This window comes from Cannabis sativa, chromosome 8 (assembly GCF_029168945.1).
Source record: "Cannabis sativa cultivar Pink pepper isolate KNU-18-1 chromosome 8, ASM2916894v1, whole genome shotgun sequence".
NCBI lineage: Eukaryota > Viridiplantae > Streptophyta > Magnoliopsida > Rosales > Cannabaceae > Cannabis > Cannabis sativa.
Window position 1 is genome coordinate 34,790,382 of NC_083608.1, and position 60,948 is coordinate 34,851,329.

Below are 60,948 nucleotides of genomic sequence, written 5' to 3' on the forward strand. Positions count from 1 at the left end.
CAAAAACACTGTAAAAGTGAAACTAAAACTAAAAAAAAAAAACAACCAGACCAAATCAATAAAAACCCAGAAATCATCGATGGCGAAGGAGACAAGACTTCGACGGTAGTTTTGACTTGCCTGAGTGAATCGATTAAGGAAAAGAATGAAATCGTGGTCGCCGTTCAAGCTCCTGGCCGAATCTCTTGATTGTTCAAGCCCTCTCGTCGGAATTATCTCCTTTGTTCACGCCCTCTCATCTAAAGCTCCTGTTTTTTCATCGATTTTTGGCCATGGTGACTATGGAGGTAAGTAGAATGAAGAAGACGAAGGTGAGAGAGAAGGCAAAGGGTCGGGGTGGGCGTTGTGCTATTTTTGAGGTGGGGGTGGTTTCTGGGCCGCAACAATCCACCATGTTTCTTGGTTTTTCATTTTCTTTTTGTTCTGGGAATCAATTGGTTTTGAGTGGGGTTTTGGGGATTGTTTCTGGGCAGTGAGAAGGTGAGAAGAAGAAGAAGAAAGTTATGGGTGGCTGGGGTTTCGTGTGAAGAAGAAGAAAAAAAGAAAAAAAAAAGAGAAAAAAAAGTTATTTTATGATTTGAAAATACTATTTTTATTTTTTGATATTATTTTAATTTTTTATTAAAATTATAATTTGGACCAGTAATACTTCAACACGTGGCATTTTAAAAATTAATAAACGGACAGTTATCTTAGGGACCAACGGACTCACAAAAAATGCGACCTTGAGGATTATTACCGCCAATTTTTGAGGTTGAGGACTAATCTGCATCAACCCTAAGTTTTTGGGGACTTTTGCTGCAATTATCCCTATACATTTTAATATTATTTGTTTTAGGTTAATTAAACTTATACAAATTTTAAATTAATTTAAATATATATGAATATCAATATATTATTTGTAACATTATTATTTTTTTATTGTTATTTTTAATATTGGGCAGTATGTTCAATTTTACTATTCTTAAATTTTATATTTATTTTCTTTAAATTTTTAAAACTGTAAATATTAAAAAAAAAACATAAAATTAAAAATTAATTATTTTCCTTTAATTTATAAAATCTTAAAAATACACATATAACAAAAATAAAAACTAAAAATATAACAAAGTATACGTGCACGTATCAATAACCTAGTCTATATATAAATGGAATATTTTTAATGGGTATTATCTATTAATAGTTACTAAACAAATTTAACTATAAATATTAATTTTCAAAATATTAAATCATTAAATTTATAAAAGATAAATTTGAATTTTTATGTTTAATTTAACTACTTAATTAAAAAAATATCAAAAAAAAATATATCTTTTACACTATATCAAAAATATGTTCATATAAATATTTAAGTTAAACTCAACTTTTTCTTATTTTGTTTTGCTAATTCTTTTTATTCTTTGTTCAACCGATGGAACAACCGCGGTCCATATGATTTAAAAATGAATTTTTTTTTTAATTAAATAATTATAAATTAAACATAAAAATATAAGTTATTCTAATTAATACCCATTCAAAGTATAAATATATATATATATATATAATATTATAATGAAATTTTCACGTGTTGCAATTAATAAGTACATTTAAATAAAATAACACCGACAAATAAACATACAGAGATTACATAAATTAACAACTAAAGATTTTATCTAAAAAAAACAATTAAAAAAGAAAAGGGACATTTTATTACCAAACACCACAAAATGTGCTCACCTAATTAAATATATAATATTATAAATATAAAATCTTTAATCAGTTTGATGCAAGAGCACTTCATTAATCAAATCATCCAAATTTGTAGACGAGCTCCCACTTGGAGTAGTGGCTTCATGTACCAATTTCTTAAATTCCATTGCCGTAGTCTTTATTTTCTTACCTTTTTCTCCATCGAATAACTCTTTAACCAAATTTGTCACTTGATCTCTCTTTACATCACTTTCAATCTCCACCGCCACACCCCATTCATTGCATGCAAACCAACAATTGGTTTGTTGGTCAGCAAAGTATGGGTAACAAATCATAGGCACCCCACTAGTCAAGCTCTCCAGTATTGAATTCCAACCACAATGTGTCAAAAATCCTCCTATGGAGGGGTGATTTAACACATCCTCCTGTGGTGCCCAACTTATGATTAGGCTTCTTTCTTTGGTTTGGTCCAAAAACTCAGATGGTAGCCTACCTTCCCCAATTATCAAGTCTGGTCTAATCACCCACAGGAAAGGAACATCGCTATTTGCGAGACCCCAACCAATTTCAATAACTTGTTGCTCACTCAGAACCGTTATACTTCCGAAATTGACATAAATGACTGAGTTAGGCTTTTGAGTACTAAGCCATTTTATACACTCAGTTTCTTCCTTCCAAAGACTGTAGGTGACAGTGTGTAGAGAATGTTGTGGATAGTGATCGAGTAGAGGTTGGAGTGGTCCAATTGGATATATTTTTGGAAGTGAAGTAGTTGAAGAAAGAACATCCAAAACATGTGGTTCCAATGCTTCAAATGTCTGAATAACAACAGCTGAAGCTTCTGAAGCCATCTCAATTGACTCTATGATCCAATTAAACATAATATCATTGGAATCAGTGATCCTACAAAATGATGGTAGATCTCGAAATCGGAGACCTTTTATTCCCGGAATCCATTCCATACTTGTGTCTAGAAAATCATTTAACTCATTCTCATCTGCCACACACAACAAATATATATCATCAAAAATGAAGCCATATATTGATCAAACTTAATTAAACTATATATTAGAATTACCAAGACATTTTTCAGATTTTCACATACTATATATAAATTTCAGACTCACCTTTTAGTGGTACAATTCCTTTGTCAAGTAAAGGGCGGTAGTTGGCGATGCCCATAACAGCGCATGCAGCAACTGTGAAAAACTGAACCACAGGAAGTCCAAGCTGTTGAGCTGCCTTAATAGCAAAAGTCATGACTCCATCATTAATAATGCAACTCACACGAGGAGGAACATCATCCTTGCTACTATTACTTTTGGTTTGGTATGCAAGTTTTTTGAGGAGCTCAAGGAATGGGCCCAAAAAGTTCTTTCGAGTGGAATCACTAAGAGAAGGGATGTCTTGTGTCGAATCCTGTCCTTGATCCGAGGGCGGAAGGCCATCGGGAATCGTCTCGAACTGGAAGCTCGGTGAGGAGGAAATTGTGGAGGAGTTCTTGAGGAAGCGATTGTGGTTGAACTCAGTGTTGACAAAGGTTATGTAGAAACCCTTGTTGTGAAGTAGCTTTGCAAATTTAAGCATTGCCTTGATGTGGCTTTGACTTGGGTAAGGAATGCATACAGCATGAGGTTTACTTTCAGTACTATAACCTTCTTTTTTATCTGATGAAATTTGATCCATTATTACTCTCAATCTTCTACTCAAAATGTTGTGACCTATAGGTTATACTTTGAAGCTATATTTAAAGTGCTATGACGAACCATATAGCATACCTAAATAGTTTTTTATATATAAAATAATACTGCACGTGATACATTAATATTGCAAACCAAGTCATAAATCTAACTCGTCATGACTCAATAACTAAATTGCAAGTAATTTGGATCCATTATTGCTCCCTGTCTTTTGCTCATAATGGTATGATCTATATAGGTTACTTACTTTGTAGCTGTATGTATAGTGAGTGCTATATATGGTATACCTCCTTTATTTGATCAATGATTATGCTATAAAATATATTTTTCGGTAATTAGTAATTTTTTTCATTCAATTTTGACATGTACTAAATTGTGCTTCTTATTTTTTTGGTCGTTAAAATTTTTTTCCGAACTATTGAGATTGTTAAGTTTCAGGACTTTTGTCTAATTTCATTCAATTTTACTGGTTCAGTGATTGTTTATGTACTAAATCATGCTCCCCAGACTTTGATATATCTACCGAATCATGATCCTCAAATTTTGATATGTACTAAATCATGTCCCTTGAACTTTTATCCATGTTAGAAATTTTTTACTAAAAGTAGACAAAAGTCCTTAAATTTAACAATCTCAATAGTTCGGGGAGAATTTTTAACGGCCAAAAAACTTGAGAAAACACAATTTAATACTTATCAAAATTCGGGTGAAAAAATTACTAGTTATAGTAATTTACGTCATATTAATAATGCAATTATTATCCCAACAACTACATAATTGGATATATTTTATACAATATCTACTCAACTACTTCATTTAAGATAATAAGGAATGGGTTTTTCTTTGAAATAATCGGCCCTGTAAAGGGGACCACTAGCGCATCAAGGATTCAAGATCAGCTACTGGTTTGTAGGGGTGGCAATTGCACAACACGACAAGTTGATTATAACAATTAATTTTGATTAGATTAAAATAAATGCATGTGACATAAAATAAACGATCGTTTATATTTAATATATTATTATTTATTTTTTTTAGAAAAAGCTGTTATTATAAATCAAATAGTGTCATTTACAACAACAGAGAAAATGGTAGAAATAATCTCTTCTATCCATATACAATCATTATCCAACTGTAAAATTTGTTTAGCCAGGCCGTGAGCGGCTTGGTTAGCATCTCATCTAACATGAGATATACAAGCTTTAGAGAAAGAAGATAAATGATAAGAAATGTTTTTTTAACTAAATCATAAAAGCTAGAATGTTGTGACTGATTTCCTTTAAGAAATGTCTTTAACGATCCGTTTATATTTAATATATTATTAAAATTATTAATTTATAGCTAAATTGTTAAAAGTATATTCAAGCTAGACCATTGCATTCACTACAATCAAATATTAATCCAATAATGCTCTTAAAACTATCCAAGATGCAAGCATTTATTTAGAGCATTAATAGTTAAGAAAACATATCTCCCATATTGCTCATCCCTTCATATTGAGCCATTGTTGAATATCCAAGTCCAAAATACACTAACAATATGCTAGAGTGAAGAGTAATCAAGAGAAAATTGTGGAGTAAACCCACTTAGTGTCTAACCATCTACCTTAACACAAACTATCCATCCTTAATATATATATATATATCTCACATACCCATCTAACCCTAATGGGTCATGTAGCTTATTGGGTTAATAAAGATTAATAGATGGTGGACTATAACTCAATGGACCAATTATAGTCATATGGGTGCTTTCATGTGCCTCTAAATAATTAATAGTTGTTAACCATCCCATCAGGGGCGGAGGCACATATAAGCCTAGAGTGGCCTTGGCCCCCCACCCAAAATATGTTATATATTCTTTTCATATCTTTTTTTTTTATATATAAGTGAGTCTTTTTTATTATTTGTTTGTGACATGGCCCCTCTAATCAAACTAAAATCGAACAGTAAAAAAAAATGTCAGAGAATAAGAAAAATAAATCTATATATACACATTGTACTCATTTAGAATGGTCAATTAAAGTGATCAGTTTTCATTTTTCAATTTGTAAATTATTTATTACTTTCCATTTATTATTAGATTTTAATAAGTAATATAATATAAATAGTTAGCAAAACCACAACCTACAACATAATTTATTAACAAAAATATAAAAATTAAAAAGTTAAAAGATCAACACAACTGCCTTATAAAGAATTAGATATCATCTTTTTTTTTTTCTTTTTCATTTCAAACCAAATAATACAGATCATTACTTTTGTAACTAGCGTGATCATGTTAAGCTTTATTTTATATGCAAGAGAGACATTTAATATTTTAATCTTAATTATCAATTTAAATGTATTTGAAATATTTATTACTTAAATTTTAATATGGTTTGGCCCCCCTAAACATTCTGTCCTGGCTCCGCCCTTGCATCCCATTATGGTTATATGAGAAATATTAGGCACATAATTAATAATTGTGATTATGGTATTATATTAGTCAACGAATAAATAATTCTAACATTCTCCCACTTGGACAATATAATCAATCACCATAACATTGTCTACCACACATAAGGTAACCAATTAAAAACATACATAATATCATATCGACGGGATACATATATTATGTGAATTGACCTTGAAGATATTTTAATTCAATAACTATCATTAATAATCAAACCGAACATGCATGAGGTACAACAAAATTGAGACTATGCCCATTCATCTCTTTTTGTACCTGTCACTTCAGTAAACAACACATACATGCATACATATGACAACAATAACTAGAAGTGACTACAATATCATTATGCATGTTCAAAATACAAGTCATAAGCATTCTATGCAAGATACTAGCATGTTCAATACATAATAGAAAAAACTCCCACCGAGCTCAACAGCTAGGCTTCTAACAATCCCATTCAAGCAACATGCTCCAAAAATACACATATGGGTAAGCCTTTCGTTAGTGGGTCTGCTAACATGCCAGTGCTAGGCGTGTATTCAATGGAAATAAGAGACTCAGTGACTTTCTCTTTAACAAAATAGTACTTTATGTCAATGTGTTTAGAACGGGAAGTACTTCTAACATTTCTAGAGAAAGCTACTGCTGCGGAATTATCACAATCCAATTTCAGCGGCCTCGAGATAGAGTCCATAACTCCCAATGCTGAAATGAAATTCCGCAGCCATATTGCCTGACAAGTAGCCTCATAACACGCCATATACTCTGCCTCCATTGTTGAGGATGTTGTGAGTGTCTGTTTGACACTTTTCCACGAAACAGCTCCTCCAGCCATCATAAAAATGTAGCGTGATGTGGATTTCTTATCATCCACGCATCCTGCATAATTGGCGTCACTAAACCTAACTATATCAAGAGTGTCAGCTCGCCGATAGGTCAACATATGATCCTTGGTACCCTAAAGATACCGCATGACCTTCTTAGCCGCTTTCCAATGTCTAAGTCCAGGATCACTCAAGTATCTACCCAACACGCCAACAACAAAAGCAATATCAGGGTGTGTGCATACTTGAGCGTACATCAGGCTACCCACAACTGACGCATAAGGAACTTTCATTTCATCTCTCTCTTTGTCATTTTGTGGACATTGGCCCTTTGAGAATTTATCACCTTTTACTATTGGTGCCTTTCCAGGTGAACAAGTGTGTATATTGAATCTTTTCAAAATTCGATCAATGTAAGTTCTCTGAGACAACCGAAGAATACCTTTAGTTCTATCCCGAAGGATCTGTATCCCAAGTACATATGAAGCCTCACCAAGGTCTTTCATATCAAAATGGTCAGATAACAATTGCTTTGTCTCAGACAACAGATATTTATCATTAGAAGCAAGCAAAATATCATCAACATACAGTACCAGGAAGATGAAGCTGCTCCCACTAACCTTAATATATATACATTGATCAACTTTATTCTCCATGAAACCATTTGTAGTGACAACTGCATCAAACTTGAGATACCACTGTCTTGATGCTTGTTTAAGTCCATAAATAGACTTATTGAGCTTGCAAACCATGTGCTCCTTGCCAGGCTCCTCAAAACCAACAGGTTGAGTCATGTAGATATCTTCATACAAATCTCCATTTAGAAAAGCAGTTTTTACATCCATTTGTTCAAGTTCTAAATCAAAATGAGCAACCATAGCCATGATGATTCGCAAAGAATCTTTGGTAGAGACAGGTGAGAATGTTTCTTTGAAATCAATATCTTCTCTCTAGCTATATCCTTTAGCAACAAGTCTAGCCTTATACTTTACTGGCTGCCCACTTGAATCATATTTGATCTTGTAAACCCATTTGCACCCAATGGGTCTGCAACATTTCGGTAGGACAACTAAATTCTATACTTTGTTTCACGACATGGAACTTGACTCATCTGTCATTGCATTCAACCATAACTTAGATTGAGGACTCCTCATGGCTTCTTGATAAGTAACTGGTTCAGAAGCGTCTCCCACAACATAATCATGTTCTTACAATTAGACAAGGTAGTCATCATGAATAACAGGTTTGCGAGCTCTCTCTGATCTTCTCAACACAACTTCACCACTCTCAATATCAGGATTTTCATCTTGCATATGATTCTGAGGTTCATCATGAGCTTCTGTTGGAATTTGTTCAATCATAGGATCAATAGTAGGAGCGGAAGCAGAAGCAACAGGTACAGGGACATAAATACGTTCTTCCCTGAACACAATTTCTCTTGACCCTTGACTTGAACCAAATTCATCTTCAAAATAGACAGCTCTATCTGATTCTATCACCCTGGTGGTGTGAGAAGGACAATAGAATCTAGAACCCCTTGAACCAATAGTGTAGCCTAGAAAATAGCCACTAATAGTCTTCGGATCAAGCTTCAGCTTTACATCCCCAAACATGAAAATGATGCAAACTCAGTTTCTTGCCTGACCACAATTCGTATGGTGTCTTTGGGACAGACTTGCTAGGCACTTGATTCAAGATATAAGCAGCAGTCCTTAATGCCTCACCCCATAAAAATTCTGGCAAGCTAGAATGAATTAACATACAACGTACCATGTCAAGAAGTGTGCGATTCCTTCTTTCAGTAATTCCATTTTGTTGGGGTGTGCCTGGCATTCTATATCTTGCATCAATACCACATTCTTGCAAGTATTTGGCAAAAGGCCCGGGGTTCCTTCCAGTTTCATCATAACCCCCATAATACTCTCCACCTCTATCAGAATTGACAGCTTTAATCTTCTTTCCCTTTTGAAGCTCAACATTCGTCTTGAAAATCTTGAAAGCATCTAAAGATTCAGATTTTTCACGAATGAGCTCAACATGGCCATATCGGGAAAAATCATCAATGAAGGTGATAAAGTATTTATAACCACCCATAGCAGGTGGGACAAAAGGCCCACAAATATCAGTATGAATAAGCTCTACCACATTTGCGCATCTGTCTGACTTACTCTTTCTAACCTTGGCAGTCAACTTTCCTTTTATACAATCAACACAGGCAGTAAAATCAGAAAAATCAAGATCCTGAAGCACACCATCTTTCACCAATGTCTCCATTCTACCTCTAGAAATATGGCCTAAACGTTTGTGCCAAAGCATGGAAGAATCAAATCTAATCTTGCACGTTTAGAACCAACAACAACATTAAGAGAAGAAGAAGGACAAGAGGGAGAAGTAACAGGAGCAACATCAAGTAAATCAAGCTTATATAAGTTTCCACATAAAGTTCCATTTCCAATCAACATAGAGTCACGATACAAAGTCAGTTTTCCAATTCCAAAATGAAGACTATAACCTAGTATATCCAAAATAGATACAGAGATCAAATTCCTCCTAATAGAGGGTAAATAAGCAACATCATGCAACTCCAAAAAATGCCCAGTATTCAGCTACAGATTAACAGTCCCAAAAAATTCAACTCTAACTTTAGTATCGTCTCCCATGTATACATACTCCTCCAACCTACTCGGCCTTCTTCGACTTGTCACTGCCTGCAAAGAATTCGTAACATGAATTGTAGCACCAGTATCTAACCACCAAGTGTTTGAGGGCACATCAATAATATTGGATTCCAAACAAACCATCGCAAGACAATTACCTTTCTTCTCTAAGTGAGCTTTGAGCTTTCGGCAATCAGCTTTCTTATGCTCGAAGCATTGACAAAAGTTGCACTTCCCTTAGAAAAACTCATTCTTATGACCAGTTGAAGAAGATCTTGCTTGTCCATTTCCCTTAGGATTGGTGGCTTTCTTATTATGAAACCTTTGGTCACAAGAGTTGTTGGGAGTGAACTTTCTCTTGTGAGAATTGTTTGGATTGGTCACCATGTAGATACTTCTTGCTCTCCCCTTTTTCATGTCCTCTTCTTCTTTGGCAAGAATAGCAGTCATCTCCTCAATGGTCCACTGCTCCTTTTGAGCATTGTAGCTTGATCTGATCGAATCAAATTGAGAAGGAATGGTTTCCATTACAAACCACACCATGTAATCCTCACCAAGATCCAACCCCATGCCCTTAAGCTTCTGGTAACAACCCATGAGCTTGTCGATGTGAGTTTTAATGTCACCTGTATCAGCATAGTTAGTGCGATGGAACAAAGTTAAGCACTCATTTTTCTCATTCTTTGAGAACTTCTTATACTTTTCCTTAATGGCAGCAAGAAAATCTTTTGTATTTTCAGTTTGAGGAATACACGAATGGACTCATCCATGTGATACCTCATAAGCATCAAACAACAACGATTGGAATGCTCCCAATCCTCATAGGACTTCTTGTCCTTTTCAGTGGCATCATCAACGGGTTTAGGCGGTGCATCAATTCTCAAGGCCAAGTCCACTCTCATAAGAGTCAAATTTAGCATGAGAGATTCAACCCACTGCTTGTGGTTGGTTCCATTTAGTGTCAACATGGCAGAGTTTCTTGGAACGCTTAAAGCTGAATGAGAAACAAGAGCAATAACCATTAAATGCATGTTATAACAAAATCATGTCATTTGTGCTCTTTTCTCATAAATGAATGATCGCAAAATAACAAATGTCAGCCTATACTCAATATGCTAGTCATACTCTAGCCATATTGATATGATATCATCGATTAGTATTTCAGCCGACATATATTTATCAGTAATCAGTACAACTCTATGTATACTATTACTGCTATCAATGTACTCTAACAGGCATAAACAATATGTACGCTAAACATGTAATAATATATGCATGACATTATACTAATCTTACCTCAATTTCGAATTCAGGTGTGCCGGTCAACCTGAGTGGAACAACTGCTCGGTGAATTATAGGCTCCTAAATCACATCGATAATTACCCGAATAAGCGACTCGCTAAATCCCAACCAGGACTTAGGTTTTAAACCAAAACCTTATCTACAACAACTTAATATGGCAATATCCTAAACTAGCAGGGAATTAACCGACCAGAAACCTAAAACTAACGTGAATCGACAAGCTGAATTTTTCAGGGAACCCTACTGCAAAATCTGGGTAACCGGTTTACTGGCACCTGTAAAACCGGTTTGCCAATTTTCCCCAGAAAAACCAAACAAACTCAAACCCTAACCAAATCGATTCCAAACACAACCAAACCTTCAAGACCTGCATATTATACCCCAATAAACCACTTCCAAGCAATAAAACAACTATCCAAGCTCAGAATTGAAAAACACCATTAAAGCTCCAAGTTTGAGTTCTAAAACTCAAAACTTGATCAAACCTACTTACACCCACTAAAACATGCTCAAATCAACCTATATAAACATAATTTAACCTCTGAAATCAATAACAAACTACCACAGCAAGAACAACAACCAAAATTACATTTCATGCAAAAATCCATTTTCTTACACTTCAAGAAATCAAAGAAAAGGATACTAGAAATTTACCTAAAGCTTAAGACCACTTTTTCCTTACTGAAACAAGCTTGAAATGTAGAAAAATCAAACCAAACCCTAGTTGGTCTAGGGGGTTTCGAAGAGAGAGGGAGAGCTTGAGAGAGAAATGGTTTATGTCAATTTTTTTCTATTATTGTAAAAATGAAGAATAAATGAGTTTTATTTGATACATATCAACTTATCCTTTATTTAAAAAATATGATTTAAAACTTAATTAAAATCCATATAAAACAAAATTCTAATAGGTAAAAAGACCATTTTGCCCTTCCCACACTATAAGCCATTAAAGGTCACTTAGGGGGTATTTTAGGAAATTCTAAAATCCAGACTATTCCTGACATTCCCAATGTCTAATTTTATTGTCCCGCTATACTAAAAATACTAGGATGTGATTTTAATAGCCAAACACCGCGTTCCAATGTTGCCGGACACAAAACATGCAAATTTATAAAATTTCTATATATGACATATTAAATGCATTTTGAATTCAAATAAATCATCATAAATTAATAATTCAAAATTAATAAATAATTTCCATAATTAAATCATAATTATTTGCTAATTTCTAAATTAAAACTAAGCGATCTTTACATTATATATACATTTAAATAATCTATATATCTATAATACACATATAATACACAGAAAATATATTTTTTTTTTTTGAACAAACTGAATTTTATTAAACAAGCCCAACCAATACAAACCAACCCAGCCAACCGGCTGCACAAAAACACTACACAGTAGGGTCACCAACTCTCTGTCGTAGTCCTTACATAATGCCCTGCTTTGTTGTCACTTCTATCTATAAAGCATAAAATTCTATATTTAATTATCTGTTTAATCATCAAGCTAACACTAACCACAACCATACATTTGGCTTCAAACACACAAAGATTTCTATTCCACCATACAAAGTGTAACACAGCTGCCAAAACAACATTCTGAAGTTGATTTCTCAAATTGAAGGCATCTTTTGGGGTCCCTTTTTGCAGCTCCGAGATGTCCTTCGGCCATTGGAAGTTACCAAACTAGCTGTTAGTTGCAGCAGCGAGTCTCCTTGTGTAAAGGCAGTCCACAAACAGATGGTTATGTGTCTCAATCTCATTTTCACAAACTGGACAAAGACTCGAATCAATATTCATCAATTTCCTCAAGTTATCTCTAGTTAAGAGATTATTGTTACAAACTTGCCAGTAGATGAATCTATGCTTGGGCATAATCAATCTATGCCAAACATTTCTTGCATAATCAACTCTAGGAACTGTCAGAAGGTTTGAATAAAACAGTTTAGCCCGAAACTTACCTTTTTTTACAGCTTGTTGGAGGCTTTGCTCGTTAGTTCTATGTCTGAGTCTCAACAGTTTTTTAAAGTACCAGCTCATGTCATTTTTGATAGGCATAGTCTAGAGATTGTTGTCTTTGATATATATGGCATGAATCCATCTAACCCAAAGATTATCTTGTTTGCTGGAGACTGCCCATAAGAATTTAGCTATTTGTTCCATTTTCTTCCTTCTCGAAAGCCAAGGCCACCTAGATTCTTAGGTAAGCAAACCTTCTCCCAAGATGACAGATACAGTATGCTTCTATTTCCTTTCATCCCCCAAAGAAAGTCACGACAACACTTATCAATAGCTGGAGTAACCTTTTGAGGAAGGATAAACAAACTCATCCAGAAGTTCTTGATTCCCAACAAAACTGAGTGAATGAGTTGAGCACGCCCTGCAAAAGATAGATTTCTGCTAGCCCAACAGTTTAAATTCTTGTTTAGTTTATCCAATATAATTCCACAGTCAGCTGCTTTCCATTTTGTAGGTCTTAGTTTAACCCCTAAATACTTCAGAGGAAAAGACCCCTCTTCCATTTGCACCTCATCCAAAATCGTCTTCTTGTCAGTCTCCTTAACACCTCCAAAATAAATGTGAGATTTGGAGTTGTTAGCAGCCAGACCTGTTGCCTCACAAAAGCTTCGGAAAGCATTGGAAACCACCTTAACCGCCTTGATGTTCCCTCTATAGAAAATGAGTAAATCATCTGCAAAGCATAAGTTTATCAGATTACTCTGTTTACATAGAGGATGGAAGCCAAACCCTTTCTTTGTCGAAGCATGGGCCAGAAGTCTAGTCAGATAATCCATAACGAGAACAAACAGAAGAGGAGACATCGGGTCACCTTGCCAAAGCCCTTTTTCCTCTTTGAAGGAGCCTTGAATCTTTCCATTCAACAAGAGATTATATCTAGTACCTTTTAAGCACACCATAATCCATTGGATAAACTTAGACGGAAAACAAAACTGCTTGAGAAGACTTTCAATAAAGTGCCAATCAACCGTATCATAAGCCTTGCTAAGGTCAATCTTCATGATGCATCTAGCAGAATTGTTCTTCCTGGTGTAGCCTTTAAGAAGATCTTGGAAAATTAGGATGTTATGCTCCAGCAATCTATTCTTGATAAATGCTCCCTGGTTGCTATGAATAAGGCTTGGGAGGACTTCCGAAAGTCTTGAACATATCATTTTAGAGATACACTTATATAAAGTGTTGCAGCAAGCAATTGGTCTGTAGTCCTTGGCACCCTTCGGGTCTTTAACCTTAGGGATTAGGGAGATAACCGTTTCATTCATATCTGAAGGTAACCAACCAGTTTGAAAGAAACCCAACATAGCTCTCGAAATGTCATCCCCAATTTCAGGCCATAGGTGCTTGAAAAAATCAGATCCAAACCCATCCATTCGTGGGCTCTTCAAGGAATGAATACCAAATAAGGCTCTTTTAACATCACTCTTTGAGAACGGAGCAATGAGTCTAATTTGTTGCTCAAGAGACATTTTGTTGCCGTACACCAAGCTATCATGATCAATCTCAGAAGTAGCAGTACTTCGGCTTCCTATAAAACTTTTAAAATGGGTAACAAAGCGATAAATTACCTTTGGATAATCATCTTTAACCTTGTCTCCGATGGTGAAAGTGGTGATCCTATTCTCCAGTCTCCTTTTCCTCATGCTAGCGTGGAAGTAGGTCGAATTCTCATCATTGCATTGGATCCATGTAATCTTTGATTGTTGCTTAAGATGGCTGAAGTAACTAGGTTGCAGCTGAAGCAAATTGTTGTAGCAGCATTTTTCTTCTTCCTGTAACCTTCTGTCAGTTGGTTGGTATGCAAGAGCCTCTTGAGCTTTGCAAAACTCATGTTTTGCTAGGTTGTAATCCGCCACTATATCTCCAACAACTTCCTTATTGAACTTTTTTAGAACATGTTTAACCCTGAGCAGGTTTTTGACAATATCCGAGAGGCTCCCCAGATTAGTATTCCACTTAGCAATGACAGTTTCTTTGTACCCGCTATGAAGCTTCCAATGGTTGCAGAAACGAAAAGGTTTAAATTCGAATTTGCTAATCTCCTGATTCTTTAACACGCAATAGCTATGATCCGAGATCCAATCCCATATAAAGCAAGCTTCAGCATTAGGGAATTCCATTAGCCAACCATTGTTGATGAAGACACGGTCTAATTTAGAGAAAATTCTATCCCCTTCCTCATGTTTGTTTGACCACGTATAGTGAGCCCCAGAGCTAACGAGTTCTTCAACTTGGCCTAAAGAGAACCAGTTTTGAGCATCTTCCAACTCTTTAGTCTTCACTACCTTGCCTCCTATTCGGTCTTGATAGCTAAAAGCCGAATTAAAGTCCCCAAGAATGATCCAAGGATCACTAATTTTCCCCAAATCAGCAAGTTGCTTCCAATGCTCTTTTCTTTCAACAAGAGAATTGCTTCCATAGACCACTGTGGTGAAGAAAGCTTTGTTTTGCCCACAAACTTTTATTCTACAATGCACCATCTGTTGCAATTCAGAAAGAATTGACACCGTAACAAATTTATTCTGCCAAAGGAGAAGAATCCTTCTAGAAGTTTGCCTACTAGAATAGTAATTCCAGTTAGGGAAACTGGTTTCAACAACCTTTTTCACCTTTTCATGCTTTATTTTAGTCTCAAACAGAGCAGCCACACCAATCTTATTCTCTCTACAAACTTCAAGGATAGCATGATGCTTCTCCTTCTTATTCATACCCCTAACATTCCAACCTAACATATTACAAGCTTCCATCTTAACTTGGTTTAGAAAAAGTCTCCAAGTTTCCATCACCTCCATCCATTTGTAGCACATCATAATCATTCCTTAAACTTGCCTCCTGTTCTTTTGATTGAATCACAATAGAAGGTTTGCCTCCTGTTCTTTTTGGAGTGATCCAGTCATTTTCTTTCTCCATCTGAGGCATCATAGCAACCCCAGCTGCTTTCGTTTTCTCTTCATCTCCCTTTTGAGCCTTATCAATCTGGTCCCCTTTACCTTTCTGAACTTCAACCACTGCAGTAACTAGTTTAGACCCCTATCTAGTCTGAACATCATCTTCCACTTCATGACTCACTTCTTTCTTTTCCCCATTCACTCCCTTTTTCCAAGCAACTCTTTTATCCTTGTTGCAATTGCTAACAATATGTCCCAACATTCCACAAGCACCACATTTTGATGGGAGCCATTCATACTCCACTTGTTGTTCAACTAATTGCTTCCTTTCGTTAAGAAATTCAATCGATTTTGGAGGTTCATCCAAAATATCCATATCAACTAACACGAGCAAATTTCACCATTAATCTATTTTGAGTCACCTTATCAATCATAACTTGCTTTCCTATTGTGCTCACAAGAGCACTAAGGTAATTCTTCCCCCAATATTGAAGACTAAGACCATTTAGAAGAATTCAAACCGGGACAGACTTCACCAATCTTGTTGTATCCAAGTCAGAGGACCACGGCCTTAATATCACAGGTTTTTTTTATCAAAATGAATTACCCCTGATTCTAGCACAAGATCATGGGTTGCTTCATCTCTAAAAGTGACAAGGGTACAACCTGAATGCATCCTCATTACCTTCTCAACTCCCAAATTCCCCCACACTCTCTTGACAAACCCTTTAAACACTTTGAATGGTGGATTAGCACCCAAAACTAAACACACAATAGCATTTTTCCAAAAAGAAGCTTCAATTTCTACTTCCTCTAAATCTAGTTCAGCAATAACTCTATCTCCCTATTTCTTGGGTTCAGTATATGACAATCGAGTAGAAGGGGATACCTGGTTCAATTTGAAATTACTCCAGATTTCCTTAGCATTAGACTGAAAATTAGTCTTCTCCACTTCTTCCGCCCAGCTTACCGATTTCGGAGAGGACCAGTTCTCCTTCAGCTCATTATCAACTGCTGCCTCGTTCACCTCCAGATCAGAGCAGGTATCATGGAACTCTTCAGTCGGTGTGCAATCTTTGGCCTCTTGGATTGAAGGGAGATCCTCCTCCGTTTCAGCACGTTCCACCGTAACCACTGGCTTTCGGGTTGCTCGTTTCTTCTTCGCCATGGGAGAGAGATGGGAACCACGCACGCCAAGAGTCGGAGAACTAATTTTGTTGTTATTCACAGAAAATATATTACACATATAAAAAAAAATATATAGATAGAATATATATACATAAATCAAAAATACATATATACACAAATTAAAAATCATATATTGTAGATATGTATAATAAATAAATATGTACACCTAAAATAATCTATATACACACATTTATATATATACCCAAACTTAATTATATAAACAGATCTATATATAAATACACATTATATATAAATTTAAAACCTAAAAATAAATAATATATATCCCTAAAATTTTTCAACTAAAATAAAATTTGAAATATAAAAAAAAAAAAAAAAAAACTTACATGGTGTGGCTGGTATTTGATAGTGGTGGTGGTGCGTCGTCATGGTCACACGTGGTGCGTCGTGGTGGTGGTGGTGGTGCGTCGTGGTAGTGGTAGAAGATGGTCAGATGGGGAAAGAGGCTGAAGAGAATTCGAGTTAGAGGAAAAAAATGGGGAAAATGAAGGAAGAGAGTCGAATGGGGTATTTATAGAAGCATTAGCGGCGGATGCTCTGTCCCTAATAGTTAATAGATGTTTTTAATTTTTTTTTTCTATTTTTTATTATTATTAGCAGCGGGGTCCGCCGCTAATAATATTCGAACTGAATGGGTAGGATTTTTCCCGCCCACTTACTAGCGGCGGACCCCGCCGCTAATACTATTAGCGGCTGGCAATAGCGACTGACAACCCGCTGCTAATAATATTAAAAAAACCCTATTTAGCGGCAGAAATTGAAGTCCGCCGCTAATACTACCATTATTAGCGACAGATTTTGTCTGCCGCTAATAATTCCGCTGCTAATTAAGAAAATTATTGTAGTGTAAGGTTATGATTATATAGTAGTGTTTAAAGTTTTCGTTCATATCATCATATACATATGTAAATGCATTTTCATTCAATTTTGAGAGATGATTCAAACATATATTTTTTACTCCATAAAGTATTACCATTTAAGTTCACAATTCAGATTTTTAATTTAAGTAATATAATATAATATATATATATATATATACTATTATCATTTAAGTTTTTGATCAAACTATTCAAATAAGACATTAATTCACATATATATTTGTATTAATTTGACCATTTTGTATAAATTTTGTAAGTTTATTTTGGTGTGTTTTTCATTCAATATAGTATATAATGATGAGTATTCTTCTAATAACACATCACTTTTAGCATATAATTTTTTTTAACTACTCATAATAATGTAACACAATTCTTTAGCAAGTTCTTTAAAAATATTATAAACATGATACATGTAGAACATCAATATATATATATATATATATATATATAAAGGAAAGCACATGAATAGTCTATGTGGCATCTTATCTTTTTTTTCTTTTTATTTTTCTAATTTTTTGACACATTCTCCTTATTTTGTTTGTAAAATAATCTACATATACAAATTAAAGTCTCACATCGCTTAGATAGTTTTTAAGTATTATCTATGTTGGTTATAAATAATACTTTAGTCAATTTTTTTTTTCTTAGTCTACCATTTTTTTCTTATATTTTAAGGGTGATTGACTAATGTCTTACCCCATAAGTATTTTATTAATGTTTTATTTTTAACAATTATTTTTTTTATAATTGTTTCTATATGTATTTATGAAAATAATTTTATTTTAAGAATTTTATTTGTACTATTGAGTATTCTTATATTGTTATTTATTCAAGTAAAAATATTGTCTTTTAATTTTGATTTGTTCAAAAGTTAAAATTTTATTTTTTATTTTATTTGTAAAAAGTGATTGTCAATGTCATATATGACTATTTGAACACTCTTGATTATACTTACACATACATTTTTTGTTATGTTTTTTATTGTTTCAATTTTAGAATATAGAACATAACTATTTGTACAAATTGATTTATTTTTTCTATTTTAGCTCTTTGTTGTTATTTTTTTTTTTTATTTTAGCATTTTGTTGTTATTTTTTTTTGTAAGTTTAATTATTTAAGGGAAATTTTACTATTTGCTCCTAATAATTTACCCCATATCAAAATTTATACCCTCCATGAATTTGTACAAATTTAGTCCATTGATTACATGAACTTCCCATTTTACCCTTTAAAAAAAATTGTTAAAAACTGAAATTGCCTCTTTCTCTCTCTCTCTCTCTTCCCTCTCTCTCGTGCACCACTCTCTCTCTCTAGAAAAAATTGAAAAACTTCCCAAAAACTTCCCTCTTTCTCGTCCCACTCTCTCGTCCCTCTGTCGGTTTACCATTGAATGGTTGTTTCTCGGTGGGCGTTGGTGGAAAGCCGGAGCACACCAAAATATCACTCAAGAATCTTACACCATTACAATGGGTAAGTTGTGTTTTAAGCATTTTGTTAGACTTTATGTAGTTTACTTTCGTTATATGTGTCATATTTGTTTGAACTGGTGTTTTTTGGTCTGAAATGTTTGAGATCTGGCAGATCTGGTTTTCATTCGAAATCTGGGTTTTTCCAGTTGTTATCGATGATATATCAATGGATTATCAATGGTTTGTCGATATTCTGCCAGAAAAGGTCAGTGATGACCATTATTGACATGTTGTCGACGGTATGTCGATAGCATGTCGATGTAAAGCAAATTAACCTATTATTTAGAAGTTGTCGACATATTGTCGATAGTATGTCGACAATATATCGATGCAATTGAAAAAATCATAAATAAAACACAAAATAACATTAAACTAACATAAACATAACATAAAGTTCATTCAAATAACATAAAATAAAAGTTCATAAAAAAAAAACAAACAAACATTAAATAAAACTCACCACAAGCCATAAAATAACAAATTATTAAAAGTCTTTGGCTTTTGGGTGAGACTTGCAATACTTGCATAAAGTTCCAGGCTTCACCGGTTTACCATTAAAGATGCCTAATTTGCAACGACGGCATCCTTCGGGGAACCCTGGTGGTGGAGCCAGCCATACACCAGTTTTGCTAAATTGTGCTTCAAGTTGTATCAACCTTAACTCGTTCCGATTTCGTTCTTTTTCAAAAGCTCTATCGGCGTCTAGAACTTTCTGCATCTGAGGAGTAATTATGCCATCATCCTCCTGCTTCAGCTCTTCAGGAGTTAAGATTGGGAATTTGCCCTTGTTCTTTCTAGGCGTCATATTTAGAACTTAAAAATAAGAGAAATTTGCCTTTGATTTTTAAGTGTAAGAGAGAAGTAGAAGACAAGAGCACTTATGAATTAGAAAGGGATTTGCTTTTATAGAGCAGTATGCATGTTGAGAATGTAGGAAAGTTTAATGGCCATTAAATGCGTAACTGTACAGGTGAAACGCATGGAATTGTGTATTTGTCGACAGAATATCGATACTATGTCGATGATATGTCGACAACATGCTAATTTAATGAAACGGCATACTTATTTTTCGATACTATGTCGACGTTATGTCGATAGCTTATCGATGATACACGTGTCTGACATGCAACGTGGCAGTTGGGAAGGGTTGTTGGGAACGTAAGTAAAATTTATTAACATTAAATGTATAACCGTAAAAAATGAAACACATGTAATGTGTATTTGTCGAGTGAATATCGATACTATGTCGATAGCTTGTCGATAGTGGAATGGATTAATTACCATTGTACACGTGTCTAACATGCAAATTGCAATGGGGAGTATATGTCGATATTATGTTGTTGGTGTGTCGATTATATATCGATGAGGACTGTCACTTACATGTTTGGTAATGTTGTCGACCTAATGTCGATAGTATGTCGACACTATGTCGATGAAACATGGTATACTTTCTGCTATTGTTTTTATCGACATAATGTCGATTGATATCGATGGGATGTCAACATTTGTTTTTTTTTGGTATTTTTTCCTGTACTCACCTTCTTTGGTTTGAAATTGTAGGAGACAAAGTGTTTCTTATTGTATCGTACGATGGTGTTTGGTTATGTGAGAATTATAATTGGATTTACAAAGCAGAAGGCAGCTTGACGCTTACAGTTACCGAGCCAAATTTTATATGAAGAGTTGGAGGTTGATCCTTTAGAGTATGATTTAAAGTTGGAGATTTGTTCCTTGTACATGAAGGGCCAAATGGTTCTGCCAAAGGTTATTAAGAAAGAACGCCAACTGAGAACGTTCTTAGAGATGAGGGCAACAATGTCAAATACAGAGTTTATGCCATTATTCGTGACCAAGGTGAGAAAAGTTAGGAATTCTGGGTCTACGCCGCCTACTAATCCTCTCCCTCGGAGTGTAGGGTGTTGCATTCGCGAAACAGATGTTGGGATTGGTGTGAATGAAGAGGTTCCGACCAATGTACATGTTCCGACCAATGTAGAGCAACAACAACAAGCGACAGGATTTCATCAGTTTGAGGAGTTCGATACAACCTTCTACAATAACAATCCTATTGTAGATTTGAATATGGACGATGAACATGATTTGGCAGTCGATGAAGCCGTAGCGGGACCTTCCTTGAGGTTAGAGCGTGTATCGAGCAACCATGGTACACAGCGAGAACGACAACCCCGTAGTGAAAATCGCACTACACTTGGAACTAGCAGTATTCGACAAGGCAGAACTGAAGAACATGCTCCTTCTCATCATGCAACCTTCTCAACGTTCTCCTCTTTTGAAGTTTGTACCAAGTTCAAAGCTCCTATATGGACAAAGGAAGATATAATGGAAAATCATGAGCTAACTACTTGTATACAAAGTAAGGAAGCAGGGGTGATAGAGCTTGGTAATTTTTCTGAAAACAAGGAAGAACTGAGACAAGTGGTGGGTAGGTTTGCACTTAATAACAATTTTGAGTGGATGGTGAAGAAGTCATCCCCTGATGTGTTGTACGTTACATGCAAGGCTCCAGATTGTAAATGGAGATTGAGGGGGAGGAAGAAGATGCATTCTGACAACTTCGAGGTCACTGTATTTCACAACGAACACACATGTAACCTGAATGCGAGACGTTCAGATCACCGTCAAGCAGCACCATGGGTGGTTGGCCACCTTATTAAGGGGAAGTACACCCAAGATGGAACTAAGTACAATGCTAAAGACATACAGAGGGACATGTTTGACAACTATGGTATCCAGATGAGTTATGTGAAGGCGTGGAGGTGCAGGGAGATGGGACTTACGTATGCTAGGGGTACGCCTGAGTTTTCATACTTGAAGCTTCCTGGATACTTGTACATGCTGGAGCAGAAGAATCCAGGTACCATTACTGACTTGTATTTAGAGAATGAGCGGTTTAAGTACTGTTTTATATCACTCGGTGCATGTAGAAGGGGCTTTTCTTCTTGTCGTCCTGTTTTGAGTATCGATGGCACCTTCTTGAAGACGAAGTACGTCGGTATAATGTTAGTTGGTGTGGCATACGATGCGAACAACCAATTGTTGCCGGTTGCTTATGGTATCGTTGACAGTGAGAATAACGACTCTTGGACGTATTTCTTACAGAAGTTGAAGGTAGCAATTGGCGTGGTTGAGAACTTAGTGTTTGTTTCAGATAGGCATCAAAGCATTGATCATGCTGTTGAACTCGATTTCTCCAAAGCAGTCTACTGTGCATGCTATCACCACATTGTTATGAACGTGAACGTCAAGTTCAAGACTGATGCTTTTCACAACCAAATATATAATGTTGCTTACTCATGGTCGAAGACTGAATGTGATAGAGAGTTCGAGAAGCTTAGAAAAATGAATCCGGCCATTGCTGCATATGTGGAGAGTATAGGGTTTGAGAAGTGGGCTCACCTTTATTGTTTGGGCGATAGATATAACATCATGACCAGCAACACTGCTGAAAGCTTCAATAGTGTTAAAGAAGAGTTCAGGAAATATCCAATAACTACTTTGGTTGAATTTATCAGGTTCACACTACAATCGTGGTTCGCTGATCGCCTCGAAAATGCTGACAAATGTACAATCCCTTTGGCCACGCTCTTTGAAAAAAACTTGGCGAAAATTCATGAAAATGCAAGGTACAGGTGCGTCCAACGAAATGGAGCCAGTTTGTATAACGTTTGTAGGGGACCTAACGGTGAAAAAGGTGGTGATGTGAACCTAGTTGAAAGAACATTCACCTGTGGCGTGTTTACGTTATTGAAACTCCCCTACCTTCATGCATGTGCCGCGGCATTGAAAACGAATACAAGTGTGTACACGCTTTGCTCACCTTATTATTCGAAAGAAACATGGAAGAAGATTTACGATGATACCATCAATCTTGCTAGTGATGAGGATGATTGGGCTCTCCCAGAACACATCAAGAATATGAAAGTTGGGGTACCTGTGGAAAAGAAGCCTATAGTCGTCTGAGGAAAAGCAACGCTGGAAGAAGACGGGAGAACCGTTTCCCATCTGGTGATAAAGAAGGATCTCTATCTTGAAACTGCAACCGCTGTGGCATTTCAGGCCACAACAGAGCAACATGCAAAGCCCGCATTTGAGGCGTAGTATACTTATTCTTTGTAATAACATGTTTTCTATTTCAGGTTCGAAACTGCTTTAAAATAATGTTGAGGTTGAATATTTTTTGTTGGAATTGCTTTAATGCCAAAATTAATTTATAATAATTTGTAGGTAGTGGAATATGGTTCATTATGAATAAAAATCATCAAAGTCAAGAACAGTAGAGACTTCAACATCGATCTTTCCATTATTTTCTCAACAATTTCCACTAGGAAACCACGAAGTATCATCCAAAAGAAGAGAAAGTCTATATATACATAACTGTAATTTTAATTACACAAAGTATACAATGTCACCATAGTTACACATATAATCAGCTGACATTTTGGTAAAACAAATCAACACACCACCGTTCACGGAACAACTTGATCTGGCCTTGCGTGACATTGGTTAATCCACGTCGCATCATGAGATGCTCCACATACTCAATGCAATAAACGCCACAATCACCAATAAATGCAACATAAAAAATAAAGTTAGTACAATATAAAGCATATTTTAATACTATAGTACTTTTTTATCGCTATGTACCTGATTGTTGCCTTCGGAAGCACGGTGATCTCCTTATTAGTTAAGGCCATGATCTGGTTATTAAGTGGAAAATTCCCAGTTGCATGGATTAGCGAGGGCAACAGTTCTTCCCGAGTCTTCAAGATGGGTGCCATGGCGGACCAATGACAAACGCTGGAATCACAGTCGTACACATTAATTTTCCACAGCTCTATGTCAACTTCAACTATGACCCAGTGCCTTTGGTCGGGAAGATGCAAAATGAAGTAAATGAACTCATTACCCATCCATCTCGGAAAGAACTGGTTCTGTAATTATGGAGAAAAACTAAACAATTAACAAACCATAATAAACTTATAATCATAGTTCAACATTTAAAATCTTACTAAAATAATACCTTATGAACCCCTCTGCAGTACTCTAGGATATAATCCTCCCACACAAAGTTTCTCCTCGCACCCCTGTGATTCATCCATGCACTGCTGATCATGGTGGTGACGAATTTTGAGAGAATGATACCCTTCTGAGGAAATGTCAGTGGATAGTCGGTGCATCGTCTCCTCAGCATATGCATTGCTGCATCTATATGCTGCATATAAAGGTTAGAGAAATCAGTTAGACAACAAAATATATTAATTGAACATTAGTTGTAAAGTAAAGTAAAATTATAAAATACTTTACTTACGTCATCTGTAAGCCATTCCTGTAGTGTCCACAACTTCCAAAAGAATGATGGACCGTAATCACCACTTTTCAAATCCCGAAGTCGGTGGTTCGGAATGAGTCCACAACACCACTTTCGAAAAGTATCCAACAATTACTTATCCGGTGGTGCCAGGGGATCAAACGACGAAGAAGGCCTCTGTTTCTTCTTCATCTCCGTGTAGTCACGGAACCATACAGGGGAATTTCTCTTCCTCTTCCGACTCTTAACCCTTGCAGGTTGTGCCTCTATCGCCAAAATTTCACCCTGGGACTCGCTGTCATGTACATGGATAACACCTACACTGATGGGAGTAGCTGGAGCTCCCTCATAAGGATCATACCCGTCAGGAAAGACCTCCTCCTCTTGTAGTGGGGGTGATGCAGCTGGTAGTAGGGGTGATGCAGTTGGTAGTCGGGTAGATGGATCTGTTAGGGCCTCCGGTGCTGAAGCTGTCATTGGCAGACGATTCAACATGGCCAATATATTTCTAAGCTGCTCCATAATTACGTTCTGACCACCCTTCAGCTCTACATGGCTGGTCTCATATGCCTTCTTCAGCTCGGCAGAACAAACGTACATACCCTTCTGGTCAACCTCGATCCTATCCAACTGCCCCACTGAATCACTGTACTCGGCACCATGAACGCCTGATGAAGATGGTGCACTGGGCTCAGGGTCTGAACTAGTGGCCTGAAAAAATATATATCAAAAAAATACGGTAAGCATACAAATATCACAGAACAAAAACAATAGCACAATCAAGTATACAATCATAAAAAACAAGTTCCAAAAATTGGCACCTGAGTGTCTGGTACCATCTGCCTCAGCCTCTGTGTCATCCACACCATCATCAACTAGGTTTTCCACACCATCGTAAGAGATGGTCCTCACAAATGCCTCCTCTTCTGTCCATGGAAGTAGCCCCTTCACCACTTCAAGATTCTATTTATGGTTCAAAAAATATCAAAGTAAAACCATTTAGCATTTATTACAAGCATCTATGTTAAATAATTACTCTGAACAATAAGTAAAATTCATACCCGTCTAGAAAATAATGCACTGACTTCTTTCTTCCCAATATCACCCTTGCTCGTCCAGCTAAGCATCATGGGAAATTGAATCCCATGATTCGTGCCATACCTCTTCCCTACCTCCAAAATGGCCTCATACGCCCAATATTGTACTGTAGGTGCGAAGCCATATGCTGTGTATTTGCACTCATGCTGAACATCCGAGCTAAGCTTTTTCTCGTAGTTGGCCTTCTGTTTCAACATGTCTTTTTGAAGCGAGTGCATGAGTCTGGCGAATGAGTGCTTCCCCCAAGGAATCCGGAAGAAGAACTCGAGATCTTTGACATATTTAAGTATGTCAGGCGTAATCAGCGCGTTAGCCTCGCGACCCAGAAGCACTGACTCAACAAACAAGCACAAGCCAAGCTTGTACAAGTCTTCCGGGTTCTGACAATTTGTGAACCTATCTTGGAGTGCTTCTGTCTTCACACTACCAGATCAGTTGAAATATTTGTTGATCAATCGGTCTGACCCTGAGCGAGCAGCCTGCGCAGCCTTCTCCTCTTCTGTTGGCCCCGTGGAGAAGTTCAGGCCTGTAATGAGTGCAAACTCAAGCACTCAAAATCTGAGCTCCTTCCAACCAATGTAAAACTGCATCTTCAACTCCTCCTGAGCATCAACCTTCATCTTGTGCAGCATCAGCTGGTGAAATAACACCAAGGAGAATGTCAGGGGAATGACATTCCAAAAGTTTTTGAAATGGCTTTCCTTCGCCGTGTTATTCAAGTTGAACTCCTCAAACTGAGATTTGATTTTTGCAAAAGTTTTGGTGCCTCTGTAAGTCACGCGGCCAGTAAAATGCTCAGATGCTGGAATTATGAGTCTCGGAGCCATCTGAAAAAATAAATAACAAAGCAATATTACTGTCAAAAAATTTAAGAAAGGTCGACATAACGTCGACATCATGTCGATATTCAGTCGACATTATCAAACAGTTAGTAAACACATAATTTGGTCGACAAACTGTGGATATACTGTCGTCATGTTGTCGACATTATCACAAAAGCAGCAACAAAATAACTTTGTCGACAGCATATCGACAAATTGTCGACATTCTGTCGACATGCAAAGAAAAATAGAACTATATTTGGAGTAAACAAAAATCGTCGACATCATGTCGACATGAGGTCGACATTATCAAACAGACAGCAACTACAACTCATTATCGACAACCTATCGACAGACCGTCGACAAATTGTCGACATTTCAAGTCAAAACTACATAACAACAAAGTCAAGGTCAAACCATCGACAAATTGTCGACATTATATCGACAACCTGTCGAAAATATTGTTCAAACACACAAACAGAAAACCAAATATATCGATATCCTATCGACATTGCATCGATAACAATGTCAAAACACACAAACACCATTGAAACATATCCAACATATACAACCTACTACAAGAAAGAGCACAAAATCTACAAAAATTCCACTAATCTCAACAACATTATATGATTGGCATCCAAATCTATGAAAAATATATTTTTTTCAAAAAAAAACCTTACCTTTGACTGAATTTGGTGGTGGCGGCGACGGTTCCTGCTCGTGGTGGCGACGGCGGTTTTTTGTGGGTTTGGCTCGAAGATCGATAGACGGTTTCGGTTCGCCTGGTTTGTGGGTTTGGTTCGTGGGTTCGCTTGGTTCGTGGGTTTTTTGGCTTCGTGGTCGACAGCGAGTTCGTGGGTTTTGGTTTGTTGGTTCGCCTGGTTCGTGTGGGTTCGTGGGTTTGTGAGTTCGTGAAGAGAGCGAGAGAGAGAGAAAAGTCAGAGAGCGAGAGAGTGGGAAAGTCAGATAGAGAGAGTGAAAAGTTTATTTTAGGGGTATTTTAGGAATCTTTTTAAATTAGTGGAATCAATTTGTACAAAAAAATAAAGGAGTATAAATTTTGATATGGGGTATTTTATTAGGGTCAAAAAATGAAATTACCCTTATTTAAATGGTCAAATTAGAGATAAAAATAGGTGCTTTTCTTTTTTACCTCAATAAAGGAAAATAAAAATATTTATATATATATATATACTTTTTCTACTTTTTAAATTTTTGGAGAGTTTCATATCAATATATATATAAATAATTTTATTTTATGAACTTAATTTGTACTATTCAATATTCTTAAATTGTTATTTGTTCAAGTTAAAATAATTTTTTACAATTAAAATATTTTCTCTTAATTTTTATTTGTTCAAAAGTTAAAATTTTATTTTTAGAAAGCGATTATCAATGTCATGTATTTATACAAATTGATTTTTTTTTTTATTTTGGCATTTTTGTTATTATTTTTTTTTTGTAAGTTTAGTTTAAATTATTTAAATGGTCAAATCGGAGATAAAAATATGAATTTTTCTTTTTTTACCTTAATAAAGGAAAATAAAAAAATATTTTTATATTTTTTATTTCTATTTTTTAAATTTTATGAGAGTTTCATATCAATGTATCAATATCAATATCTATACATATGGAAGAGGTTTCAATGGTTACATTTTTATTGTAACCATCATGGTTACATTTTTTTAAGCCATTGGATTACTATTAAATGGTTGTGATTAATTTGGAAAGTAAATAAAAATAAATAATAAATAACTTATAACCTGAAAGTAACCTAATCATCATTTATTTCCTTATAAAACTTTAATTAAGATTAATTATATTTTAAAATTAAATTAGTTATAATTATTAATTAATTTTTTGCAATTTATTACTATATAAGAATCTTTTAGCAATTTATTTTTTTATACTTAAATTATTTAAAATTTTATAGCAAAACTTTTTATAATTTAAAATTATACACATATAATTTCATAATTTAAATTTTATTATACTTGTAATCTTAATTTTAAATTATTTCACTTAATTATTTATTTTTTATTTAAATATTTAAAAAGTAAAAAATGAAATAAGTTGAAGGATTTTTTAGAAAAAAAATGGCTGCACTTGTTATCGATTGATTAGCTTGAGGCCTCATACTTAGTTCATATAATTGTAACAAAATAATTAAATATCATTTAAAAATAATTAATTAATTTAAAATTTATTATAAGAAGAACATTTTAATTTGTGTCAAAAGAAGTTTAATTTTTCTAAAAAAAAATAAATAAATTTTATTGTAAATATTATAATTAAATGGCTTAATTATTAAAATAATTCAAGTAAGGATTTAAATATAAATATTAATTGCTAAAAGAGGTCTTGTTGAATATTTAATTAATTATTTTAAGAAAATAGTTAATTATAATTAATTAATTCTAAAAAAGGAATGCCTACTATTTAATTAATTATTTTAAGAAAATAGTTAATTATAATTAATTAATTCTAAAAAATGAAAGTCTACCTATTAGTAATCTGCTATTACAGGTCAAAGAAAAATGTAACCATATGGATACAATAAAAATGTAACCATTGAATAGTCACCCCTATACATATATATATATAAATATCTATAAATGAAAGCACAAAAAAAATGATGTGATACCTTATATGAGTTTCCTTTTATTTTCTTTGTTTTCTCATTTTTTATTTTATTTTTTATATTTTTAGTAATATAAGAGCTATTTTCAAAAACTCCGAATTGGTTTAGAATTCATTGTATTGATGATATATTTTTATGTTATATAGATCATTATCTCTTAGTTTAGATTATCCAAAAGTTAATATTATTTATTTTCTACGTGAGCAATTGATGAACTTGTATATATATATATATCTTTATATATATATATATAAAGGAGAGTCTAAACAAAGTTGATGCGACATCCTATAATTTTTTTTTTTTTTTGTATTTCTTAGTTTTTTTCTATTTTTTTAATATATTTTTATATATATATATATTTTTAGAGTATTAGAGTTTTTTTTTTTTTTTCAAAAAGTCTCACATGATTTAGAAATCATTGTGGTGATATACTTCTAAGTTATATATAGATTACTATTTTTTTTACTTTAATTTATTACAAACATAAGATTATTTATTTATTTTTATGTGGGTGATTGAATAACTTAATTATGCTTAATTAGTTATATTTTTTTTAAAAAAAAATGAATGTAAAACATAATTTTGTATTTTTTAATGTATTTTATTGTAATTTTATTTAAATATACCTAAAAAAATATATATAAAAGATGACCTAAATAAAATTGAGGTGACATGCTATAAATCTCTCTTTTTTTTTTTTTTTTTTTTTTTTTTTTTGTATTTTGTATTTTTTCTCTTTTTTTTCACATTTTTTTTTATACATTTTCTTTATATCTTTAGAATATGAGAGTTATTTTTAAAAAGTCCAACATGGTTTAGAAACCATTGTGGTGATATAGATCTAGGTTATGTATAGGTCACTATTTTTTCACTTTAATTTATCTCAAAGTTAGTATCATTTATTTATTTATTTATTTTTATATAGGTGATTGAAGAACTTAATCATGCACAATTAGTTGTAATTTTTATAAATAAATGCGTAACACATACTTAATATTTTTTAATCTTTGTCAAGTATTTCATATAAAAAGTTTTTTTCTTAAGAGTTTTTTATCGTAATTTTTTAAAATATATTTAAAATTATTTAAAGTAATTAAAAATAATTTCTTAGTCACCCTTATAATTTTTTTAAAATGAAAGAAACATACACTTTTACATTTTTCAAAATTTGTCAAATATTAAAAATTAAAAAAAATCCTTTAAGTTCTTTAACAAATGAAAAAAATAGATTTTTTTTTTATTTTAAAATATTAATTTTAGTTGAATGTATATTATTATTATTATTATTATTATTATTATTATACATATAAAATAATAAAAAATTATTTCAATTTTTATTTAGAAATAAAAAGAAAATAACAAACACATGATTTATAATATTGTGCTTATTTAGTAAATATATTAACAATTAACAACTACTTAATATATGAATTTCTGAAATAATCAAATAATCATAAATTAAATTTTATTTTTCAATGATTATAATGAGCGTGCGAGCGCTCAACCAAATTTATACAGTACTTATCATTTTAATTACCACAAAATATTAAGACAAATACACATTTCATTATAGAAATAATTAGTCATATTTCACATAATTTATTAAAATTAATCTTCTTATTATACATTTCATAGATAAAAATTCTATCACTAATATTTTTATGAAATCCTCATTTTTCAGTTCTTAAAACCAAGTAATGTTATGAAGAATTACTTTACAGTTGACATCCTACATTTACTTTTGTGGAGAAAACGTTCCACCTATACCACAAAATAAAATGTAAAAACTTTCATAAATTGTATGTTACATTGTTTCTTTCTATTAAAAAAAAAGGTCTAAACAATATTTTAAAAACAACAACATCATCAGTCACAAGCTCAGTTAAATTCAAAAGCTATTATCTTTTTTCTTTATTTTATTATAAAAACACATGCAATTTCTTTGTTAATTCTACCATTTAATATTTGTCACAAAATTGTTATCTTTCTATGTATTTTAAAATTATGTTTTTAGTTTTAATATTATTACTTTGTTTATAATACACACATCAAAATGTAATATTTTAGATTATATCACTCAATAAATATAATATATATATATGTATAATTTACAAAAATTTGGAAACACCGCGCGAAACGCGGCTTAGTAATTATAAAACAAAATTAATATGAAGTAAATGACAAGATTAAAAAATTATTTGTTTTTATAATACGTCAGAAAAACTGACATAATATTTATGTAATTATCAATAGTTAGCTTCATGAGAGAAAAAAAAATGGCTAGATTTACTAAGTTTAAATTGGTCTATCATTAGTAAGATTGTTATTTTAGCATTAATTATCATTAAAATGTGTATTTTTTTTTATTATAATCTTTTTATTTTGTTATTATTTGTTTACTTTTATAAATTTATTATTAATAAATAAAATAAAAAAAAATAAAACTAAAAATATCAATGATATATATTTCTAAAATTTTCAAACTCTCTATTTCTACAAAAAAAAAAAAAGAAGAAAAATTGGTCAACCAAAATGGTTTCTCAAATTTTATAAATCCAGAATTATTTAACAAAAACAAAAATATCAACGGTATATATATATATATATATATATATATACTAGCAAAAAGCTACGTGCAAGACACGTATACTAAATTTTATGCTAGTTTTTTTCTATGTTATTTGAAAGTGATACAATTAAAAATTAAAGAAAAAATATTATTAGTTATTAGGTGAGATTGTTATTATGTGTATCTAAATATTATAGTTTATAATGTTGTCAATTAAGAGTGAATACTGCATGTAATATATTAGTGTTTAAGAAAGCTTGATGATTTAAATATGTTCTTAAGTTAATCTAAAAATAAATTAAAAATTGATGTTCCAATACTTAAAGAAACATTACTTAAATGGGTGTAAGATAAAAAGAAAATTAAAAATCAATTTCTAAATTGTTGATAATTGAAGATAGCATTTGTCAAAAAATTGTAGATAAGAAAACTAATGATAGTCATTGGTAAATTTCAATCTTCATTTGCTTCGATAGAGACAACAGTGTAATTTTTGTATTTTGCACTTTTCATTCTAGCTGGGTCCGCATATATTTGGATTGTCCATTTTATCGTTGATAAATTGAATATGGTAGTGTCGACAAAACGTGAAACCATGTTTAACAAAAAGTGATAGTATTCTATAACAAAATACTATTAAATTATTTAAATTTAAATTATTTTAAAATACTATATTTTATTAAAATAAAACTCTATAGATTAAAATTTCATATTTATCTTTATTCAAAAAGAAAAAAAAAATTGATAACAAAAAAAAAAAATGAAAAATTTTATTATTATCTCTACTGCCTTTCTAGATGTGAATAATGGTCTCTTCTTTCTTCCATATTCTTCTTCATTTTTTGTATATTATTTTTGCAACATATATGTAAATTATTACGTAACTTTAAAAAACTTTGCTCCTGAAAACTAATGCATATGCCGAGCACTTAGAATCATTTGTTAGCTATAAACTTTGTTGGGTTTTTTTCGCCATTGATGCTTGGTTTTGTGAACTTTGATAAAAGTCACGTTTCCTTTTTATTATTATTATTAGGCTAATTAGGATTTTTGTCCCCTGAACTTTGACATGTACCAAATCATGCCCCTGAACTATTGAGATTGTTGGATTTAATTAAGGACTTTTTTCTAATTTTAGCAAAAAAAGTCTAACATGGATGAAAGTTCAGGGGGCATAATTAAGTACATGTCAAAGTTCGAGGGGCATGATTTGGTAGATATAAAAGTCTGGGGAACATGGTTTAGTACATAAACAATCATTGAAATAGTAAAATTGAATAAAATTAGACAAAAGTCATTAAATCCAACAAATCTCAATAGTTCAGGGACATTTTCAATGGCCTTAAAAGTTCAGGGGACATGATTTGGTACATGTCAAAGTTCAGGGGGCAAAAATCGTAATTAGCCTTATTATTCTTATTTATATATTTTGTTATTAAGTTGTGAAGAAGAAAAAAGAGAAGTGCGGATTGGAATATTATGTGTAATCCAATGAGAATGTCGAAATTATAATAGGAATATGAATACAATAAATAATTAAAGAAAACTCAATCGTGGATGTACAACATCAAAAACCCAATCGTATTTTTTTTTGGATTTAATGGGATTTATTTTATTGTATATAAATAAAAAGTGAGCCATGAATTTCTCATAAACCATTTTATTTTTAATATAAATAAAAAGTCACCCATGAATTTCTCACAAACCAAGAATTCTGTTATATAAGCATGTTGGGATTAAACTCACTTAACCTCTCAAGTCAGTATGTCCATCTATTTGCCTATCAGATGAATCTGAAGAAAGCTGCTGCAATTTATGACAGTTGGTTTTAATACCAACTTAAAGGGGACCCACCAGCAACTATATATAGGGGTTCCTCTATTCTAAAAAGAGAGGTCTGAGTTGAGAGTTCTGATCTCTAATCTCCAAAGCTCATACTTTAGATTAAGTTTAGAGAGAGAGAGTCCAAGATCATAGTGAGTGTGTGTGGAGGGATGTAAAAAGGGAGTATCACTCTTGAAGTGATTTCCCTCAATGTGAGGCATTTCGTTGTAATTCTTGCTGTGTTGAGTTGTAATCTTGGGCTCAATCTATTGTGTACTACTGACTATTCCTATTCAATAAAGATCCATTATTCATCCATTATTGAGTTAAGTTTTCTTTGTCTTATTTCAATTAAGTTCAAGTTTTGGTTTTGTGATTGGTTTTAGTTTTGATTTGTGTTTCTTGAACATTGTTACTGCTGTAACAACTTGTTTTGAGGGTGAGGATTCACCACAAATGGTATCAGAGCTCAGGGTTTAGAGTTCAAGAATCACATTCAACCAATCAAGATTCATCTTCAACATTTCAAGAATTAAACTCGAACTTTCAAGAACCAGATTCAAGCAATCAAGAACTGGTTTGAATGGCTTCAGCAAGGTTTGAGGTGGACAAGTTCAATGGTTCGAATGATTTCAGCCTATGGAGAATCAAAATGAAGGCCTTTCTAGTTCACCAAGAGATTTATGAGGCGCTTGATGATGACGCCATGAAATTAATTGAAGACAATAAGAAGAAATTTGAGATTGAAGCCAAGGCACATAGTGCCATCCTCCTCAGTCTTGGTGATGAGGTTTTGAGAGAAGTTTCAGATGAAGAGAAGGCCTTGGGTCTTTGGAACAAGTTGGCATCAATCTACATGAAGAAATCTCTTGCAAACAAGTTGTATCTTAAGAAGAAGTTGTACACACTTCGAATGGATGAGTCAAAGGAATTGAGAAGACATCTATATGATTTTAACAGAATCATTCTAGATCTGAATAATCTTGGGGTGAAAATTGATGATGAAGACCAGGCTATAATCCTGTTGAGTTCACTTCCCAAGATGTATGAGCACTTTGTTGATACGATCTTGTATGGCAAAGAAACTCTGACTATGACAGAGGTTAAGGCTGCATTGAATTCGAAAGAAATTCAGAAGAAGGGAGATGAGAAAGATGAGGTCAATGGGGAAGGATTACTCATTGTTAAGGGAAAATTTCCCAAGAGGGAATTCAAGGGAAATCAGAACTCTAATGGCTACAGAGGTAACCATTCAAGATCCAATTCTAGAAACTCCACAGGAGGGCCAAGCTCTAATGGAGTTGCAGGAAAGCAATGTTATTATTGCAAGAAGGAGGGCCACTTTAGAAATGAGTGTTTGGCTTTGAAGGCTAAACTGAAGAAGGAAAATCATCACAAGTCTAGGAAGCAAGGAGTTGCTGATGTAGCTGATGGCTATGGGTCGTCTGATGCACTTACAGTGTCATCTGATGTTCTTGTGATGTCTAGTTCAGATTCAGGTGGAGATTGGATTCTAGATTCAGGGTGTTCATTTCATATGACACCAAACAAAGGACTGTTTAGGACTCTTTCAAAGAGTCATGGGGGCTCAGTTCTTCTTGAGAACAACAAAGCGTGTGAGCTCAAAGGTGTGGGAACAATCTTGTTAAAGAATCATGATGAAGTCATGTTGACCTTGCAGCAGGTCAGGTATGTTCCAGATCTCAAAAGAAATCTTCTCTCTATTGGTATGTTTGATAAATTGGGGTATGTTGTCAAAGTTGAGGAAGGTGTAATGAAAATTGCACAAGGCACAGGAACTGTGTTGAGAGGAAGGTTGAGTAATGGATTGTATTTCTTGGATGGAAAGACAATCTCAGGTTGTGCAGCACCTGTTTTGGACTCAACCAAACACAATCAAGCAAGGCTATGTCACCTCAGATTGGGGCATTTAAGTCAGAGAGGACTTGAGGAAATGAATAGGCAAGGACTGTTCAAGGAGAAGCTAACAGAAAGACGTGAATTCTGTGATGACTGTGTTTTGGGGAAGGCTTGTAGATTGAAGTTTAACAAGCCAGAACACACCACCACAGAAAGGTTAGCTTATGTCCATTCTGACCTTTGGGGGCCATCTAGGATTCCAACCAAAGGTGGAGCACACTACTCTATGAGTATTATTGATGATTACAGTAGGAAAGTCTGGGTGTATTTGTTGAAAAGCAAAGATGAGGCTCTAGGAACCTTTGATACATGGAAGAGGCTACTAGAAAACCAGACTGGGAACAAAATCAAGGTACTAAGAACTGACAATGGTCTTGAGTACTGCTCAAATGAGTTCAAGGGATTGTGTGCCACAATGGGAATCAAGAGACATAGAACTGTGATCAAAACCCCTCAGCAAAATGGTGTTGCTGAGAGGATGAATAGAACTTTGATTGAGAGGGTTAGGTGCATGTTACTAGGAGCTGGTTTGGACAGAACCTTTTGGGGAGAAGCTCTTAATACTGCATGTTACCTAATTAATAGATCACCATCTGTGCCAAACAACTTCAAGACCCCACAAGAGTTATGGACAGGTAAATCCCCAAATTTAGATCACTTGAAAGTGTTTGGATGTACTGCATTTGTGCATGTTAGACAAGATAAGTTGCAACATAGAGCATTGAGATGCATGTTTCTAGGCTACCCTGAAGGGGTTAAGGGATATAGAGTGTGGTGTTTAGAACCTGGATTCAAGAAGTGCTTGATTAGTAGAGATGTGGTTTTCAAGGAAGATGAAATGGCCATGAAAACCAAGAGCACTTGTAAAGACAGTGAAGCTGGTTTAGATGAGAATGTCCAGATTGAGGTGGAGCAGGTTGCTCCTACAGCACCAACTAATGATGTTCCAGATGGAACTGAGGCAACTGAATGGGAAGACAATGAAGATCAGCAGGAACTCAGCAGCTATCAATTAGCTAGAGATAGAGAGAGAAGACAGAGAAAAGCCCCTGATCATTTTGGTTATGCTGAATTCATTGCATATGCACTTATGATTGCAGAAGAGGTTGACAGTTTAGAACCCACTAGCTTTGAAGAAGCTATGAGAAGTAAAGATGCTGTAGCATGACTACAGGCCATCCAAGAAGAGATGCAGTCTCTTAGGAAGAATAGAACCTGGATTGTTGTGAAGAAACCAGAGTTCTACAAGCTGGTAGGATGTAAATGGCTTTTCAAGCATAAAGAAGGTTTAGGGAATGAGCCTACCAGATTCAAGGCAAGGTTAATTGCAAAGGGGTTCACTCAGAAAGAAGGCATCGATTACAATGAGATTTTCTCTCCAGTGGTGAAGCAAGCTTCAATCAGAGCCATGATGGCAAAGGCAGCAAGCATGGACCTAGAGATTGAACAGATGGATGTTAGAACAACTTTCTTGCATGGTGAGTTAGAAGAGGAAATCTATATGCAACAGCCTGAGGGCTTTGACAATGGGAATCTAGATGAGGTATGTTTACTTAAGAAGTCTCTTTATGGCCTCAAGCAGGCACCTAGGCAATGGAACTTGAGGTTTGACACTTATATGCTAAATATTGGATACACTAAAAGTAAGTATGACTCATGTGTGTATTTCAATAATCAAACCTATTTGCTACTCTATGTTGATGATATACTGATCTTTAGCAAAGAAAAATCAGAGATTGACAAGCTGAAAAGGAAACTCAGTGATGAGTTTGAGATGAAAGATCTGGGCAAAGCAAAGAGAATTCTTGGGATAGACATAAAGAGACCTAGACCTGGCATGATAGTACTTTCTCAAGCTGCCTACCTGAAGAAAGTATTGAACAAGTTTGGCATGGACAAGTGCAAACCTGTTGCAACACCACTTGCTCAACACTTCAAGTTGTCTGCATCTCAGTCACCAAATACAGATGCAGAAAGAGCCAAGATGAGCAATGTTCCCTATGCAAATTGTGTTGGGAGTCTCATGTACTCCATGGTGTGTTCAAGACCTGACTTAGCTCATGCCATGAGTGTGGTAAGTAGGTACATTTCAGACCCGGGCCCTGAACATTGGGAAGCACTGAAATGGACGATGAGGTACCTGAAGGGTACTCTAGACACTGGTATTGTGTTCAGTAAGGAGAACCAGTACAAGGAAGAAATCACTGGTTTTGTGGACTCAGATTTTGCAGCAAACCTAGACAATAGAAGGAGCCTAACAGGGTTTGTGTTCACTGCTCTTGGGGGCTGCATCAGCTGGAAATCTAACCTACAGAAAGTAGTAGCCTTGTCATCTACAGAAGCTGAATACATGGCTGCTACAGAAGCCATCAAGGAGGCTATATGACTTAAGGGGTTGACAGAGGAGTTAGGTTTCAAATCTGAGGATATCACAGTTTATTGTGACAATCAAAGTGCTTTACATCTCATGAAAAATCCAATGTTTCATGAGAGGTCAAAGCACATTGATATCAAGTTACACTTCATAAGGGATATTGTGTCATCCAAGAAGGTGCAAGTGAAGAAAATAAGCACACATGATAACCCTGCAGATATTTTCACCAAAAGTGTAACTAGAGACAAGTTTAGGCAATGTCTAAACTTGTTGAGCATTCAGGACATTTGATGTCCTCATTTATTTCTTTGGATCAGAGATTAAGTGAGTCTAATCAGATGGAATTGTTGGGATTAAACTCACTTAACCTCTCAAGTCAGTATGTCCATCTATTTGCCTATCAGATGAATCTGAAGAAAGCTGCTGCAATTTATGATAGTTGGTTTTAATACCAACTTAAAGGGGACCCACCAGCAACTATATATAGGGGTTCCTCTATTCTAAAAAGAGAGGTCTGAGTTGAGAGTTCTGATCTCTAATCTCCAAAGCTCATACTTTAGATTCAGTTTAGAGAGAGAGAGTCCAAGATCATAGTGAGTGTGTGTGGAGGGATGTAAAAAGGGAGTATCACTCTTGAAGTGATTTCCCTCAATGTGAGGTATTTCTTTGTAATTCTTGCTGTGTTGAGTTGTAATCTTGGGCTCAATCTATTGTGTACTACTGACTATTCCTATTCAATAAAGATCCATTATTCATCCATTATTGAGTTATGTTTTTTTTTTTTTTTGTCTTATTTCAATTAAGTTCAAATTTTAGTTTTGTGATTGGTTTTAGTTTTGATTTGTGTTTCTTGAACATTGTTACTGCTGTAACAACTTGTTTTGAGAGTGAGGATTCACCACAAAGCATACTTTATATAGAATAGATATATATATATATCATTTTTTAATTTTAAAAAAATCTCTATTAATGTGTATTCGTGATATGTACAAAATAATTCTAAAAAATTGTAAAATTTTGGAGAAATTTATAAAAAAAAAAACTATATGATGTATCGATTTTTTTATAAACAAATCTCTTTCAAAATATTATAATAAAAAAAAAAGACCGTAAAGTAATAGTCTTTTATATACATTTATATTATATTATCTGTCATTATTAATGAGCAATGAAAGTTTTATATAATAAATTTCATATTATACAAAGAAAAATTATATAAAATATTTTTATTTAAATTTAAAATAATAAATAATACTTTTTATAATATAATTTAAGATGTTCATAAAACTGCACGCGGAATGTAGATAATTTCTTAAATTTTTGGTATATCTTTATATATTAAAAGTGTCTATCTAACGGCATTTCTTGGTTTAACATTTCTTGGTTTAACAGAATATACTTAAAAATAAAAGAATATTCTGTTAAATTTAACGATTAGGTTTGATCTCCTGTTAACAAATAAACCCAAAAAATTAAACAATCTTTTAAATATTAATAATCTCTTTTTAAATTAAAAAAATTATCTTAGCCACATATCTCTCTAACAAACCTATCTTGGGAGAATATTAATAATTTTTTTTATTTTTTAAAAAAGAAAAATATAGATAAAATGTCTAGAAAAGATAATATAAATGTGAGACTGTATATGAGTTGTCCCTTCTGTAATTACCTAAAAAAGATAAAATGTATAGATAAATATATATATATATATATGTGAGACTGTATATGTAAGAGAATTTAATTAAAAAAAATAATATAAATAATTACAGAAGGGGCAACTCATTGCTATTGGGAAAGAAGAAGATTGATTGTGTTGGCTTAGAGATTTTTGGGCTTGGGCTTAAAAAAATAAAAAGAAGATGAAATGGGCTGTAATTATTCTTTACCTTATATCTTTGTGCTTATTTTTAGTTTTATTTTAATTTTACCACCAAGAGGATCAGAAGGTTGAAAAATATTAGAATATGAAAATATTATTGGTGCTTATTAGTAATTTGCAAAGAATGTGAAAGTCTATAATATATAGCTGTGTAGCTATTATTAGATATGAAATGAGATAATAGAACTTTTTTTCAATTAGAAGATTAATGTACATTTTATTATTAATAACATACATTATTATAACACAACTATGTTTTACTTACTAAATATACTGACACATATTTTATTTTTATAAAACAAATCGTTCAAATAATTATACTATTTTAATTATTAATTAAAATAAAAAAACTAAATTATTAAATAAAACTAACACTACGTTGCTTGGCACGTAACAATCACCTAGTATAATTTAAAAGTGAGAATATTAATTGACTTAATATCAAAATATTAAACAACATTCATCTTTAAAAAATAAAAATAGAAATATTAATGTACTAAATTTTAAATATTGAATTTTAATATTAATCAACATTAATAACTATAAAATATAATATCAAATAAAGCTTTATAAGTTGAAATTCAAATATAAAATAATTTATCCATTTAACATATATGTAATATTTTTCTAAAAAAATATAATTGGTTTGTTCAGTTTATTCAAGTCGTATTCGGTGATTGGATCCAATATATTAATTGGGTGGTTTGGTTTTTTGTTGAAGTTATTTGGATTGTATTTTTTTATCTGTTGTTTCAATTTAATTTTGGCAGTTTATTTAGATTTGGCGTATTGTACTTATATTTCGAGTAATAAATTAATGAGTCTAGTCTTATCACAGAGACAAAATTATTGTACAAGCTAACATTTTGCTCGCTGATCAATAAAAGATTCGAAATTAAATATATAGATCTTGGAATATATATAGTAGTAAATAACATTATCATAACGATTAGAGAAATTACTACATATATTATTTTTTAACTTTTTTAAAAAAATTTACCATTTAGGTTGCTTTGATGGTTTCTAAACTTTCTATGCTGGTTGCTCTGCTGGTTTCTGCGCGGGTTGCTATGTGAATTTTGGTTGCGATTTAGTTTGTTTTGTTGGTTGCTATGTGAATTTCTATATGGATTTCTCTCAAAAAAAAAAAAAAAAAAAAAAAAAAAAAAATCTATTTTGAACTATAAAAATGAAAAACCCCTAACAGTTAATGCAGTCAGAAAAATGCCAATATATTATTCAAAACCAGCTCGGACAAAGAAAAACGTTCCTTCACTTCGAATTACGTATATTCAGAAAGATAAACAGAGAAAAGTCCCCCCGCTCAATTCACTTTATTGATGAGAAGAAGAAAACACATGATTCTCCTAAGCCCAAGATGATGAATGTTAATTTGGCTATAGTCTTCAACAGAGACAAGACATTATGGCTCGCTTAAAGTTAGAAAGCGATTAAGCTCGTTTCTAGTGGTCACCTTGGAAGGTTCCTGATCTGGACCATGTTAGGTTTTTAAAACATAACTCTATTCGTGGTTTTTTTGACATAAGCCTGCTTGACTACAACGTGTTGTGACTACATCAAGACAACGATTATTTTATGTTTTTAAATTACAGGCAGCTATTTTTATTCCCGCCAATTGGATATGTGTATGAAATTGAAGAATATGCACGTTTTATAATGATAATATAAGTTAGATTGAATTAGTCGAATCCGATCCAATCTAAATATCTAATAGAAGAACTGAGCACAACAAATCATTAGATGAAACTTTCACGCGTACTGACAAACATACATTACATAAATTAAATTAACTTAAAGATATTAGAAAAAAAAACAATTAATAGGAAAATAGGCATTGTTGTCAGTTTGTCACCAAACACCGACAACAAATCTACAATATCCCTTCAACCAAAATATAATATATTAAGCAAAAAAAACAAAAGAAAAAACACACACACACATTCACACAAACAAACATATAATATTATGAGTATAACATCTTCAATCAATCAATTTGATGCAAGCACAATTGATTAACCAAATCATCCAACTTTGTAGATGAGCTCCCACTTGGAGCAGTGGCCTCACGGATCAATTTCTTAAATTCCATTGCCTTACTCTTCATTTGCTTACCCTTTTCTCCTTTGAGTAACTCTTTAACCAGCTTCGTCACTTGATCTCTCTTTACATCACTTTCAATCTCCATTGCCACTCCCCATTCATTGCAAGCAAACCAACAGTTAGTTTGTTGGTCAGCAAAGTATGGGTAACAAATCATAGGGACCCCACTAGTCAAGCTCTCTATTACTGAATTCCAACCACAATGTGTTAAAAATCCTCCTGTGGAGGGGTGGCTTAACACATCCTCCTGTGGAGCCCAACTAATGATGAGGCTTCTCTCTTTGGTTTGGTCCACAATTTCAGATGGTAGCTTAGCTTCCCCAACAATTAAGTCTGGCCTAATCACCCACAGGAAAGGAACATTGCTATTTGCGAGACCCCAGCCAATTTCAGTAACTTCTTGCTCTGTCAGAACCGTAATACTTCCAAAATTGACATAAATGACTGAGTTAGGCTTTTGAGTACTAAGCCATTTTATACACTCAGTTTCTTCCTTCCAAAGACTGTAAGGGACAGTGTGTAGAGAATGTTGTGGAATGTGATCGAGTAGAGGTTGGAGAGGTCCAATTGGATATATTTTTGGAAGTGAAAAAGTAGTTGAAGAAAGAACATCCAAAACATGTTTTTCCAATGATTCAAATGTCTGAATAACAACAGCTGAAGCTTCTGAAGCCATCTCAATTGCCTCTATCATCCAATTAAACATAATATCATTGGAATCAGTGATCCTACAAAATGTTGGTAGATCTCGAAATCGGAGACCTTTTATTCCCGGAATCCATTCCATACTTGTGTCTAGAAAATTATTTAAATCATTCTCATCTGCCACACACAACAAATATATATATTATTACAAATCAAGATAGGTTTTCGTAGCTTTGAAATTCCACATTATCCGAAGATCTCCATCTCCATTAATTAAAGTAAAAGTCATTAATAAATAAATAAAAAAAAGAAGCCATATATTGATCAAACTTAATTATATATATTAGAATTATCAAGACGTTTTTGAGATTTTCACATGCTATATATAAAATTCAGACTCATCACCTTTTAGTGGTACAATTCCTTTGTCAAGTAAAGGGCGGTAGTTGGCGAGGCCCATAACAGTGCATGCAGCAACTGTGAAGAGCAGAACCACAGGAAGTCGAAGCTGTTTAGCTGCCTTAATAGCAAAACTCATGACTCCATCACTAATAATGCAACTCACACGAGGAGGAACATCATCCTTGCTACTATTACTTTTGGTTTGGTTTGCAAGTTTTTTGAGGAGCTCAAGGAATGGGCCCAAAAAGTTCTTTCTAGTGGAATCACTAAGAGAAAGAATGTCCTGTGTTGCATCTTGTGCTTGATCTGACACTGGAAGGCCATCGGGAATCGCCTCAAACCGGAAGTTCGGCATGGAGGAAAAGGTGGAGGAGTTCTTGAGGAACCGATTATGGTTGAACTCAGTGTTGACAAAGGTTATGTAGAAACCCTTGCTGTGAAGTAGCTTTGCAAATTTAAGCATTGCCTTGATGTGGCTTTGACTTGGATAAGGAATGCATACAGCATGAGGTTTACTTTCAGTACTATAACCTTCTTTTTCATGTGATGAATTTTGATCCATTATTACTCTCAATCTTCTACTCAAAATGTTGTGATCTAAAGGTTACTTTGAAGCTATATTTATAGTGCTATGATGAACCATATAACATACCTAAATAGTTCTATATATAATAATACTGCACGTACAAACCAATATTGCAAACCAACTAGTCATAAATCTAACTCATGAGTCAACAACTAAATTGCAAGTAATTATTTTTTTTATTTTTACTTTTATTTTATTTAAAAGAAAATAAATATTTCTATTAAATAGGGCTCAAAGATGAAAAAATCAATACAAAGATTCACTTTGGAAAATCGGAAGAAAAAATCCGGCAACCAAACCTTTGATTCATCTAGTAAGTCTGGCTAAGAAATAGGCAATATCATTATTAATAATCTTACAATAAAAATACTAGAGAAAAAAGAGCAAACCAAACACGCTTAATATAATGACCTCTTTTCATTTCTCAAAAATCAAAGACAATAAGAAAACTGTAAGATGTGTATAGCCTAAACGAAGGCATAAGAACAAGCCTTTGAGTAAGGCAGTTCTGCTTCCGCCATTGAGGCTTGAAAATAGCAGAGAGTGGGGATGCTGCCGAGCCGAGCACACCGTACCCCCTCCTTATTCGAGACGATGGCCCCAAGCCCTACTTTAAAGTTGTTAGTAATAGCAAGTTCTCTGCAACTGAACGAAATATTAATATTGAAATTACGTACCTTACACAATAATTGGGTGCTCAAATTATGAGTTTGAATGAACCTATGCAACCGTTGTTACTATTATATTTTCGAAATAGTACATGAAACAGAATATAGTTATTCTTAAGGTTAATTGTGATGTTTTAATTTTTTTCATCTGATATTATTTTAGTATTTTTGTCAAACGATGTAAGTGGAGCAGATTATTTGATGCGTATTCTTTAATTCTAAATATAGTTGTATCCCTAATAAAAAAATATCTTAATTAAATTGTAGATTATTATTTTAATTCTAATTATCTAACTACTATAATACTATACTTTTTCTTAAAATATGGCTTTGGAATTATCATTGTCCCTTGACTCTCAAATATTTAAAACAAATAAAAAAGAAAAAAAAAACTTGTGAAAGATGGGGTCCCCTTCTACTTCTAGTCTAGCTATACGTTACACCACACCCGAAAGTGTAGTGGACTCGAACATGTTGAATAATATGAGCAATATTCAAAAGGGTAATTGAGATTATACATTCTTTATTTTCTATTGTGTCGAAGTAGTATATAATGAAAAGCAGAAGGCTGTGGAGGTGAGTGGTGTGCAGGGGTGTTCACAAACTATTCGATCCAATCCAATTCGTACGGTCCAATTCAATCCAATCTGCAAAATGCGAATATTCGCACTTACGCGGATTGGATTGGATTGAAAATTTTAAAATCCGCACTTGTGCGGATTGGATGTTGTTTGACCCCAAAAAGTAACCGATCCAATCCAATCCGCACTTAATTATATATATAGTTTTAAGAAATTATAATATATAATATATATTAATTTTCGAGTATTATTAAAAATAAGACACAAACTTCTAATTTTTTAATTTTTTAAGTAATATATTGAGTTGGTGCATTTTATTTGTTTTATAATAGAAAACACAAGAACAAATAAATTTAAATATATATACTAGCTTATATATTTTAGTATAAATTTAAAGATGAGTACATATCTATTGACATATATGTGTGTATTGGTTTTATTTGTATATAAATGGAGATGGAAATAAATTATTATTGGAGATTAATAAATAATAGTATTTTTTTAAAAAAAAAAATTTCTATGAAATATTAAATAATTTATCATTAGAAAAACAACCGATCCAATCCGCACTATTGCGGATTATATTGGATTGTATTTAAATTGTTATGCGGATCGGATTGGATCCCAAATATGAAATCCGCACTTGGTGCGGATTGGATGTTGTTTGACCAAAAAAGTAGGGATTAGATCGGATGAACACCCCTAGTGGTGTGTAGTGCCAACAACAGAGCATAACTATTAATTAAGAGTGGAGGTGTAACGCCCTAATGTTAAGGCACGCTACAGTACTTTTTCAATTACAGTGTTGTCTTCGCTAAACAAAGAATTTTCTTAAAAAACGTGTCAAATTAAAACTTTTATATTAATTAATAAACTTTATAATATACCAAACTATTTACAAGATCCGGGATCCCGTTTTTAAACTTTTAAAACATAATATTCCAAAAATACATATTATCTAGGTCGCACAACGACTACAAAATATAACCCCAGATGTCCTGAGACCGAACACTCCAGCTCGCGCTGCCTCGACATGTACAACCTCATCCTAGCTCAGGTTCACTCTTGTTTAGCTTTCGCCTTTCCTTTACCTACACATGGAAGCAGAACTGTGAGTCGACAAACTCAGTAAGAAAAGCATATAACATATCATATAATTTTTAACTTGTATTTAGGCGCCCATACACCTATTTACAAGGCTCAATAGATGAGTAAGAACGTTCCATACTAGGGTATAGCCACTATACCACATACACTACGTACCTCATTGTACGAGTGTTGGTAGGGTTTGTTTCATACCCTGAGTACCACTGAGTGATATACCACACACACTCAGTACTTTCTCGTACTTGTGCTGGTATCACTGTAATGTACTCTCAAATAACATTCACTATACCAATGCACTCTTTCCTTAACTGTACAAGTGTTGGTAGTGCAACTAACACATTAAGCATGCATGTACACATAACATATACATGCACTCAGATATTGATATCACACATTATATACGGTTCTTACCTTCTTTCCGAATTCAAATGTGCTGGCCGACCTGAACGGAAAGTCTCGAGCTAGATCGATGCCCTAATCACATTATGAAACGAGGTAAGTTACATGATCAAAACCCTAATCTCGGGAAACCCGAACCCACAACCCTAGGTTTTGTTATACTCCCTAGAGATAACACAAACTCTGGAAATAGGGAAACACCCAACCACGGCACTGAAACGGACAAAAATTGAGAAAGTGAAGTGTTTGGGGACCCTGCCAAAACCGGCTAGCCGATTTTAGAGGTCTGGTAAAACCGGCTAGCCGGTTTGCACAAGTTGACCCCAAACTTTTCACTTCTTGCTCAATTTTCTACCGAATGCCACCAAACCTTCCTAAGTACCTAATCAATGTAAAGACAATATTTTCCAACCAGTATTTCATAGAAAAACTCAATGAATTAAATTATGCCATTAGAGATCAAAGCTTTGAGCTCAAGCTCAAACTTGCACAAAACTTAATCCAAACATTAAAACCAGCTACTAGGAACTAATTTCAACTCAAATGAACCCTAAAATTTGAACCTTAAACATCTCTAACCCTAACAGCCACTAAAACCCAAAATCACATATTCAAACCAAATGAAAACTTCAAGAACTTAAGAGGTAAAGATGCTAAGCTTACCATGGCTTAATTCCTCTTGAATCCCTTGCTGAAATAATCAAGATTCAGCAACAAACTCCCCTTGCTTTGGCTGGTTCGAAGAGAGAGAGGAAGGGAAGAGAGGTTTCCTTCAATTTTAGGTTTTCTTTTTAATTTTCTTAATTGCTTCAAATGAAAAGAGATTAATCAATCTCTTGCTGAAATTAGTTTAGCTAGGTGTCACTAAGCTAGGCAGCCACCTCAACCTTCACTTAACAAAATGACTAAATTACCCTTTAACTTAAAATTAGGGTATTTCTAAAGCTAGGGGTAAAATGGTCAAATTCTAAAACCCCGCTTAATCCCGATATTTTATTGTCTCTAAAATATTTCCCACTAAGAAAGAAGGTTCTAAACTTACCCATGTGATCAAACTAACCATCCATCGCATATTCCGTTGTCGCCGAGCAAAAATTACAAAAATTGTATAATTCACATACAAGATAAATAATACCCCTAGAGTTTAATAAAATCTCCGAAAATGAGAAATTATAACTCTAATGCTCATTTCTAATAATGGGGTCCACAAATAATTAAATTCATAAATAATTATAAAAATAACAGAAATTAGTACTAATTGCCTTTACTAATCCAAATTACTAAAGCGGTCATTACAATTATCCCCCAGTTAAAAAGATTTTGTCCTCAAAATCTAACCTGAATAGCTCTACATGTTGAGTCCTTATGTCAGACTCTAATTCCCAGGTGGCTTCTTCCACCTTACAGTTCCTCCATAGCACTTTAACCAAGGCAATGGTCTTGTTTCGAAGGACTTTTTCCTTCCTATCAAGAATTTGAACAGGTTGTTCTTCATAGGATAAGTCTGATTACAGTTCAAGGGCTTCATAGCTTAAGATATGAGTCGGGTCTGAAACTTATTTCCTCAACATAGATATATGAAATACATCATGGACAGCCGACAATGCTGGTGGTAAGGCTACCCGATACGATACCTACCCGACTTCAAGTATCTGAAATGGCCCAATGAACCTAGGGCTCAACTTACCCTTCTTTCTGAAGCACCTAATACCCTTCATTGGTGAAGCCCGCAGGAAAACATGTTCCCCTGCCTGAAATGTGACATCTCTGCGCTTCGGATCAGCATAACTTTTCTGCCTGCTTTGGGAACCAAGCATTCGAGCCTTGATCTTGTCAATAGCTTTATTGGTCCTCTGAACTAATTCTGGACCCAAGTACTTTCTCTCTCCAGTTTCGTCCCAATGAATAGGGGAGCGACATTTTCTACCATATAACATCTCATAGGGAGCCATCCATATTGTACTTTGGTAGCTATTGTTGTAGGAGAACTCAATTAGAGGCAGGTACTTACTCCATGAACCCTCAAAGTCCATGACACAAGCTCGCAATAAATCTTCCAATATCTGAATTGTTCTTTCTGATTGACCATCAATCTGAGGGTGAAAGGTTGTGCTAAACTTCAACTTGGTACCCATAGCCTTCTAAAGACTCACCCAAAACTTTGATGTAAACTTTGGATCCCTTTCTGAAACAATAGATTTGGGGGCTCCAAGGAGACAAACTATCTCCTTTACATACAGTTCAGCGTACTGATCCACTGAATATCTAACTTTCACTGGCAGAAAGTGAGCTGATTTTGTGAATCTATCCACTATGATCCATACTGAATCATACATTCATGTGGTTCTAGGCAATCCAGTTACAAAATCCATTGCAATGTCCTCCCACTTCCACTCAGGAAGGACCAAAGGTTGCAATAACCTTGCTGGCCTTTGATGTTCAGCCTTGATCTGTTGGCAGGTTAAGCATTTGGACACGTAGTCCACCACATCTCTCTTCATCCCGTACCACCAAAAGTAGGGTTTTAAATCCTGATACATTTTGGTGGTTCCCAGATGCAGTGAATAAGGTGTGGTATGAGCTTCATCAAGTATCTCTTTCTTAAGCTCAACGACACTAAGAACGCACACTCGAGCTTTATACAACAGCATTCCATTATTCGAATCTGAGAAGTCTCTAGGCCGGCCAGCTATTACCTCATCTCGAACCTTGACTAACTTTGGATATTCTAATTGAGCTTTTCTAATTCTTTCCAACAGATCAGCCCAAGAAGGTTGCACGCAGCCCTGGATGCACGCGAAAGTGAGCGATTGCAGCCTCATCTGCCGAGAAAGCTCGGCGGGTTGCAGGGTCATCGTGGGCGTGCATCTCAGGACACGGGCACTGCACATGGGCGGACACGGCTTTAGACAAGGATTTTGTCTGAAATGCGCGTGCGCGTGGGTGTGCCTTGTCCGAGCGCCTGATGTACCTAATGCACCTACTCGACAGCCATGGCATCCAATCTTCCAAAATTCATAACTTCCTCAATTTTTATCGGAATCGAGTTTAGTAAAAACCAAAATTGCTTAATTTTTCACAAGGAATCCAAATAAAATATTTTCAAAAAGAAAAAAAAAAATATTTTCATGGAAAAATTTTGTAAAACACATACATTCATCATATAATTACATAAACCAACATGAAACCATCCAAATCAACACAAACATCGTTTTAATTCATATTTCATGAAAGTAAATCATTACCATGGCTCTGAGGCCAGTTGTCAGAATTATTTTACCAGGATCTAGATTTACTAACAAGTATGTTTCATTAACATCCTAATATGAATTTTTAAAATAATGAAATAAACACATATAAAGTTTAAGAAACCTTAAATTGATTGCAGCGGAATATAATGACTCCTTCCGTTTAGATCTCTAAACCTGGATCTCTTTCTCTCCTTCTTGATCCTGATTCTCCTTCTGGTTGATTGGATTCTTCACAGTCTTACACACTATGATTGAGATACCACTTGATGTGTGTGGGCACTCACTCTATCACTAAAGGCTAAATAATATGAAGAGAGAAAGAGAGAATGTGGTTCGGCTATGCTATAGGAAAGGTGGCTCAATTTTTCCTAAAGGCAAGAAATTTCATCATCTTTTAAGTGTGAGCCATCACTATCTATTTATAGGTAACCACCTAGGTTTAGGTTAGATTTAATTAGCATTAAAGTATTAGAAAAATAAATGGTAAAATCAATGCATAGTGGCCGGCCATGGGTTGGATAATGGGCCCCACTTTGCAATTTTGTCATTTTGTCATTTTCCCATCTTATTTTCTCAAAAACGCCAATTTTCTAATTTAACCACTTAAATGCCAATTCTAATTATTTAATAACTAAAAATTAATTATTAAATAATATTATCATTTAATATATTTATTAATTAGACTTAATAAAGTCTCTTAATTAATAAATAAGACATATAATCTCTTTTCTTCACATTTAAGCCTTTGCTTAGTGAAAATTCATAAACTAGACATAGTCTAATTTTACAATTATAATTGACTAACTAAAATCAATTAACTGCGTCTTACAAGCAGTATGGTCTCAACTAGTATGGGGACCATGGGCCTATATAACCGAGCTTCCAATAAGCTGATCTAGAATTTACTAAGTAAATCCACTAACTTATTAATTCCTCATTGCATCCACTTATAGAACTTTGAATTGCACTCTAAGTTACATAGAACGCTCTATATGTTCCACGATATAGATACGCTATTAATTATCCATTGTTATAATCCCAATAATCAATGATCCTCTATAGATTATCTACATTGAATAGGGATAAAATTACTGTTACACCCTTTCAATGTATTTTATCCTTAAAACACTTGGTCACCTATAAATGATATTATAGTGAACTAATACAGTCACTAAAATGAGCGCTCTATCATTTATCTCTATTTAGCAAGCTCGAAGGAAATCACCGTTTCACTTCTATGTCTGGATAGAAGCTATAGATTCCATATCTATGATTAGCGCTCCCACTCAATTGTACTACCATGTTTCCAAAATGTGCGTATCACCCTGACCAAAAAGTAGGCTTAACTAACAAATCAAAGAACATGTATAATACTCTTGAGATCGAACCTAACCATGTCAGGATTGAGATCATTTGATCTAGGATCAACTAGGTGATATTAAATTGAATAGATATTACGGTAAATTTATCATATCTAATCAAAGTTCAATATCGGTCATTTTCAATGTATACTCCATACATCCGATACTGGTAAATTTGCCAATGCCCTGGAAAGGACATAACACTTATCCAAGGTGTAAGTATACCTATCGCTGATTATCATGCCAGTCTAAATCCAGTGAACTGACAAATGAAGGAATTAAACTTTCGAACGTATAATCATGATTATATTCCACTGTACTGACAACACTATAATCATGAACAAATACATATATTCTAGACTTAATAGAATTTATACATTAAATATAATCATGAAATAAATCATGTGAACCATGCAACATAAAATGTGATTTTTGATCTTTATTAATTAGTATATCTGATTATATTGAAATGAGTTTTATTTAGGGTACAAAACCCAATACTAATTTTATGGTAATAAAAATAAATTTTCAATTTAAAAGTGATGCACTAATTATTATTTAAATATAACAATTGATATAATATTAATTTTTTTTAATTTTATTAAAAAATAATATAATAATAAAAAATATTTTTTAGTGTAATTTTTGGTGTTATAGTTGGAGAGAAGATAATTTTTAACACTAAATTTGGTGATAGTGTAACATCAAATTTGGTGTACTCATTGGAGATGCTCTTAGCAAGATTGTTATTGTAGCATTAATTATCATTAAAAAATATATTTTCTTTTATTATAAATCTTTTTATTATGTTATTGTTTGTTTACTTTTATAAATTTATTATTATTAAATAAAATAAAATAAAAAACTAAACTAGAAATATCAATGATATATATTTCTAAAATTTTCAAATTCTCTATTTCTAAAAAAAAATATTGGTCAACAAAAATGGTTTCTCAAATTTTATAAATCCTTAATTATTTAACAAAAATAAAAATATCAACGGTATATATATATTTTTAATTTTAAAAAATCTCTATTAATGTGTATTCGTGATATGTACAAAATAATTTTAATAAATTGTAAAATTTTGGAAAAATTTATAAATAAACTATATGATGTATCGATTTTTTTATAAACAAATCTCTTTAAAATTATAATAAAAAAAATCGTAAAGTAATAGTCTTTTTATATATATATATATATTTATATTATATTATCTGTCATTATTAATCGACAATGAAAGTTTTATATAATAATTTTCATATTATACAAAGAAAAATTATAAATATTAGTTAAATTTAAAAATTAAACAATAAGAAGAATTTTTATGATTATACAAATAAAAATGATATAAAATATTTTTTATTTAAATTTAAAATAATAAATAATACTTTTTATAATATAATTTAAGATGTTTATAAAACTGGACGCTGAATGTAGATAATTTCTTAAATTTTTGGTATATATAACTTAAAAGTGAGAAGATTAATTGAATTAATATCAAAATATTAAACAACATTCATCTTTAAATAATAAAAATAGAAATATTAATGTACTAGTGTCAATTTTAAAATTGAATTTTTATATTCAAACCTAATCAACATTAATAACAATAAAATATAATAACAAATAGGAAGGTTCTGAGTTTACTCTCTCTCTCTCTCGTCTCGAAGCAGCAACTTGCTGGAGCCATGGCGAAAACGAGGGGAAGGGGGCGAGGGAAGGCGAATTTGACGATGGCAGCGAAACGTAAGGGACCGAACTCGGCATCTGATGTGCAGAAGAGGAAATCTATGGACGCTATTCTGGGAATTGCACCCATGGATTTCTCAGATCAGGAAGAAGAGGAAGACCTGACGGATGGTGCGAGATTGCTGGAACCAGAACCGCTCTCTCTGGATTCATCTCTGCGTTCGATTTGCAGCAGGAGGACATAAGGAAAGACTTTGGGCATTTTTTGACAGCTAACGAGCAGTGCTCAGCCAATATTTCTCAAGGTAAAAACTCAACCCCCCCTGTTTTGAGATCTGGTACAGTGATTAGGAGTTTGTTTGCAAAAGAATCGAAAGGCAGGGTTAAGATTACTAATGATGATATCCAAGATGAAGTTGATTTTTGGAAACCATCTATTGTATGCTATGTTCTTGGTGCGAATCCGCCCCTTGCTGTTCTTGAGGGATTTGTGAGAAGGAAGTGGTCTGATAAGATAGAGCGGGTAGGATTGCTTTCCTATGGTGTCTATGTAATCAGATTTTTCTCAGAGATGGACCGAGACATGGTGCTGCAGGGAGGTTACATTTTCTTCAACCGTAGGCCGGTTGTTATGAAAGCTTGGGAGCCTTCAATGAATGTCAAAAAATAAGATATAAGAATGGTCCCAATTTGGGTTCATTTAGAGGATTTGGAGTTGAAGTATTGGGGGGAAAGGTCTCTTTTCAAGATTATAGGGCAAGTTGGTAAACCGGTATTGGTTGATGAAGCTACCAAAAATAGAGAGAAACTATGTTTCCCAAGGGTTCTCATTGAAGTGGAAATTGAGCAAGAATTACCAGATTTAGTTGACTTTGAAGATGAAAATGGGTGCACCACAACAGTGGCCATTTCCTATGAATGGAAACCGATCTTATGTGCCCATTGCAAGGGTATGGGACATACCACGGATGATTGTAGGAAGAAGGACCCAAGGCCGAAGCAACATTGGGTGGCCAAGAACACTGAAAAATAGGAAAAGGCAAAAGAAGTAGTAGATTCAGAGGGATTTCAGCAAGTAACAAAAGGTGTTAAAGTGCGAACCGAGAGTTCTCTTGGGGCAGCAACAACTAGTAACTCTTTTCAAATTTTAGAAGAGGAAAAGGACATTTCCTTGGGAGATGAGATGAGAGATAAACCGATTGAGTGGAAAGGGAAACAAGTAAAGTATGATGACACAGGAGAGGCGGGAGCTCCCTCTCTAACTCATGGATAGAATTATGAGTTGGAATGTCCGAGGAATCAATTCCCAACAAAAACAAAATCTAGTCAAGCAATTGATTAGTAATCAAAAGGTTGGGCTTGTTGGTCTCCTCGAGACAAGAGTGAAGGCTCGGAGTCTTGGAGCCTTGTATATGAGGATGTTTAGTGGTTGGTGTTTTACTACCAATATTGCTTGGCATAAAGGGGGTAGGATTATTGTTAGTTGGAATCCTAATTCCTTTCATGTCAATATTCTAAAATGTTCAAGTCAACTAATCCACCTCTTTGTTGAAACTTTAGACAAGAGAACAAAGTTCTTTGTGACCTTTGTCTACGGTTTTAATGATGAGGAGGGAAGAAAGGAGTTATGGAAGGACCTAAAGGAGCTCAATAGTGATAATGCATGGTTGGTACTAGGAGACTTTAATGACATACTTGAAAAAGAGGAGAGAGTTGGAAATAGAGTTCGGTTCAAAAAGTCTTTAGCATTTCGAGATTGTGTAGAGGATTGTAAACTTGAAGATGTAAAATTTGTTGGTAAGTATTACACTTGGTGTAACCAACAAAAAGGGGATGATAGGATATACTCTAAGATTGATCGAGTCGTTGCGAACCAAGAATGGTTGAATACCTTTACTGCAGCTGAAGTGTGTTTTCATAATGAGAGAATTTTTGACCATTCTCCTGCTGTGGTCACCATCCGAGAGGCATTTTCAGGGGGAAAAAAACCTTTTAGATACTTCAGGATGTGGTCTAATCATCCTGAGTATGCGAGTTTGGTAGCTGGAAGTTGGAATCAGGATGTCCAAGGCACCAAAATGTTCAAAGTTGCTGCAAAGTTGAAGAGATTGAAAGTTGTGTTTAAACATCTGAACAAAACACAGTTTGCCGACTTACCTGCTGCTGTGGAGAGAGCAAAAATCCACTTACAAGACTGCCAATATGCTTTGCAACAACAGCCGTTTGATGAAACTTTACAAGCCCATGAAGTTGAAGCCCGAGAGCAGTTTGCAACAAAGCAGGCTGCTTACATGTCCTTTTTACAGCAGAAGGCAAAGGTGGTTTGGCTCAAAGATGGGGATACAAACTCAGCTTTTTATCATAACAGTATCCGTGTTAGGAGGAGCCAGAATTGCATCCTGTCTATCTCAGATGCACAAGGGGTAAGGGATGATAATCCTCAGCTTATTTCTGCTATGTTTCTTGATTATTATAAGATGTTTCTTGGTAGTAAAATGCTAAATAGAAGGCAGGTGTTGCTCGCTATTATTAGACAGGGGAAGAGTGTTTCGGATAATCAAGCTGATTTGCTTCTTCAGAGTTTCTCATTGGAAGAAGTCAAACAAGCTATCTTTGACATTCCTGGTAATAAAGCTCCTGGTCCGGATGGATATTCCAGTTTTTTCTTCCAAGAAAATTGGGACTTGATTGGTACTGAAATCTATGAGGCTATTTCATCCTTTTTGCAGTCAGGCAAGCTTCTTAGGGAAATAAACTCAACTATTTTGACTCTTATTCCAAAAAATAAGTGCCCCAATTCAGTTGTGGATTATAGACCTATTGCCTGCTGCAATGTTATCTACAAGGCAGCTACAAAATTGATATGCAAAAGGTTGAAAACAGTCTTACCTGACATTGTCTCTCAGAATCAAAGTGGTTTTGTCCAAGGAAGGTTTATTGGGCATAACATCATGATTTGTCAGGACCTTATAAGACACTATGGGAGGAAGAATGGGAAGTCGAGTTGTATGATCAAATTGGACTTGCAGAAAGCCTATGATACGGTTGAATGGGACTTTATTGAAGAGATGTTGTTTGCATTCAAATTCCCCGAGAAATTTATCAAGCTAATCATGATTTGTGTCAGAACTCCAAGATTCTCTTTGATGTTCAATGGATCTATGCATGGATTCTTTGAGGCAAAAAGGGGATTGAGACAAGGAGATCCCGTGTAACCTTTACTGTTTGTATTGGGTATGGAATACTTGTCCAGAATTATGATGAAGATTGGCTCAAAGCAGGAATTTAAGTTCCATGAGAGATGTGGAGAGCTCAGGCTGAACCATTTAAGTTTTGCTGCTGGTGGAGAAAATGGTAGCCAGAATAAGAACCTGGAGTACTAGACACTTGACTTTTGCAGGAAGGGTGGTTCTTATCAACTCAGTGTTGATGGCTATTCACTCTTATTGGAGCCAAATAATGGTGTTGCCAAAAAAAGTTATCTCTGAGATTGAGGTTATTTGCAGGAGCTTTCTTTGGAGTGGCAGCCACCAACCCAAGGGAGTTGCTGCAGTAGCTTGGAGGAATGTTTGCAAAGGAAAATTAGCTGGAGGTTTGGGTCTTAAACAGGTAACTGAATGGAATATTGCTGCTATGTTTAAATATGTTTGGGAAATTGCAAAAAAGGAAGATAATATGTGGGTAAAATGGGTACATTGTGTGCATATAAAAGATCAATCTTGGTGGGAATACAAATCCAAAAGTAATGATAGTTGGTATTGGAGAAAGATTGTGGAGTTGAAAGAGAGAGTAAAAGAGCTTTATGATTCAGAGGAAAGGAAGAATATGTGCAACAAGTATGTGATAACTCAAGGTTATTTCAAACTCATTGCTACAGAAAACAAAGAGCATTGGCCGAGCATTGTTTGGAGTCGGCTAAACTTCCCGAAGCATAACTTTGTTATGTGGATGGCCATGCTTAACCGACTCAAGACAAAGGACAGGATAGTAAAATATCATCCTGGAATTGATAAGACTTGTCTCTTTTGTAGCAGTGAAGATGAGACAATGGAACATCTATTTTTTGAATGTCATATTGGGCAGGTATGCATTAATCAAGTGAAAAGCTGGTTGGACTGGACCATGAGCAAAAGAACCTTGCCAGGTGTAATCAAATGGCTTGGAAAGGCCAAATTGAGCAAGTTTCGTCGAGGGGTGTTGGCTGCTGCACTAGCAGCCTTGGTATACATATTGTGGTGCTCCCGTAACTCCATTTTTTGGGAAGGAAAAGTTGTAAAAAGTGATACAATCATAGCACAAGTCAAGAATATTACAAAGAGTAGAATTTCTTGTATTTGGCCAAAAAAAAAGTGTCTAATATAGATAGAAGTTGGTTTGAAGCTTTGTAAATATTAGAGATATTTAGTTTCTCTAGTTGGAGAATGCTATAGAGTTGTACAAATTTTCTTGGAGTAATGAAAATCACCTGACTCATCAAAAAAAAAATATATAATATCAAATAAAACTTGATAAGTTGAAATTCAAATATAAAATAATTTATCCAATTAACATATATGTAATATTTTTCTAAAAAAATATAATTCGTTTATTCACGTACGTCGTATTAGGTGGGTTGGATCCAATATAATAATTGGGTGGTCTGCTTTTTTGTTAAAGTTATTGAAGTTGTATTTTTTGCCAGTTGTTTCAATTTAATTTTTACAGTTTATTTAGATTTGACATATTGTACATATATTTCGAGTAATAAATTAATTCACAGACAAAGTTATTGTACAAGCTAACATTTTGCTAGCTAATCAATAAAGGATTCGAAATCAAATATATACATCTTGGAATATAGTAGTAAATATCATTATCATAATGATTAGAGAAATTACTACATATATTATTTTTTTTAACTTTTTAAAAAAAAATTACGATTTGATTGTTCCGGTGGTTTCTAAACTTTCTATGCTGGTTGCTTCGCTAGTTTCTGTGCGGGTTGCTATGTGAATTTTGGTTACGATTTAATTTGTTTTCTTAGTTTATATGTGAATTTCTATATGGATTATAAAAATAAAAAACCCTAACAGTTAATGCAGTAAGAAAAATGCCAATATATTATTCAAAACCGGCTCGGACAAAGAAGAATGTTCCTTCACTTCGAATTACGTATATTCAGAAAGATAAACAGAAAAAAGTCACCTCGCTCAATTCACTTTATTGACGAGAAGAAGAGAACACATGATTCTCCTAAGCCCAAGATGGTGAATGTTAATTTGGCTATAGTCTTCAACAGAGACAAGACATTATGGCTCGCTTAAAGTTAGAAAGCGATTAAGCTCGCTTCTAGTGGTCACCTTGGAAGGTTCGTGATCTGGACCATGTTAGGTTTTTAAAACATAACTCTATTCATAGTTCTTTTGAGATAAACTTGCTTGACTACAACGTGTTGTGACTATATCAAGACAACGATTATTTTATATTTTTAAATTACAGGCAGCTATTTTTATTCCCGCCAATTGGATATGTGTATGAAATTGAAGAATATTCACGTTTTATAATGATAATATAAGTTAGATTGAATTGGTCGAATCCAATCCAATCTAAATATCTAATAGTAGAACTGAGCAGAACAAATCATTACATGAAACTTTTACGCATACCGACAAACATACATTACATAAATTAACTTAAAGATATTAGAAAAAAAAAAAACAATTAATAAGGAAAATGGGAATTGTTGTCAGTTTGTCACCAAACACCGACAACAAATCTACAATATCCCTTCAACCAAAATATAATATATTAAGCAAAAAAAAAAAAAAAAGAAAAAACACACACACATTCACACAAACAAACATATAATATTATAGAAATAAAATCTTTAATCAGTTTGATGCAAGAGCACTTCATTAATCAAATCATCCAAATTTGTAGACGAGCTCCCACTTGGAGCAGTGGCTTCATGTACCAATTTCTTAAATTCCATTGCCTTAGTCTTCATTTTCTTACCTTTTTCTCCATCGAATAACTGTTTAACCAAATTTGTCACTTGATCTCTCTTTACATCACTTTCAATCTCCACCGCCACACCCCATTCATTGAATGCAAACCAACAATTGGTTTGTTGGTCAGCAAAGTATGGGTAACAAATCATAGGCACCCCACTAGTCAAGCTCTCCAGTATTGAATTCCAACCACAATGTGTCAAAAATCCTCCTATGGAGGGGTGATTTAACACATCCTCCTGTGGTGCCCAACTTATGATTAGGCTTCTGTCTTTGGTTTGGTCCAAAAACTCAGATGGTAGCCTACCTTCCCCAATTATCAAGTCTGGTCTAATCACCCACAGGAAAGGAACATTGCTATTTGCGAGACCCCAACCAATTTCAATAACTTGTTGCTCACTCAGAACCGTTATACTTCCGAAATTGACATAAATGACTGAGTTAGGCTTTTGAGTACTCAGCCATTTTATACACTCAGTTTCTTCCTTCCAAAGACTGTAGGTGACAGTGTGTAGAGAATGTTGTGGATAGTGATCGAGTAGAGGTTGGAGTGGTCCAATTGGATATATTTTTGGAAGTGAAGTAGTTGAAGAAAGAACATCCAAAACATGTGGTTCCAATGCTTCAAATGTCTGAATAACAACAGCTGAAGCTTCTGAAGCCATCTCAATTGCCTCTTTTACCCAATTAAACATAATATCATTGGAATCAGTGATCCTACAAAATGTTGGTAGATCTCGAAATCGGAGACCTTTCATTCCCGGAATCCATTCCATACTTGTGTCTAGAAAATCATTCAACTCATTCTCATCTGCCACACAACAAATAATTATTACAAAAAAAGAAGCCATATATTGATCAAACTTAATTAAACTATATATTATTAGAATTACCAAGACATTTTTCAGATTTTCACATTCTATATATAAAATTCAGACTCACCTTTTAGTGGTACAATTCCTTTTTCAAGTAAAGGGCGGTAGTTGGCCATGCCCATTACAGCGCATGCAGCAACTGTGAAAAACTGAACCACAGGAAGTCGAAGCTGTTGAGCTGCCTTAATAGCAAAAGTCATGACTCCATCACTAATAATGCAACTCACACGAGGAGGAACACCATCCTTGCTACTATTACTTTTAGTTTTCTCTGCAAGTTTGTTGAGGAGCTCAAGGAATGGGCCCGAAAAGTTCTTTCGAGTGGAATCACTAAGAGAAGGGATGTCTTGTGTCGAATCCTGTCCTTGATCCGAGGGCGGAAGGCCATCGGGAATCGTCTCGAACTGGAAGCTCGGTGAGGAGGAAATTGTGGAGGAGTTCTTGAGGAAGCGATTGTGGTTGAACTCAGTGTTGACAAAGGTTATGTAGAAACCCTTGTTGTGAAGTAGCTTTGCAAATTTAAGCATTGCCTTGATGTGGCTTTGACTTGGGTAAGGAATGCATACAGCATGAGGTTTACTTTCAGTACTATAACCTTCTTTTTTATCTGATGAAATTTGATCCATTATTACTCTCAATCTTCTACTCAAAATGTTGTAATCTATAGGTTATATGTTGAAGCTGTATTTATAGTGCTATATGATGAACCATATAGCATACCTAAATAGTTCTATACATAATAATACTGCACGTACACCAATATTCCAAACCAACTAGTCATAAATCTAATTCATGACTCAACAACTAGTTAAATTGCAAGTAATTTTTTTTTATTTTGTACTTTTTTTTAAAAAAAAAAAAAAAAAAGAAATTTCTATTAAAATATGGCACAAAGATGAAAAAATCAATACAAAGATTTACTTTGGAAAATCTGAAGAAAAACCCGGCAACCAAACCTTGGATTCATCTAGTAAGTCTGGCTAAGGAATTATTCGAGACGATGGCCCCAAGCCCTACTTTAAAGTTGTTAGTAATAACAAGTTCTCTGCGACTGAACGAATTATTAATATTGCAATTACGTACCTTACACAATAATTGGGTGCTCAAGTTATGAGTTTGAATAAGCCTGATGCAACCGTTGTTACTATTATATTTTCGAAATAGTACATGAAACAGAATATAAGTATTCTTAAGGTTAATTGTGATGTTTTAATTTTTTCATCTAATATTATTTTAGTATTTTTGTCAAACGATATAAGAATTAGGGAACAGATTATTTGATCCGTAACTTTAAATTCTAATTATAGTTGTATCTTTAATAAAAAAATATCTTTATTAGCTTCTAGATTATTATTTTAATTCTAATTATCTAACTACTATAATACTTTAATTTTTTAAAAAATATGGTTTTGGAATTATCATTGTCCCTTGATTCTCAAATATTAAAAACAAATAGAAAAGAAAAAAGAAAAAAAAAACTTGTAAAAGATGGGGTCCCCTTCTACTTCTAGTCTAGCTATATGCCACACCACACCCGAAAGTGTAGTGGACTCGAACCTGTTGAATTATATGAGCAATATTTAAAAGGGTAATTGAGATTATATATTCTTTATTTCCTAATTGTGTCCAAGTAGTGTATAATGAAAAGCAGAAGGCTGTGGAGGTGAATGGTGTGTAGTGCCAACCACAGAGCATAACTATTAATTAAGATTGGACGAGTG

The 60,948-nt window shown here is 33.9% G+C and overlaps 4 protein-coding genes across 4 annotated transcripts; 1 reads left to right on the top strand and 3 right to left on the bottom strand.

Annotated features, from left to right (window-relative positions):
* Nucleotides 1–1,565: 1,565 nt before the first annotated feature.
* On the bottom strand, nt 1,566–3,540 carry LOC115701442 (7-deoxyloganetin glucosyltransferase). The gene is made up of 2 exons (XM_030629244.2): nt 2,817–3,540; nt 1,566–2,686 (listed from the first exon to the last, which is right to left on the bottom strand). Exons 1-2 carry the CDS (start codon nt 3,373–3,375, stop codon nt 1,752–1,754), a joined length of 1,494 nt encoding a protein of 497 aa, XP_030485104.2. The 5' UTR covers nt 3,376–3,540; the 3' UTR covers nt 1,566–1,751.
* An 18,998-nt stretch (nt 3,541–22,538) lies between these two features.
* On the top strand, nt 22,539–23,072 carry LOC133030572 (uncharacterized). The gene has a single exon (XM_061103362.1). The coding sequence runs from the start codon at nt 22,539–22,541 to the stop codon at nt 23,070–23,072; it is 534 nt and encodes a 177-aa protein (XP_060959345.1).
* An 18,218-nt stretch (nt 23,073–41,290) lies between these two features.
* LOC115700735 (7-deoxyloganetin glucosyltransferase-like) lies at nt 41,291–43,358 on the bottom strand. The gene is made up of 2 exons (XM_030628367.2): nt 42,721–43,358; nt 41,291–42,492 (listed from the first exon to the last, which is right to left on the bottom strand). The coding sequence occupies exons 1-2, from the start codon at nt 43,277–43,279 to the stop codon at nt 41,555–41,557; spliced, it is 1,497 nt and encodes a 498-aa protein (XP_030484227.2). The 5' UTR covers nt 43,280–43,358; the 3' UTR covers nt 41,291–41,554.
* Nucleotides 43,359–57,968: 14,610 nt separating this feature from the next.
* Nucleotides 57,969–59,916, bottom strand: LOC115700736 (7-deoxyloganetin glucosyltransferase-like). Its single transcript, XM_030628369.2, has 2 exons — nt 59,295–59,916; nt 57,969–59,163 (listed from the first exon to the last, which is right to left on the bottom strand). Exons 1-2 carry the CDS (start codon nt 59,851–59,853, stop codon nt 58,229–58,231), a joined length of 1,494 nt encoding a protein of 497 aa, XP_030484229.2. The 5' UTR covers nt 59,854–59,916; the 3' UTR covers nt 57,969–58,228.
* Between the last annotated feature and the right edge of the window lie 1,032 nt (nt 59,917–60,948).

Coding starts and splice junctions, on each gene's coding strand:
- LOC115701442 (XM_030629244.2), bottom strand. CDS start 3,375: ATGGATCAAATTTCATCAGATAAAAAAGAAGGTTATAGTACTGAAAGT. Junction 2,687..2,816: donor AGGAATTGTACCACTAAAAG/GTGAGTCTGAAA, acceptor TGTGTGTGGCAG/ATGAGAATGAGTTAAATGAT.
- LOC133030572 (XM_061103362.1), top strand. CDS start 22,539: ATGACCAGCAACACTGCTGAAAGCTTCAATAGTGTTAAAGAAGAGTTC.
- LOC115700735 (XM_030628367.2), bottom strand. CDS start 43,279: ATGGATCAAAATTCATCACATGAAAAAGAAGGTTATAGTACTGAAAGT. Junction 42,493..42,720: donor AGGAATTGTACCACTAAAAG/GTGATGAGTCTG, acceptor TGTGTGTGGCAG/ATGAGAATGATTTAAATAAT.
- LOC115700736 (XM_030628369.2), bottom strand. CDS start 59,853: ATGGATCAAATTTCATCAGATAAAAAAGAAGGTTATAGTACTGAAAGT. Junction 59,164..59,294: donor AGGAATTGTACCACTAAAAG/GTGAGTCTGAAT, acceptor GTTGTGTGGCAG/ATGAGAATGAGTTGAATGAT.